The following is a 72,089-nucleotide window of genomic DNA, read 5'->3' on the forward strand; positions in this document are numbered from 1 at the left end:
AGGGAGTGTTGTATGTGCATAAATGCTTGTGCAGGATGTAATTGTTTGTATGTTACCTTTATTTTTTCCCCAAAATATTTTCAAATACCCATATTCTCACCTTTTCCTTTATTTTATAAAACCCTAGATGATTTTTCCAAATATCCAATTTCTTTCAAAACTTCAGGTGATTTTCCATTCTACCGTTCTATTGAATCTTGAATTTCCAGCCGCATTTTATATCCTGCCTACAATTTTCAAAATTTTCATAATTTCCCTAAGTCTCATTCTGAGTATTTCTTTGTTTTTAGTCTGATGTCATCCAGTCAAGTTGATCTTATCTTTCCTGAAGGTCACATCTCCTTCGAGGTGCGACAAGGTCGTCTTGAACATCGAGCCCTTAGCACCAGAACTTTCATTCCCCAGTGGTACTATTCCTAGCTCAAAAACTTTTCTCGAATGTTCCCGGACCATTTAAGCGAGTGCGGATTAGAAGTGGCATCAGCAGTCGGAAAGAAAACAGTGAATGGCAACCTGATCCATGCAATGGCGGAGCGATGGAATCCACAAACCTGTACATTCTGGTTCCCATGGGGAGAGATGACCATTTTAATGGATGAATTTTCAGAAATCATGGGATTACCAGAACCAGCCGGTCAACCAGGAGATCCATTAGAGCATCAATTCCTAATCAATGTCAAGGGTTTGGACCCCCTAGACTCCTTAGCTCGCATGACAGGCCGCCGATCTTGGCCCCTGATTCAGTTGGATGGAAATGAATATGTCAATCTACTCGAGTTGTACCATCAATATGGGACCTTCATCGAAGTCAGCTCGTTATCAAGGACAACTAAAGAAAGAATTCAGAATGTAATGGTTCTATGCACTGTAGGATTAGCCCTCTTCCCAGATGGATAAAACTACATGGACATCAGAATAATCCAGCTTATGAGAAGATGGGGAAGTCGACAAACCAACCGTCTCTCCATAGCCATGGCAGCGCTCGCTTTCTTGTATCGGGGTCTGACTTGTTTCTCACTCGGAGAATCCATCTTAGTTGAAGGATGCATCTACGCACTTCAATCCTGGTTTTTCCAACACGTTCCAACCCGAGCGAGCTCTTTCAGATATAATGGTCAAGAACTTCTTCCAGTGGCACAGTACCGGTCCATGATTGACAGCATTCAAGAAGACGACATAGTCTGAGACTACTTTGATCGACAATTATCTCCCCCCAGATATACATACGCTTATGGCAAGCGGTTCAAATTGCTGGGACCATTCTTTTGCACTTACTACCAACCGGAGCGATGTGTTCGACAGTTTTCCCAGAGGCAGCAGTACGTCGAAGCCCGATTGCTATCAGGAGCTATGGCAGAGTTTGATCTCACTTTCGCACAATGGTCCGGGGCATATCATTCTGCCCGCTACGGCTGAGACTCCTTTGTTTCTCTCAAAATCTTTCCTGGTCCTAGAGTGTCTGCCGACTATCATGAATGGAGGCAAATTGTTTGTCCTCCACCTCTTTGTCGAGATCAATACAATCATATTTTCCTCATTTCAATAAATTTTCCATTTTTCTACTATGGTTTGACGACCTCGCCTAGGTAACAAGTCACATTTTCGTTGTTTATTTCTTTTCCAAAGAATGACAACACAATTGTCGTGATTTCTACGACGACTCAATCTCTAGTAATGGGATATCTTTTTCAAAATTGTCTACCATATTTCCAACAAATATTTCTCCCAAAAACCAATTCCTTCATAATCTAATCAGGTCTTTGCCCTGCAGAAAGCATCCACAACATTTGATGGTTCGAACAAGATCAGGCAAAAGAATAACGGTATCTCAATACTTGTCAGCCACAGAAGAAGAGATGGGCTCCCCGCGATCCGAGAGGAGTCAAGAGCAGCAACAAGAGGATGATGGCATAGACCCTCAAATGTATGCCATGTTCTAGAAAATGATGAACAAGATGATGAATAAGCAGCCCGGAACCAACTCAGAAAGGAATCCATTCAGAGAGAAGTTCCACGGGCACAAGGATAAGAAGGCTTCCAAGAAGCATGTCCAGCCAGAGGAGATTTCAGATGAATCAGACTCAACTGAAAACACCAATGAAGAATATGAGGTGCCTTTGGCATTTCAGAAATGGAGCCAAGAACAAAGGAGGAGTCACAAAACAAAGAGTCAGGTCGCAGAAGAACCCTTGCAAGCGCAGTTCAAGGAAATGGCCAAAGTAGTTAAAGATCTGCAAGCCCGCGAAAAGGGCAAGAAAGTCTTCACCAGCGAGGACGTTTATGATGGCTTAGAAGGTGATGAAGACCTCAAGAACCTTCCTCGTAAATTCATCAAGTTCGACGGTTCTGGCGACCCGAAAGCTCATATCACCACATTCTTTGCTGAGTGCTCAAGGTTCAAGAGGAACAACAGAGCACTATTTCTATGTTTTCCCCGCAGCTTGGAAGGAGTTGCAGCTAAATGGTATGTTGAGCATATCAACCCCATCGAGCTCAAGGAGTTTGATAAAGTGGTGAACTTGTTTATTGAATGCTTCTTGTTCAACACAGAGGCGCTCCCAACACTAAGTCATCTCTACGGATCTCAGACACATTCTGAGGCTGCTTCCAGCCTAGAACTGCTTCAACTTTCGCTGGATCGACGAATACTCCCTCTTTCGATATCACGTGGCCAAGAAACATGACACGCTCGAGCCAAAACTCACACTTAGAGAACTTGGCGAACAACTGATGCTCATGAAGAGTACTTAAAACAATTCGTAAATGCTCTCGATGCTGCTCCGGACTTTCCGAATAGACTAAGATGTCATTGATAAATACTATCACGAACGAGTCTACAAATGGACGAAAGATCCGGTTCATCAAATCCATGAACGCTGCTGGAGCATTTGTGAGGCCAAAAGGCATCACCACGAACTCATACAACCCATAACGCGTCCTGAAAGTCGTCTTCGCAATGTCATCCTCTCGGATACGAAGCTGATGGTAGCCTGATCTGAGATCAATCTTCGAGAAAACCTTCGCCTTCTGCAACTGATCGAAGAGATCTTCGATCTTGGGCAACGGGTACTTGTTCTTAATTGTCGCTTGGTTGAACATCCGATAATCGATGCACAACCTCAGGGATCCATCCTTCTTCTGTACAAACAGTACTGGTGCTCCCCATGGTGAAGCACTAGGTCGAATAAAACCCTGATCGAGAAGTTCTTCCAACTGACGCTTCAACTCTTCCAGTTCCGCTGGGGCCATACGGTATGGTGCCTTGAAAATTAGTGTCGTTCCAGGCATCAACTCGATACCAAATTCGATCTCTTGCCTCGGTGGTAACCCAGGGAGCTCCTCCAGAAAGACATCAGAAAATTCTCGGACCACGTCCAAGTCGTAGATCAGAACCATCTCAGGTTCCACTGGGGAAATACTGACTAAGAAAGTAGTACCCCCGTTCCGCAGATACTTCTGAGCCTTGAAAGAAGAAATCATGCGGCTCTCGCGCAGGGATTGAGGGAGCTTGATCTCCAGAACAGGACGATCAGGCTAAAAAAGAACGATCTTGCCTTCCCGACAAAAGACTTGAGCATGGTACTCGAAAAGCCAATCCATACCCAAAATCACATCGTACTTTATCATGTCTAACAGGATAACGTCTGCTGACAGGTTTTGTTCTGCTACTGACACCACGATGTTCGGGATATACGAGTCACAAAAAGACTGCTCTCCAGTTGGAGTGCGAACTTCCAATGGATAATTCAAAGACTCGACTGACAAAGGCAATGTACGAGCAAATCTAGCTGCTATAAATGAATGAGTAGCTCCACAATCAAAACAAAGTAAATGCTTCATGTACGGCTACCGAGATCGTACCTTGGACCAACTCTGCTTTGGTTACTTGGTCAACCGTCGCCGCGTATGCTCGTCCGGCAACGACTCTCTGGTTTGCTGACTTCGGTGGGTACGGCGGCTGCTGCTGCGTAGCAGTCTGTCGCTGTTGTGTCGGCTGTGAAGTGCTTGGCGTATTCCTGTGCTGGTCGTCCGCTTGTTTCTTTCTGCAATCTCGGATATAGTGACCCATCTTCCCGCAATATAAACATCCGCTTGTGTCCCGTGGGCACAACCGCCCTGGATGATCTGTGGTACACTTCGAACAACTGGCCGCGGTGAGCTGCTTCTATTGCGGTTGCTGGCATTGCTAGTACTGGGGTCTATGGTTCTGATACTGGATCTGGCAGATGTTACTGTTGTTGTTGCGCTGCTTCTTTGACTAAGGACGAAACTTCCTTCCACCCTGGTTCTTCTGAAAATGCCTCTTCCTTGGCCAACTCTCATGGCCATAATTCTGCTGCTGCTGACGCTGTGCGGGAGTCTTCTGCGATTTGCTCCAGTCAAACTCAAGCAAGGAGTCCGTCTCTAAAGCCTTATCGACCGTCATAGGTGCACGGGTGTACACCTTCGTTCGTAGTACCGGCTTCAACCCTCGAGCAAATTTAAGAGCTCGCTCCTTTTCTGTCGTGTATAAGTTTGGACAAAAACTCTCCAGGCTGCGAAAATGCGTAACGTATTCAGAGAGAGAAGAACTATCCTGCTGGAGGTCAAGAAACTCTTGCATTTTTTGGCTCCTCTCGTGAGCTGGAAAGTAAGCGGTGTAGAACGCTTCCACGAACTGGTCCCAGTCTACAGGTTGCTTGTCAAATTTTATCTCCCAGGTGGTCGCCCACCACCTTTCTGCGTCCTTCTTGAGACGATAGGTCCCAAAATCCACCTTCCAATCATCACCAACTTGTAACACATGAAAGATGCGCTCTATTTCTCTAATTCAATCTTCGGCTGCTTCTGGCGACAATTTCTCATCAAACGAGGGAGGGTTCAAGCTCATAAATTGCTTATATGGGACTGCTGTAGCAGGAATCTGGGCAGGTGTTCCCTGGCTCTGGGCGACCTGCTGAAGGTGCTCGCCCATCTTCCTCATGGTCTCCGCCTGTCGACCTACAACCTCCGTAAGGTTGTTCAGAGTCTCCATAAGGTCATCACATCTGGCGCGCCATGCCATCTAAATGTGCAAAAGTCTATGCGTAAGCAACCAACAAAACACAAGGATGGAAAATTTTCTATTTTATTAATAAGAAGTTGTAACATTACAGAAGTACCCTTCATCAAGATAGGGTTAAACAAGCGCTACGCACGACAAAACCAAAAACGAAACAACATATCTCAATCTCATGACTTGCTAGTGTAGAAGTCCCTGTAGTCCTTCCGACTACCATAGTGCCTCGGCCTCACACGTGTAGGAGAAACAACATTTCTCAGCGGCGTGTCCGAGATCTCCTGGACTTCCTCCAGAATCGGCGGCACGTACTCCGAAGAAACCGCATAGGGGTAGGACTTAGGAGAATACTGGGGAGGATCGATCGCTCCACGCCTTTCTCCGTCCTGGCTATCCACTTCCACAACCAATGGTCCAGAGACCGAAGGTACATCTTCGATGTCTTCCGCATTGCTCATCCAAAGTTCATCCCTCTGCTTTGTCTGGCATTCCTCTATGACATGCCCACGAAGACTACAGTAGGGGCACTCAGCCAATTTACGGGGACAGATCTGCCCCGCGTGATCTTCCAAACACATGGCGCATGGAGGTGCCAACATATGCACATTACATGCCAAATATCGCACAGCTCCACTCAGGGCCTCTTCGCCTCGAGTCAGGTTTTGGAGAGCCTCCAAAATCTTGTCGTAAGTCGGGTTTGTCGACATCTATCACACCAGCAGAACCACAACACAACCTATCTAAAAAGCAGGAAATAGAGAAATGAAAGAAACTTAACTTATACTTACAGTGCGATGGATGATGCACGATGAAGCTCTGACCGCACACTTGAACTTTGCTCTGATACCAAAAGCTGTGGCGCCCCAAACCCCGACCTTGGAAAAACCTTGAAATTTTCAGTGATTTTTTTTTGAAGAGTTCAAGGGTTTAAGTAGAAAATCAGCGGAAAGCAATTGTGGGGAAAACGACAAAGCCGCAAGTCTGGGCGGCCACCACAGATGGGTGCAACAAGTGAAAACAGTGTAACCAACGGTGTGTACAAAAGGTGTAGCTGTAAGGAAAAAGGGGAAAACATCCCAACGGTCTAAAGAGTTTACAAAGTGTAAGTACAAAAGTACAAAACAAGGAATACATCCCAATAAATAACCAAAACCCCAAAAAAAAAGAGACCACCAGGTACAGGAACTGCAGGTCAAGTGTGTGGGTCCCCCGAGCCTCCACCGTGTGTCATCGCATCCGCACTATACCTGTTCGTCACCTACATCCCCATAAAATGGGGTCAGTCCTCTTGCGAGGTGGTGAAGAAGCAACCACAAGCAGATATATAATCAACTCACAAGGAACTAAAAGTAAGCTAACAAGTGATAAGTGTAAAGTGACAAGTACTAGTCAACTACCAAGTAACACTAAAGAAACAGTAGAGCAAGTACTCACGCAGTAACTAACTGTAACCAGTGTCGTGTAAGTAAGGTAACCGAGTAACAGCTGAAACAAGTAAAGTAACTGAAGTAGAATCTACAGAACATGTAAAGTAGCAACTACAGTATGTCAGCTGTTTGGTTAGTCTTTAAGTTCTTCTGATTACTCCTTCGGGTACGCGAAGGAACCTCGCATTCTGTGAGACATGCACCCGGCGTCTGTTATTTCAAGTTATGGTGTGGTAACCGGGGAAGCTACAGATCGAGTCAACCATATGCGAGTAGCACACAGCTAGGAGAAAACACTCGCATAGGCAAAAGATTGCAATTCGTACTACTGCAGTAGTGAGGCCCTAAGAAGGTACCTTGACCTCCCTGACTCTGAGTGACTGGAGGCCAAAGGAACGCTACAGCTCCTATCAAAACACGTGTCGTAGTAATGACGAGTCACTCTGGGTTGTACCATCCACCTCTCCCAAGGTGAACCATTTTGTGAATGGGGCGAAGCAGGTTTATCTTTCTTAAGGCTCAAGTTCAATCATACCTCACAACGAGGAATCTGCCTCGTGGTCCCCGCGGGGTACACAAAACGAGGACTTGGCCTGCCCATCCACGTGCTCAGCCTCATACGGCCAACGTAGAACACTGCTCATGAAAACAGTCAAAACACCATATTATTTCATTTTCTGTTTAGGGTATAACGCACAAGAGTCCACTCCACACAAAGGCCACTGCCCGAAGACTCCAACTGAGCCCACAATAAATCATTTCAACATTCATACCCTATGGTGTTCAATTTCTATCCTTTTATCTCATGAGGTAAGTGCATCTAATGCGCTTTCCAATGCCTCAAGCAATGTACCTCCTTAGGGTATGCACTACTCAATAACAGTGTCAGGATGTGCTACGTGCAAAGTGAAGGAATATCACAAGTTTCTATCTTTTGCACAAATATAAACAACAGAGGCATCACATGATATTAAACTGCACTACATTGAATACTTCAGTGTTATGATTGCATTCATCTACATTTTCATATTCAAGGATTTGAAATCGAACTTAATCAATCATCCTCTCTAATGGGAATAACATTGGTTTTCCCCCAAGGTGAATTGTTGCTCTTGTACGGAAGATGCAACTATGATCCAAAGGACCATTACACGTGGTTCAATGCAATTATATATTTATGGTGGAATCTAAGATATTCTCGCCTTATGGGTACAACATTAGCTATTTCCATGGTATGGGGAGCCGTGCTTGCGGTCCCGAAATAAACCGTTTGTCAAAATGAACGTTAGATTAACATTAATTGATTCGAAGTGTAACAATATCGTAAGAGATATTTGGACGGAACACAAGAGTGTCGCATGTCCATTCGGACATACCGGAACAATCATTTAAGTGTTGTTAACCTACATGTGTACATATATATATACATACATTCACGTTACAAAGATACTCAAGGTTCCACATGCCTATACTTATATACACGTAAGTATATACACAATCGCACTTATATATATATATATATATATATATATATATATATATATATATATATATATCGAACTTGATGCAACCCAAAGCATGTACACTATGCCAAAGCTTAACCGAGGTGTGAAGGAGGTGTAGGCTAACTAAATCTGACATTGGGTCTACTATGGTTCAACTAGAAATGGAGACAAGCTGGTTTTGAATGAAAGTTTGTTTGACAGCCATAATAGTTGGATTTCGGGTCTGCAAGGGTACCAACGGGGAGTTTACACACTTGCGGTCAAGGAAAGAGAGTTTTAGTCCCGAACAATGGTCTGGCCTTTCTGGGCTTAACTACCAAGCATACCGACAGGGTCTGGTCCAATCCATAGTTCGGGCCAGATCGACCAATGGTTTCGGTTGGGGCTAAATCCAACCCTGACAAGGGTCAATGTCAATTCTAGTGAAAAGAGGCACTAAGGCTGATCAAGGGGAGGTCTGGTCCTTAGGACCAAACGACTGCTAAGACAGGGCAGGGTCTGAACTTCTCAGTTCATACCTGAGCCCAAAGTGGCTCAGCCGAAAAGGGAAGCTCGAGGTGTCCAGCACCTAGTGGCTGGCACACGGCTCCAACATGGATGAGCCACAACTAACCCTGGGTGCCAAGAGGTTTAGGTCTGAAATCTCGGTTCAGACCTGCACCCCCCCCCCCCCAAGGGCTAACCGAAAGCCATGGGTGCACAACACCCAAACGGTGCGCACCCAACCCCAGCCAAAAAGGTAACTCGAGCTGGGCCCAAACTTGCACCCAACCGGTCAAGATGGACGGTAGTGATGGTCTGAACCCAAGGTTCAGACCGACAACAATCCAAGGCAAAGAAACAAATAGAAAATAATACAACAAAACTTACCTCCGAAAAAAAGAAAAAAAAGCTCATAGAGGGCTTGTGCTGGGCGCGCGGGCTACCCGCATGGCGTCCAGCTCCAGCTAGGGCGAAAACTGGTTGTCCAAGGGGTCTGGTCCGCTGGACCAAGTCTGATGCTCTTCTCATTAGCATGAGCAGGAGCTCAAAAGGGGTGGTCGAGCAGCCAACCCAAATGGGTATGGCATCGAACGACCGGTCTTTCCCCTGGTCGGTCGGAACACTCGGTGCCCTGGTGCGCCAACCGGGTGAACCAACCCTAGAACCAACGGGTCGAAAAGAAAAAAAATAAGGAAATAAAAAAAAACAAAGCAAGCATTACCTTGCTGCTGAAAAGGCTAGGGCTCCACGCTCAAGCAGGCCTGGTCACGACGTGACCCAAGCCCAGATCATTGCTGCAATACCAGTCTCAACGCGTGGGGACTGGATTGAGCCCAAACACCACTAAAAGAAACATCCAAAAGAAAAATAAAAGAATGTTGATGGTTGAAATGCACCAACCGGCGTTCCAGCATTCCGAGATCATGCCAAATGAAATGGGTGTGAGCTGGACAAGCCCAGCTCGGCCCAGCACACCCGAAGAAATTGCTATAGCTGTGAACACAACATGAATACAGTAGGAAAGAAAAACGTAACAACATTTTTTTTTTGTTGAGAAGGAAGACAACAACAAGCATAGAAGGTGATTAAAACTGAAATGAAATCGATAGGAAGATCAAAAGCAAAGATTGTAAATGCATGCTACAAAATGATAATGCAAATCCATGGTGATTTAAGATTACAACTACAAATCTTGGAGCTAATCCACCGTATGGACTTGCATGCAAAGATGCAAAGTCCCACCGGCTTCCTTTTCATACCGAAATCGTAAACAAGAAGGGTGAATCTTCACCTTAGCTAGTGGAAGGAGAGGAAGGTGATGTTGCAGCTATACGTAAAGAGGTTCCCACGGTTGGAGAGAGGAAACAAGTGAGAGGGAAAGAGAGAGAGAAAGAGAGAGTCTTTGAAAAAAATCGCCCAACAAGAGAGGGGCCCATTTTTTTTTCTAAGAGTTTTTAAAGGATGTTCTTTAGGTTGGACGGCTAGGATTTACCCCTCCAAGATGGAGGGCTGGGGTGCTCCACGCCCCCCTATAGCCAATGCATGTCAAGCTTTTAAACTTTTTAGAAAGACTTACAAAAATACCATTTTGAAAAGCCATTAATGTTTTCAAAAATTTCAAGGTCTGCCCAAGGCTAGCCGCTCCTTAGGCCCAACCGGTTTTGAGTATTTAAAAACTTTTAGTGTTGTTTCAAAATTTCCATGGGGCGCCAACCCCATACTCTCTTTTTTGAAAAGACACCCCTCATGATGGGCTTTGGGCTCCATCATGAGGTTTTTGAAAAGATACATGGCCAATAGAGGCCCTCTTTTTAAAACCATGCAACCTTTTTGCAAAAACACCACCCAGCTGGTCCACCCTTGACCAGCTGGTCAACCATGGCTATGGATGTCCACTGAAAGGGTTGCCCATGGGTCTTGGATCCACTAAGTGCTCTGGATCAAAACCCAAAACTCACCAAAAATGTATGTCATAAGAAAAGACATATTTAATGAAACAAAGTAATAATTTAATCCCAACAAGTCATTTCATTCTCTTAATAACCTTAATTAAAGTAGAATGGTCGAAGCCTCTTAAGGAAATCACCACTCGTTCGTTAAAATTAAGCGTTCTAAGTTTCGGGTCCAAATTTAAGTCAATACTCGTAATTCACATGCACTGACGAGGTTTCCTCGTCGTTCGGGTCTAAATTTTGGGGTGTATCACCACCACCCTATTCTAAACTTATCCTAAATGATTCAGGTGTTGATTCGTTCTAGATTTCTCGAAATTGCTTTATTTACATAATATTATGCGATTTACTCAGTTCTCAAAATAAGCAAATCTTCAAAAATTGCCAGAACATAAAAATTCATCAATTTACATATAATTACACCATAATCATCAAAATTAGAATCGTGGATCTTACACCTGAAGACATGGCACAAATCGTGAACTCCGCCATGACCAATGCGCCGATCACTTTCTCGGATAAGGACCTTCCAAAGCCTCATTCCTTTCATAATAATGCCTTGTACATTGTCATTCGAGTCAGAGGAATGACGGAACCACATGTGATAGTTGATGGAGGCAGTAGCCACAACATATGTCCTGAAATGACAGCAAAAACATTAGGGATCAAGGACGAAGAATACATTCTGGATCCCATCACTATCTACGGATTTGACAACCATGGTCAAACGGCCAAGGGCAAGATATTTCTGGAAGTGTTCATCAATTACTCAGTGCACTCCGTCCTCTTTCATGTGGTTAATGTGCCACCCACCTACAACCTGCTGCTCGGAAGGACATGGATCCACAATGCGAATGCGGTGCCTTCCACCCTGCATCAATGCGTGAAATGGTCAAAAGGTGGAATGATTACAACAGTACTAGGAGAAGACCCAGAAGAAAGGCTCCCGCAGCCCATGATCCCTCGACCATCATTCACGACGGATATCCCCAGCATCAGAGAGAGTGAAGAAATCAATTTCGAAGAAAATCGAGAAATACTCCGGACATCCTCAGAATTGTCTCTGCACACTGTAGCCATGACCTGGTGGAGAGGCCCTCAATTCTTCAAGATCAGAGGCCGGATCAACTACAGTACTATCAAAGATCTTCCGTTGTTTCCACAATTCATAAAGGCAAGAAAGGGATTTGATCTACTCCTAAAGCATGATTATCAACCCTTAAAAGGACTCGGCAAAAATGAAGATGGTCGCATCGAGCCAGTGATCCTAAAGCATCGTCCCCACAGAGCAGGATTAGGGTTTTCCGGCGGAAGCTCACTAAAGAAGACTGTTTTTGTCAAAGGGGCACATTGAAGACCATTCATTATTTTCTTTCTATTATTTTCAATAAATGTCTCATTTTTATTAATGTCCTTGATCCATTCAAAATCAATAAAATTTCAAGTTTCTTTGTCTATCTGGATGCCATCTATTTCTCTTCTCTATCTCCTCATTTTCTAATGTCATTTTATGCATGGTTCTCTTCAAATGATTGCTTGACTTATGATAGGTGATTTTATTTGAATCAAGTTTCTCATCCAAAATTTCAGAATGACTTATCGGAAAATCAAGAAGCTCATTCTCAATCCCAAGGCTTTTCAGAAGTCGGCAACAATTCACAGAGTCAAGGCAAGCACTGAAAATAGCAAAGTTGCAAAACAATCAGATGATTATGCTGAATTTGATCAGTCTCTTCAGGAATTGCCAGAGTTTGCCTCAGTTCAGAAGCAGGACAAACCATCTCCTCTAGTAAGAGATCCGACTGAAGATGTCAATATAGGTTCAGAGGATGATCCCAAGATTCTCCAGATCAGAACCAGTCTGAGTCTGGAAGAGAAAGAAAGGCTTACAAATTTTCTCAAGCAACATGAAGAACTGTTCGCATGGACATATGAAGATATGCCGGGCTTAGACCCCAAATTGGTCAAACACCGTCTCGTTTTGAAGTCAGATGCTAAGCCAATTAAGCAGAAACTGAGAAAAATGGATCCTAGAATAGAACAACAAGTCAAGGAAGGACTCAAAGATCTGCTCAAAGCAGGATTCATCCGGACTATTGATTACCCAGATTGGTTAGCCAATATTGTCGTTGTTCCAAAAAAGAGCAGCAAAGTAAGGATTTGCATAGACTTCAGAGACCTCAATAAGGCAACTCCGAAGGATGACTATCCACTTCCAAGCATCGACCTTCTAGTCGACAGCACGACAGGACATGCTATGTTCTCTTTTATGGATGGATATTCCGGCTACAATCAGATTAAGTTGGCCGCCCGCGACCAATGAAAAACTTCCTTCACTACGCCTTGGGGCACCTTCTGCTATGCAGTTATGCCTTTCGGGCTCAAAAATGCTGGAGCGACATATCAACGGGCAATGGCCGTTATCTTTCACGATCAGATGAGCAAAATTATGGATGTGTATGTTGATGATATCCTCGTGAAATCTAAAGAGGAAGATGATCACCTCGAAGCTCTTGACCAAGTGTTTAAGCGACTCATTCTTTACAAGTTAAGGCTTAACCCACAAAAGTGTGTCTTTGGAGTCGAATCAGGCAAACTGTTGGGTTTTCTGGTCAGCAAAAAGGGAATTAAAGTTGACCCAGCCAAAACAAAGGCTATCATTGATATGCTGCCCCCGAAGAATCTCAAAGAACTGCGTAGCCTTCAGGGACGCATGCAATCAATCCGGCAATTTATTTTCAACTTGGCAATGAGATGCGAGCCTTTCAATCACTTGCTCAGAAAAGGAGTAAAGTTCGAATGGGGACTAGAATGTCAGCAATCGTTCGATCGAATCAAGAAGTATTTTCTCAATCCTCCAATTCTGAAGCCACCAGAATTGGGAAAACCTCTTTTGTTATATATCTCAGTCAATCAAGTCGCATGCGGCGAATTCTTGGCACAGTACAAAGAAGGCAACTTGATAGAGCATGCCATTTATTATCTGAGTAAGACTTTCATAGACTATGAAAAGAAATACTCTCACATAGAGAAGACCTGCTTAGCTCTGGTGTGGATGTGTCAGAAGCTAAGACACTACCTGCTGGCATCTAAAGTCAAATTTTTTTCCAAACTCAGTCCTCTCAAGTACATTTTGGAGCAACCTTTCCTCAGCGAACGAGTCTCCAAATGGCAAGTCTTGCTGATGCAGTATGACCTAGAATATGTCTCGCAACAATCAATAAAAGGTCAAGCAATCGCAGATCAATTGGCAGATTTTCCTCTGGCAGAAGAGGTGAAAGTCGAAGATGATTTCCCAGACGAGCAAATATGCAATATCCAGCAATACCCAGTCTGGAATTTATTTTTTGACGGTTCCAAAAATATGGTCGGAATAGGCATTGGAATCTTGTTAATCACTCTACAGAAAGAGATGATTCTATTTTCTCTCAAGTTAGATTTTCAATGCACCCACAATATGACCGAGTATGAAGCTCTGATTCAAGGTATAAAGATTCTATTAGACTTCAATGTCAAGAGAGTGCATGCTTACGGCGACTTATTACTCATTGTCAATCAAGTCCGAGCTGAATGGCAGATCAAAGATCAGAAGCTATTTCCTTATCAAAAAATCGTTTCAGCTCTTGTCAGCAAGTTTGAAGAATTTCAGCTCTTTCATATCAAGAGAGACTTTAATCAAGTGACTGATAGTCTAGCCAGTTTAGGCTCCATTATGGCATTCAAAAATGGAGAATCTTGTCGCTCTTTCGAAATTGGCAGACTTGACCAACCTGCTTTCCTTCCAACAGAACAAGTACACCAAGTTGAGCAAAAGAAGAAGCCTTGGTATTATAATATCAAAACTTTCATGGAAACTGGTGAATTTCTTCCAGAACTCTCAAAGAAAGAGCAGCGAGCAATCCAGCGTATGTCTACCTAATATTTCATTCTGGCCAATGTCCTCTATTGTCGTGGATTCAGTTCAGAGTATTCCAGATGCTTGGACGAAGACGAAGCCAAAGAAGTCGTGCGAGAAGCACACAAAGGCATTTGTGGCGGCCACGTCGGCTACCAAACCCTTGTCAAGCAAATCATCAGAGCAGGTTACTATTGGAAGACTATGCAGCAAGACTGTTACTATTTTGTGAAGAAGTGTGTTCAATGCCAGATACATGAACCTTCTATTCATGATCCGACAACATATTTACAATCTGTTGTCTCTCCATGGCCGTTCTCTATGTGGGCCTTCGATGTCGTAGGTCCCATCACTCCCTCTGCCTCAAATGGTCACAAATACTTCCTTGCCGCGACAGAATATTTCACCAAGTGGGTAGAAGCCATCACTCTTCGCGCAGTAGAAGGTCGACACATGGTCTCATTTATCCACAAGAGCATCCTTTGCCGTTTCGGCATCCCACACGACATCGTGTCAGATAATGGCAATCATTTCAAGAATGAAAGAATGAAGATATTATGCTCAAAATTCAAAATCTATCATCATTTTTCCGCTCCATATTATCCTCAAGGGAATGGTCAGGCAGAGGCCACCAACAAGATCTTAATTCGTATCTTGGAGTGAACTATAGAAACAGGTCGTGACTGGCATGAGAAAATTCACGATGCACTATGGGCCTACCGAACCACCATTCACACTCCAATGAATGCTACTCCATCAGAATTGGTCTATAAAACAGAAGTAGTATTCCCGCTACATGTTCAGAAGCCCGCTTTGAAATTTGCATCACTGCTAGAATTACCTCTTGATCAATACCAGTAGCAGCGACTGGTACAGCTAGACTTACTCGACGAGAGAAGGCTAAAAGCAGCAGAGCATACTCAGTCCTATCGCCAAAGAGTAGCAATGCAATATGCAAAGTCTGTCATCGAAAGAAGATTCAAAGTCAATGATTTAGTACTTCGATCCATAGCCTAGCTCAAGCATCATCCTGGCGGCAAATGGTCGCCAAATTGGGAAGGTCCCTATATTGTCAAAGAAGCATTACCCTGCAACTCATATTGGCTCATCAACGCCGATGGGGTGGAATTACCAGATCCCATTAATGCTCGACACTTGAAAAAGTTCTATGCTTGAAGCCTATATTCTTCCTTTGTAATCTTTCTATTTTCTTTAAATAATGATCAAACTTTCTTTCCCAGTTACACTAGGGCATTTTTAAAATTTTATTCTATATGCAGGCAGGATAAACGAATCTCTCATTTTACACACTTGTGCATGCATGTGCATCAATTCACATTCATTTGCATTCAACTGCATTAACAACAATCTGGTCAGTATTGGGATTTCAACAAACAGTCCCATCACAATTCCTAATGATTCAAAATTGAAAGACAATCACCAATACTGAACCAAAATCCAATGCTTGAACTGGTATCATTTCAAAATTCAATGCTCGAACTGATATTATTTCAAAATCTAGTGCTCGAACTGGCATTATTTCAAAATCCAATTTCCAAGTTGATCTACTTTTCTTTTGAAAAACTGAGTTCTGACTCGTGATCTCTTTACCTTATTCGAGCTCTGATTCAAGCTCTTCATTTCCTTTTGTTTATTCGAGTTCCGACTCGAGATCTCGCTATCTTATTCAAGCTCAGATTCGAGCTCTTCATTTTCTTTTGTTGATCCGGGTTCCGACTCGAGATCCTGCTACCTTATTCGAGCTTAGATTCAAGCTCTTTATTTTTTTTTGTTGATCCAGGTTCTGATTCGAGATCTCTTTATTTATTCGAGCCCTGACTCGAGCCCTTTATTTTCCTTTGTTGACCCGGGTTCTGACTCGTGATCTCTGTATTTATTCGAGCTTTGACTCAAACTCATCATTCTCCTTTGTTAATCCAAGTCATTTTGATCCTCAGGGTCTGTCAATTGCTCAAATTTGATATTTTGCCCACCAATTTTCAATTCAAATCTTCGGATCATTCAATTCTCCAATCTTGACCCCTGGGTCACCCAATTTTCAATTTCTAATTTCAAATTCCAATTCTCAATTCCAATTACCAAATTCTCAATTTCGACCTTCGGGTCACTCAATTCTCAATTTCGACCTTTGGGTCACACAACTTCGACCTTCGGGTCACTCAATTCTCAATTCCGACCTTCGGGCTACACAATTTCGACCTTTTGGTCAATCAATTTCAACATCCAATTTCAATCATTTTCTCTTGCGAGAGACCCTTTTTAGGGAGAGTTCAAGGGAGCTCGTTCTTTTCGCATGCTATCCAATTCGTTCACTTAGCCCCTTTTCAGGGAGAGTTTGAAGGGACTCGCGTCTTCGTGAACCGTTTGCAAAACAATTTCCAATTTCACACAAGGAACTCTTTCATAGGGAGAGGCTCGACGGAGACTCGCTTTCCTTGTGACCCTCCGATTTTCTACTAGGCCATTTTCGTCATGAAGGACCCCTCTTTTCAGGGAGAGTGTGATGGACTCATTCCCTTCATGACCCAATTTTCTGACCTCACTATTATTGGCCCCCTTTCTATAAGAGAAGCCTAATATTAGGGAGCTTTGACGAAAGCTCAATTTTTCTTCGAAGGTTCGTTTTGCAAACACCTCCTCTTCAGAGAAGAGAGGAGTATTTCCCATTTCCCATTCAGGTAAGGGCTAAGCCTGAGTCTCTCTTTTTTGGGAAAAAGAGAGGAGAATTTTCGTCACAGATGTGTTGAGCCGGACCTCAAACGCTCTCTTTCACCCAGGATTTCAAGAACATGTTGTCAATTTGTCAATCAAATTATTTGTTGATTTCAGTGTCTTTATTGCACAAATCTCTATCTCGGTTTACCTTTAGCATTACTTCTAAAAGAGTGAAGCCTTTGCGAAAAGAGATTCGAAATTCAAATTCTTTCTATTGGCCAAGCAAAAGGTTGAAGGATAGATCCTCAATATGGCTAGCAAAAGAAAATTCAATGTTATTGCAAAGCCATAAATGATTGATATTGATCGCAGTCAATGGCACATCTTTAAAGATTATTCTTGTAAAATGAGGCAGTGGAAATATCTTGAGCGCTAGAAAAATAGAGCACTCGTCAAAACCTTGTCTCCTCAAAATCACCCAAGCTGCCATTAAATATCCACAAAAGGGATCTCTCAATTGTCACCAAGATGAAGGCGAATTAAGCGAGTAGACCCCCGGGGCCAAAGAAGATTTGACACATCTCCAAGATGACGGAGTTTGTGACGGATCCTTCCAGACAAAGTCCAAAGCACTGTAAAGATGAAGGCAGATGCGATGAACCTCCCGACAATCCCTAAAAGATATTTAATTTCAGCTATCATCCAAAGATCTCTAATCCATGAGCCAACATCGTCTAAGAAGGATCGAAACATCTCCAAGTTGAAGGAGTTTGTGACGTACCCTCCCAAAAGAGAGCAAGAGAGGAAAAAGAAAGAGAGAAAAAGTCAGAACATCTGCAAAATAAAAGAGAATGTAGCCAAAACCCAAGAAATCCAAAAGAGTGCAAAAAGAATATCATGAGAGAAGCTTCCGGGATATCAAACTGCCACATCTATCAAGAATCTTCTTTAAACTTGTGAAATTCTATTATCAATACTCTTTCATCAATTGCTTTCATAATATCAAATTCTCTTTTTTGTTCATATCAAGGAAATTGATAGCTTCCTTGAAGAAGGTCAACTGCAAGCAATTTGGATTTCAAATCTCGATTCTACGAAGTCAATCTCGTTGGGAGGTAATGCTTCAGTTAGAAAAGGAGGGATATCTTTGCAAAAATATGCATCATTTTCAAATATTTTGGATCAACAACAAAATTCTCAAGCATTTTGACAATATTTTCTAGCTATCCTGACGTGAAGTGAGAGCGTGATGTCCATTTTTGATACATCCTGACACCAATTTTTACATCCCTCTTAAGGACTTGATTCCTTCCCTTCTTTGAGAGCGTGAGCTCTCAGATTTGCACACTTCCCTGTGTCCCCACTGTCCCATCATAGATAGTCCCATTTCGGTTCGAGGTCGAACCACCAATCATTTTCTCGCAAAAGGCAATTTCAAAAGCTATTTAGTCTCAGCAATGAGACACCCAAGATTAATCTCTTTTCAAGCTTTAGGGACCCCATTTTCCTTCCTTTTGCAAAACCCCTGTCGGATTTGTTGTGCAAAATCCGAAGGTTCCATCATACCATTCATTTTCCGCCCGATCAGGATAAGAGTACAAACCTGAGAGAAGCTCCTAGGATATCAAACTGCCAAATCTATCAAGAATCTTCTTTAAACTTGTGAAATTCTATTATCAATACTCTTTCACCAATTGCTTTCATAATATCAAATTCTCTTTCCTGTTCATATCAAGGAAATTGATAGCTTCCTTGAAGAAGGTCAATCACAAATAATTTGGATTTCCGAATCTCGATTCTACGAAGTCAATCTCGTTTGGAGGTAATACTTCAGGTAGAAAAGAAAGAATATTTTGCAACAATGCGTATCATTTTCAAATACTTTGAATCAACAGTAGAATTCTCAATATTTTGATGATATTTTCTAGCTATCCTGACGTGAAGTTAGAGCTTGATGTTCGTTTTTGACACATCTTGACACCAATTTTAAATCCCTCTAGAGGACTTGATTCCTTCCCTTCTTTGAGAACGTGAGCTCTCAGATTCGCACACTTCCTGTGTCCCCACTGTCCCACCATAGAGAGTCCCATTTCGATTCGAGGTCGAACCACCAATCATTTTTTCGCAAAAGGCAATTTCAAAAGCTATTTAGTCTCAGCAATGAGACGTCCAAAATCAACCCCTTTTCAAGCTTTAGGGACCCCATTTTCCTTCCTTTTTCAAAACCTCTGTCGAATTTATTGTGCAAAATCTGAAGGTTCCATTATACTATTCCATTTTCCGCCCAATCAGGATAAGGGTATAAACCTCAGCCTCATTTGATGAGGTATTCCATTTTCCGCCCGATCAGGATAAGGGTACAAACCTGAGCCTCAGTCAAAGAGGTATCCATTTTCCGCCCGATCAGGATAAGGGTATAAACCTCAGCCTCCTTTGATGAGGTATTTCATTTTCCGCCCAATCAGGATGAGGGTATAAACCTAAGCCTCATTTGATGAGGTATTCCATTTTCCGCCCGATCAGGTTAAGGGTACAAACCTGAGTCTCATTTCTATGAGATATTTCATTCCCCAATCAGGTTAAGGGTCAAACCTGAGCTCTGTTCCATGCGAGGAATTTTCTGTCCCATCTAGGATAAAGGCAAAACCTGAACTTCACTCTCATAAAGCAAATCTATTCTTCTTCATTCTCTATTTCATATCTACCATTTTCCTCGGGCTAATTTCTTCATACCCAGTCAGATCCTTCTAACTGGGGCATTTTTTTGTATATAGCCTAAATTTGGTGTGTTTTCTTTGCCACTAAGCTCGATGACAAGCTGGCTTAGTAGCAAAGAGGGGCATCTGTAAACACCCTAAATTTTCACTCACCTTCTTGACATTCCACCAATCATTATATTCTGGTTCTCCGAAATCAATGAAGGGCAAAATGGTCATTTTCTGAGATTGAACCTGGTAGAAAGTCCAAAATTTTATTTCTAAGTCTCAAAATTTCTCCATTTGGACTCAGAAATAGCTTCAAACTGCAAATTTTCAAAATCTCATGCTTAACCAGAAGTCAAATTTTTCAAATTCAAATTCAAATTCAAATTCAGAGTGGCAATTTCGTCGGACATGTCTTTGCATAACATCGCATGAGCATTTCATATCATTTCACTGCACAACATGTCATTTTGAGATCCAGAACTCCTGATTTTAAAAAATGTCAATTCAGATTCGAGTTTTAAATATTTTAAAATTGATTTCAAAACCCTGGGTTTTTAAAATTATCAAATTCTTCCCATTTTACCCCAGGGCTCTGAATTACAAAAGTTTTTCTCAAGAAAACGATCTGGATAGTTTTGGACATTGATTTTCAAGATTTCGTCAGTTGAAAAGAGGGGGACACAATTTCAAAATTCATAAGACCTTATTTCAAACTTTTAAAAAAGGGCTCCGAATTTCCCCGCATCTTTCTAAATTTTGCCCTGAAGAACCATTTTCTTCCAAGTTTTGAAATTAAACCAAAATTCACTTCATGTTTCCTAAACTAGCCTACTATTGTGAAAATTCCAAAATATCTCATCTGACTTTTATTTCAAATAAGTGATGTGGGACCCACCTCGAGGTGGTGTCACACTCAAATTCTAAAAAATTTCTCTTATTTTCAAAACAATGCCCATGGCACCGATTTATAATTTTTTTTTAACTCAATTTTAATAAAATAGTTAGTGGGCCCATGTAGGTGGCTCCCCACTAAGACTCTTTGCCAAGAAAAACAAATTTTTTATATATATACTTCAAAAAGTTTTCAAATTCAGTTGAGGTGGCACCACCTTAAAAAAAAAAAAAAATTCGTTTTATCATTTTTGTTTTGTTTTTTTATTATTACTTTTCAAACCCAAAACTTTTACTTTACCTAAGTTTCAAAATTTCTCTGGAGAAAGGGAGTCGTCCCCTTTCAAAACGGCGAGTTCTCTTTTTCAAAAGATTTCAAAAAAATTCAAAAGTCGGTTTTAAGGGTTATCAAGGTCGGCTAAAGAGGAGGAAAAAGAGGGATTTGAAGGGGAAAAGCAAGGGCCGGCTATTAAAAAGAGGAGGAGGGTCCAACAAAAAGGGGATCTCATTGGCTCCTCTTTGATTTTTCTCTCAGAATCTCTCCCTCATCGGCTCTTTCCCCCTTTTTTAGCAAAAGGTGAACCCTATTTTGGAGGTCTCCCATCAACCAGCAGGAAGCCGACTGCAGCTTCTCCCCCTCTTCGCTGGAATCCCCTGTTACTACTCTGCTTCCTTCCTTCCAGCAAAAGGGAGACCCACAACTCCAAACCTCCTATCGGCTGAAATCTCCCTTTTCACGAATCCCTCTGATTTCCCCCTTTGTTTCCACTCCTTGTCCGGCCTCATCAGAACCCGCGATCTTCCCTTTTCCCCTCACAGCTGCTGCTCCTTCAACTGAATGACTCAAGAGGGTCTAACGAATTAGAAACCCTCGCTGGAGGTTGCTGGCTTTCCTGCAATCTATCGAGCTTGCTCAACATCAAGCGAGACATCATCAGGGACCCGCAGTCGGAGAGTGTTTGGTCTGGGTCAATAGGGAAGGAGATTTTTAGTGACGTTACCCTCTGGTTTTCATTGCTTTTTAGAAAGGAAAATCCCCAACGGCTGGCACTCAGAAGCTCTAACCCCCAAGATCGATCTTCTGCTGAACCTTCAAAAGGAAGAGATTTCGCCAGTTTTGCTGAACCAAGGTACACATTTTTTTTACACTTTTAAATAAAATGTGCATCACGTTCGTACCATACATAGTGCCGATTCATCACATTTAATGGTGTGATCAGCGTTTCTGTCTATTTTCACATGTTAGGAATCGATTACACCTCACAATGGTGTTATCGATTCATATGAATCGCCCTGTTTTATGATTAAATGATTGTTTCCTCTTAGAGATTTCACAAAAATCCATTGCATCACCATAACCTGGAGGAGTAAGGATCCATGTGCAAATCCTCGGTTTTTATTTTTAGTTTCAGGTTGTGTCACATCGGGTAACGAGGGTTACATTCCTGTGTTGCTAATGCTATCTTAGTTCAATGTTCCCATCCTCTGCAAAAGGGTATTGAATCAGACTTCATGTGTCATTTCCGGTAATCCCTCCATTCCTTTTTGTTAGTGACGGTTTTCATTTTTAAGTGTTATGCATAACAGTCATTCCAAAACTTTTTCTTCTTTCCTTGCATGTTAAGGGTCTCCATAGGTTCATACATATCTGGCCATCACAACTGCATATCTCGTGTAAAACGATAGTCCAGTGAGACTATTCATACAGTATAAAAGTGTCATTGACAACGACACTACATTTAATTTCGTTGCCCACTTCCATTGCATCGTTTTCTTTTTATGATATTGCATGATCTCTGTGCTTCTGAATCATATACTAATGTGCTTAGCTTTCGTACTTCATATGTAGCCGAGAATAAAAAAATGTTCATAACCTGTTCTGAGGTGTCACTGATTATTTCGAAGCCTTAATATCAATGTGAAATGATAAACATTACTCTGATAATCAAGAGGTTGATTTTCCTATTAGCTGGTTCCAGTGTATTACAGGATCATGTGTCACCTTCCTGCGTTTTGAACTTCACATCATTAAGTTGATTTGGCTGATTGTCTTGATCTATTTCACGCCTCAGCCCGTGCCAGTATTATGTCCAGATGTGATCCGTTGATGATGTCTGTAATCTCATATCTGTTTTTCTGGATGTTCATGTTACATTCATATTGCTGCAAGGGTTGGTACTCTGAGCATGTTCATACTTTCCCATGATGGGATTCAACCTGATCTCGATTATGAAAGTGCACTAGGATCAAGGCAACGAGCACTAGAGGGGGGGTGAATAGTGCTTTTAAAACTTTCTGCGGAATATTGAAGGATTTTGCAAATCTCAAAGCAAACACACAAAGAACACAAGATTTTATCCTGGTTCGGTCAAATCCGACCTACATTCAGTCCCCAAGCAAAACCCGCTTGAGATTTTCCACTATCAACCTTGTAAACTACAAGATCACACAGACCATAATCGGTCCCACATTCAGTAACAACCCAACTGAAAGCAAACAACTCCTTTACACCAAGGAGTCCTTCTTTTTACAGAAAAGAAATAAGAACTTACAATACAACCTATGAGCCTTCCTTTTGAATGCAAATGAGATGCAATTGGCTTTTGAGGTTGTTGAAACACTCTACTCACGAATTCACTATCTCTCAAAGTGATTTGAGTGAAAAACTGAAGTGAAAATATCACGTGAGTGAGAAAACAAATACTTGAATGAATAGGAGTGAAAAGCAAGATTCAAATCGATTGAATTTGATGTTTTTGAGTGTAAAATGCACTCATATTTATAGTTAAAAGATTCCATATGTTGAGAGTATGAAAGAGTGTCAAAACGGTCCATTTTGAACGATCAAAACGTTTGAAAAATGAAAAGACACGCCTTTTTGAAGTTTCAGGAAAATGACAAAATTAGTCGACTGAAACATCAGTTAGTCGACTAATAGTTAGTTATTAGTAGACTGACAGTTATCGTCGGTCAACTGATCTGTTAATCGAGCTGTTTGAAAAACTGAACTTTTGAAACTTAGTCGACTTAAGAAAAGTTAGTCGACTGATAATATCATCAGTAGACTGAAAAAACCTTTTAGTCGACTGCTGCTAAAAACTTCTGAAAAACAAACATTTTGTTCGGTCGATTGATAAAAAGCATTAGTCGACTGCTGCTAAATTTTCAGAAAACACATGTTCTGTTTAGTCGACTGAAAAACCATTAGTCGACTGTTGCTAATTTTCCAGAAAACAGACATTCTGTCGAGTCGACTGATAAAACCTTCGGTCGACTAATTTGACAAAAATGACTTTTTAGAAAATATGGAGCGAAAGGATTAGTCGACTGATAAGTCTATTGGTCGACTAATAAATATGAAAATTTAAGAAAAGAGTTTTCTAAAAAGATTTTCAAAAGAGTTTCTTTTAGAAAAGTTTTTCTAAAGACTTTTAAGGTGAAATGCAACCTAAATATGCACTCTAAGTAAGGCTCTTACAAGAATCTAAGACTTTTAATGAATTAAACATTTGCACACTAGTCTTCAAGGATTCTTCACTGAATTCTTCAATTTCTTCATAGCCTTAGCTGAAATGCAGTTGATTCTACTTGCTCATCATCAAAACCTTGTACTTGAAGTATCATGTATGGCTTCATTGTCGTAACAATCTCCCCCTTTTTGATGATGACAAACTTAATCAAAGATGAAGCATTTAGATGCATAGATGGAGATTTTACTCCCCCTATCAATATGCTGCAAAACATTAAAAGTTAGCACATTTAAAGCACATATATCACATATTGATTGGTTTGCATTTCCATTCATCATGTATTCATGTATTTAGAAATACATTCATTCAAAGCTTTCTTTTTCTCTCAATTTTGCATTTCTCATGCAAGATCTCTTGTAATGTAATTGCTATCATCTTTTTCTCAAGATCTCCTTGCAATTTCAAAGTAATGCTATCTTTATCTTTTTCTCCCCCTTTGTCAGAATAAAAAAGAGTAAGGGCAAAAATAGCATAAGCAGAAATAGAGATAAGTTTAAAATATTACAACCCATAAAGTATGTTTTTTAAAGATCAAAGATCAGAAAAGAGAGTTTAGCAAATCCTTAATGGCAGTTACATCCTTCTGAATTGAAGCAAGTTGTTGAGTCAGTTGTTGAAGATGTGACTCATTCTAAAAAATCATCAGTCAAGTAGAAATATATCGGTCGACTAATATGGTGCGATATATTCCAAAATTTAAAACACCAGTCGACTAGAATTTTATCAGTCAACTAATATAGTGCGATTTTGAGATTTTGTTTAAAAAAATCTGCATTTTTATAAATCCAAAAATGAGCAAATACCTAGTTCTCTCCTAATTCTCATAAAATCTTCATTTTTAAGAGGTTTAGTGAAGATATCGGCATGTTGTTCTTTAGTGGAAATAAAATTTAACGAAATATCTCCTTTTAACACATGATCTCTTAAAAAATGATGTCTGACTTCAATATGCTTAGTTCTTGAGTGCTGAATAGGATTTTTCGAAAGATTTATAGCACTAGTGTTATCACAATAAATAGTTGTTGTGGAGTAATTCAAACCAAAATCTTTTAAGGTCTGTTTCATCCAAAGTACTTGTGAACATGCTAAACTAGCTGCTATATATTCAGCTTCAGTTGTTGAGAGTGATACTGAATTTTGCTTTTTACTAAACCAAGAGACTAAGGAATTTTCCCAAGAAATGACAAGTTTCACTAGTACTCTTGCGATCAGATTTACTTCCTGCAAAATCTGCATCACTATATGAAACTAAATCAAAGAAAGATGATTTTGGGTAAAACAAACCGAAATCTGAAGTATCTTTCAAATATCAAAGAATTTGTTTTACTGCAGTTAAATGAGATTCCTTTGGATTATCTTGAAATCTTGCACACATACAAACACTAAACATAATATCAGGTCGACTAGCAGTTAAGTATAATAGAGATCCAATCATACCTCTGTAGAGCTTAGTATCTACACTTTTACCATTTTCATCTTTATCAAGAGAAGTAGTTGTACTCATAGGATTCCTTCTTGATTTCCATGAGTCCATCCCAAATCTCTTGAGAAGTTCTTTTGTATACTTACCCTGATTGATGAAGATTCCTTCTTCAGTTTGCTTTATTTAAAGTCCAAGGAAGTAGTTTAATTCGCCCATCAAGCTCATTTCAAACTCTTCCTGCATAGCCTTAGCAAATTCTTTACAAAGAGAATCATTAGTAGAACCAAATATTATGTCATCAACGTAAATTTGCACAATAAGAATATCTGAATTAAAATGTTTAATAAATAAAGTGGAGTCTACCCGACCAATGGAAAAACCAGATTGTTCTAGAAAATTTCGTAGTCTTTCATACCACGCTCTTGGTGCTTGTTTGAGTCCATACAGAGCTCTTTTCAATTTGTAGACCTTTTCTAGATATTTCTCATTTTCAAAGCCTAGAGGTTGCTCTACATAAACTTCTTCATTGATGTGTCCATTTAAGAATGCACTCTTAACATCAATTTGATATAACTTGAAGTTCATGTAACTAGCAAAAGCAAGCATCATACGAATTGACTCTAATCGAGCCACTGGTGCATAGGTTTCATCAAAATCTATGCCTTCTTCTTGATTATAGCCTTGTGCCACTAGCCTTGCTTTGTTACGAATGACTTCACCATTTTCATCCAGCTTATTTCGGAAGACCCATCTTGTTCCAATTACTGGATGATCCTTTGGTCTATCAACTAGATCCCAAACATCATTCCTAGTAAATTGGTTAAGTTCTTCAGACATGGCTAAAAGCCAAAATTCATCATCACATGCCTCATTGATATTCTTTGGTTCTAATTTAGATATGAAAGCAACATTTGCAATATATTTTTCTAACTGCCTTCTAGTTTGGACACCACTCTTTATTTCACCAATAACTTGTTCATGTGGATGATTAGGAACTTCTTTCCAAACCGGTTGAAGAGGAATATTTTCTTGAGAAGTACTCTCTATCAAGGGTTCTTCTTGAAGTATTGCTTCTTCTTCTTCGCTTAGAGGTATAACCTGCTCATAATTCTCATCAAATGCAACATGTAGAGATTCTTCAATACAGGATGTTCTTTTATTGAAAATACGATATGCTTTACTTCTAGAAGAATATCCAAGAAATATTGATTCATCTGATTTTGAATCAAACTTATCAAGATTATCTTTGGTATTTAACAAGAAACATTTACTACAAAAAATTTTGAAATATGAGATCTTTGGTATACGATCATAATACAATTCAAAACATGTTTTATGTAAAATTGGTCGAATAAGAACACGATTTAAGACATAACATGCTGTATTAATTGCTTCAGCCCAAAAATATTTTGGTAATTTTTTATCTTGAAGCATGGTTCTAGCACATTCTTGCAAGGTTCTATTCTTTCTTTCAACAACTCCATTTTGTGGAGCCGCTCTAGGAAAAGCAAAGTTGTGAGATATACCATGTAAATCACAAAACTTTAGAAAAGATTCATTTTTAAATTCACCACCATGATCACCACGAATTTTAATAATAGATGTAGATTTTTCATTTGTAATTCTTCTACAAAGTTTAGAAAATTCTGAAAAAGCATCATTTTTGCTTTTTAGAAAAATCACCCATGTAAATCGAGAATAATCATCTACTATAACAAAAGCATACTTGCTACCATTCAAACTATGAATTCTAGATGGTCCAAATAGATCTAAATGTAAAAGTTCAAGAGGACGTTTTGTTGAAACTATATCTTTTGCTTTAAAAGAACTCTTGATTTGTTTACCCCTTTGACAAGCATCACATAAGTGATCCTTTTTATATGGTATTCTAGGTAGGCCTCTTACAAGATCATTCTTGGATAATTTTGAAATAATTTTAAAATTAACATGTCCAAGTCTCTTGTGCCATAACCATTGAATTTCATTTGAAACAATAAGACATTTTTCATTAAAAGAGGGTAATTCATCTAGATATAGTTCATACACATTGTTTCTTCTTTTACCTTTAAAAATGATCTTTTTAGATTTAAAATCAGAAATTAAGCATAAATCATTTTCAAAAGAAACATGAAAACCTTTATCACATAATTGACTAATAGATATTAAATTATGCTTTAAACCATCCACTAAAAGAACATTTTCTATCAAGGGAAATTTTGAATTACCAATATTACCAATACCTATCACTTTTCCCTTGTTATTGTCACCAAAGGTAACGGTTCCTCCATCCTTATTTTGGAGGGTGGAAAATAACTCCGGCCTTCCAGTCATATGTTTGGAACAGCCGCTGTTCAATATCCATTTGCTCCTTATGTTGTGTACCTATAACAAAATCAGAAAACAGAGCATTTGACCCCTTTCTATTTTTGGGTCCATGAGAGTTAGTCTTAGGAACTCATATCCATTTGGATTTTGGTTTCCTTTGATAATAAGTATTCTTTCTATAAAAGGATTTAGAATAAACATGTCTAGAACAATCATATCTAGATGCATTTCTATTAGAACTAGAAAGTTTAGTTCTATGAACAAAAGATTGAGAATAATGTCTTTGATTTTTCACCACAAGGTTTGGTCTATTTTGAGTATCAAAGAAGCTATATCCCAATCCGGTTTTATTTACCGAGCATCTTTGAGAACCAAGAAGTTTTTCTAGATTCTCTTGACCATTTGTAAATTTGGTCACTATAGAAAGAAGATCATTTGACTTTTCTTTAAGACTAAATACTTCTTTTTGTAAGAGATTGGTTCTAACTCCAATTTCTTTTATCTCAATTGCTTGGCAAGAATTTTCCTTCTTAAGATCTTCTATCTCTTGAAGTAACACTTTATTTTGAGAGTCAAGAGTTAAATTTTCAGTTTTTAACTCTTTATTTTTAGAACTAAGACTCTTAAATTTAGCATATAAATCATTAAATGCTTCAAATAACTCATCATAGTCAAATAGACTTACCGAATCTTCTTGTGCTACAAAACACATGTTGGCGACTTCTTCATTTGATTCTTCATCGAAAGAGGAGTCACTATCATCCCAACATGCTTGAAATGCTTTTTTCTTCTTGAATTGGTCCTTGGGCTTGAATTTGAGAAGAGGACAATCTTTCTTGATATGTCCTGCCTTTTTGCAGTTAAAGCACTTTACTTCATTGAGAATGGAAGAATCTGCTTTCTTTGCCTTTCTTTGAAATTTTCCCTTTTGATGAATCTTCTGAATTGCCTTGTGATGAGGGCAATATCTTCATCTTCATCTTCTTCAGAATCTTCTGAGTCAGAAGTAGCCTTAAAAGCAAGAGACTTCTTTTTAGGCTCTTCTTCTTGTCTGTCTTGAAGTTGGACCTCATATGCCATTAGGTTACCAACTAAGTCTTCAAGAGTGAGAGTATTGAGATCATTTGCTTCTTTAATAGCAGTGGTTTTTCTCTCCCATTCAGGAGTTAAACACCTTAGAATCTTTCTGACTAAATCCACTTGTGAATATTCTTTTCCAAGGGATTTCAAAGTGTTAGTTATATCGGTCATTCTAGTTACCATGTCCGATATAGATTCATTTTGCTTCATTTTGAACAATTCAAATTTATGAACTAAAGAAGCAATTTTAGATTCCTTTACCTTTGACGTACCTTCGTGTGTTACGAGAAGAGTATGCCAGATTTCATTAGCTGTAGAGCATTGAGAGATGCGATTGAACTCTACCTTATCAACGCCACAATATAATGCATTCATGGCTTTGGCATTCAGTGAAGCAGTCTTCTTTTCTTTATCGGTCCATCGGTTGAAATCAGTTGATGGAGTTTGGTACTTTTCTGAAACAACTCTCCAGATATCGAGATCCATGGATTACAGGAATATTGTCATTCTTACTTTCCAGTATCCATAGTTTGTTCCGTCGAAGAGAGGAGGACGAACAAAGGAACTTCCTTCTTTGTGCTGAGATGTTGTAGTTGCCATGCTAGATGATGGTCAAATCAAAGTAATAGCAAACCTGTGCTCTGATACCAAATGAAAGTGCACTAGGATCGAGGCAACGAGCACTAGAGGGGGGGTGAATAGTGCTTTTAAAACTTTCTGCGAAATATTGAAGGATTTTGCAAATCTCAAAGCAAACACACAAAGAACACAAGATTTTATCCTGGTTCGGTCAAATCCGACCTACATCCAGTCCCCAAGCAAAACACGCTTGAGATTTTCCACTATCAACCTTGTAAACTACAAGATCACACAGACCATAACCGGTCCCACTTTCAGTAACAACCCAACTGAAAGCAAACAACTCCTTTACACCAAGGAGTCCTTCTTTTTATAGAAAAGAAATAAGAACTTACAATACAACCTATGAGCCTTCATTTTGAATGCAAATGAGATGCAATTGGCTTTTGAGGTTGTTGAAACACTCTACTCACGAATTCACTATCTCTCAAAGTGATTTGAGTGAAAAACTGAAGTGAAAATATCACATGAGTGAGAAAACAAATACTTGAATGAATAGGAGTGAAAATCAAGATTCAAATCGATTGAATTTGATGTTTTTGAGTGTAAAATGCACTCATATTTATAGTTAAAAGATTCCATACGTTGAGAGTATGAAAGGGTGTCAAAACGGTCCATTTTGAACGATCAAAACGTTTGAAAAATGAAAAGACACGCCTTTTTGAAGTTTCAGGAAAACGGCAAAATTAGTCGACTGAAACATCAGTTAGTCGACTAATAGTTAGTTATTAGTAGACTGACAGTTATCGTCGGTCGACTGATCTGTTAATCGAGCCGTTTGAAAAACTGAACTTTTGAAACTTAGTCGACTTAAGAAAAGTTAGTCGACTGATAATATCATCAGTAGACTGAAAAAACCTTTTAGTCGACTGCTGCTAAAAACTTCTGAAAAACAAACATTCTGTTCGGTCGACTGATAAAAAGCATTAGTCGACTGCTGCTAAATTTTCAGAAAACACATGTTCTGTTCAGTCGACTGAAAAACCATTAGTCGACTGCTGCTAATTTTTCAGAAAACAGACATTCTGTCCAGTCGACTGATAAAACTTTCAGTCGACTAATTTGACAAGAATGACTTTTTAGAAAATATGGCGCGGAAGGATTAGTCGACTGATAAGTCTATTGGTCGACTAATAAATATGAAAATTTAAGAAAAGAGTTTTCTAAAAAGATTTTCAAAAGAGTTTCTTTTAGAAAAGTTTTTCTAAAGACTTTTAAGGTGAAATACAACCTAAATATGCACTCTAAGTAAGGCTCTTACAAGAATCTAAGACTTTTAATGAATTAAACATTTGCACACTAGTCTTCAAGGATTCTTCACTGAATTCTTCAATTTCTTCATAGCCTTAGCTGAAATGCAGTTGATTCTACTTGCTCATCATCAAAACCTTGTACTTGAAGTATCATGTATGGCTTCATTGTCGTAACAGATTAGGCCCTTGGTGTAAACACTCTGCCACCACATTTTAATCTCGTCCAGTGTGGGTGTCTTCGGTTTAATGATAGCCTCTGTGTATGGGCAAGTTAACATTTGTTTATTTTTCAATATATACCCTGCATCTAGGGACCTGTAGTCCTGCCTTATTTATATTTTTTTTTTATATATTTGTGGCAGTAGGTCTTTTGCTTGCTTTACTGTCATCGTTCATAACCTCTTTTGATTCTAAGTTCGCCTAGATTCATTCCATGTATATTCAGATCCGTTTAGCATGATTCAACAATCCGTTAGTGAAAGAGTTTGTGTGCATCAATTAGTCTTCCTAACTGCAGGTATTGATTCAACATGTAAATCAGATTGTTGCAATTCATAGGTCATGGATATGGTAATTAATTATGGTATGGGCAGTCGGTAGGTAGCCATTTGAAGTTATTATGAGCATGAGGAGGAGGCAATGGTGTTGTGAGCCCGAGTAGAGTCATGAATGTCGTGACATAAGGGCATTATAGTTACGATATTGTCAAGGCCACGCCATATGGCATGTAATCTTCATTGAAGGAGCCGGTTAATGGTCCATATACACATTGCCCATAACATAAACCTAATCATTTAGATGTATACATATGTTTATATCTTTCTCTCACTTCAACTTAACATCTAGGCATCTTGTAAGCATCCCATATATACTTTAGGCCTCATATTGTCATTAATATATATTTCTATTATACTATAGGCATAATTATTTTTACATCGACATTAAGGTGACATTTCCTTGTGATAGGCCATATCTCTTGTACTAACCCACTTTTACAGAAAAACCTGGAGGAGGTTTACTTTTTTTTTGTATTTTTTTTTATTCATTTATTTTGCTTTATGCCTGAGATGTAATAATCAAACTTGGAATAATATTTACTTTTATTGCTTAGATTAGGATGCATCTCATGTAGTTTAATTCCTGCAATATCCTGATTCTATGATTCATATACCTCGGTTTGCAAAATCACCATGGATGTACACGAATGGCACGTGCACCAACTCTTAGAGAGTTGATGAACTTGGTGGAGTCCATATTTACTGCCCTAGTCGGAATATGGATGACACCCAGATCCATCATCTCTCTACCAGTCACAATGAGCCTACACTCTTAGGCTATCTTTAAAAAATGCACATCATATTTCCCATTTTCAAAATATTGTGAATTAACTCAAATAAACTCTGAAAATATTCATGGCCACAGTTAGAATATGTGAAGGATTTACTTTGGCTTAATACACATTTTCTAATTAATTTCACAGAAAATCTTTTCAAAGTGTATTCATTCATTCAAATCATCTGCATCATGGCATTATCTGTTTTTCTCATGATTTTCTGAGGAAAATTTCATTCTTTGGAAATCGATTTCTCAAGAAACTTCTAAAATTTTCAAAATCGAATTTTCCAAGTCAAGCTTTCTCGTGATTTTCCCTAAAAAAAAAATATTCCTTCTTAAGATTTTCAGAAGGAATTTCTCCCCTTTCTAAAACTCAAAATCGATTTTCCAGTGTTTCAAGGTTAAGATTCTCAGGATTTCAGTTTCCCGAGTTTTGATTTTCCATCTCCACAGAATTTTCCAATGAATCTCAACCATTTTCCAATGAAAGCTTTCGAAACTTGAAGTTTTCTGACAAACATTTTCCCTTCAAAGATTCACCCTTTTCTCAAGAATTCTTTTCATTTTCTCAGGATTTTCTCACATCTTCACAAACTTTTTGGTGATTTCCAAATACTTTCATCTGAGTTTCTGGAGAGATTGATTTCCATCTTTTTCTTGAGAAATGTTTTTCAACTCCAAATATTTTCTAAAGCATACATCATCTTTTTCTCAACAAATATTTTACAAAATCTCATAGCACATGCCTGAATTATCTGTGCATTTAGGATAGAACACAATTTTGAGAATTTCACTAAGTCAAGCACACATTTTGGTCCTTGGTTCGATTACCCTTGTTAAAGGCGGCAGGAACGGTCGAACCTCGTACCGACAGGTTGAGCCCCATCCCATGGATTTTCCCGCTATTTTAAAAAATAGAGGCGAGTAATTTTCAAAACAATTTTCAAATGCCTTTCATGATGAAAAATGCCTTTCATGATGAGCTTCAACGCTCATCATGAATTTTGAAAAGGGGAAATGGCCAATCGTGGCCTATGTTTTAAAACTCATGCAAATCTTTTCAAAAGTGCCACCCAGCTGGTCAAACCTTAACTAGCGGGTCAACCATGTCTAAAATGGTCCTCTAGAGGGGTTGCCCATAGGGTTTGGGTGCTCTAGTTGACCCGGATCCAAGATCCAAAATCGCCAATTCAATATGTTTCAAAACAACACTTAATTAATGCATTAAAACATTGAATAAATTCCAATAAATCATTTAGTGCTCTACTAAACCTCAATTACTACTTAATGCTTGAAGCTTCTTAAGAAAATTCTCATCCGATTGCGAGAATTAAGCGTATCACGATTCGGGTCCAAACTTAGGTCAAAACTCATAATTCACATGCACTGACGAGGTTTTTACGTCGTATAGGTCCCAAATTTGGGGACAAACTATAAGAATATATTATAAATTAACCCTTAAATTTTCAGAAACTAATTAGTCCAGAATTAGATACTTCTTACTTACACAATGTATTTACGCGATCCTCGGGTCGCGCGTACAAAGCCAAAATACAAAGCATAATCAATTCTCAGCACATCACGTGCTATATCTCATAAATACATAAAAGCATACATAACAACATCAAATAAGCAATAAATTTCCCATAAAAATTCATGGGTCTTACAGGGACACGTGTCAGAGCCTGATTTGAGTCTCTAAGACTCTGGATCGACTTAAGCCAACTGGTTCTCTCTGGATATAGCTCCAAATCCGGATCTATAAAAAGTGTGTCATTTGTTTGATACTGAAATTTTGCAATTTTTAGGACAGTTTTCATGCCAGTTCCATATTTTTTATTTCAATCCCCTGTTTTGGTACTTGCATCTGTTCTTCTGATTTATGCGTGTAATGTCGTATTTTTATTTCTCATCCAGCTGATCCAATGCTGAATCCATACAAATGAAAGTTGTTCATATGCATGTCAGTAGTTTCCCATTTAATTTTCAGAAATTTTGATGGTCAGTTATTATTTTTTATCCTTTTTCACATCAGATCATGTTGATTTTAGTCCTGTCAGAACCAAATCCCTATTACCGAACTCACCATAGTTCAAATCCTGAGAATGTTAAAGCCAAAGGTGTTCATTTTCATGTCCTTTAGCAGCCTGCAACATATCAGACATTTCTATGGTGTATTTTTGTATTATTATGTTAAATGCTACATTTGGTTCGTGCCTGTATGCAAAATTTGTTCATTTTAGAGTTTTCTTTGAAATTTTGCATCTAGGCCATATCATTTCATGAATTGTATCTTTTTATATTGTTTCTAAGGGTAGAAGGATTCTACCTACCGAATTTGGCATGATTTGAAAAACGTTTGATGATCGGTTTAGCCGTATCATCAAAACAGGGTCCTTGCGGGACCCTGATCCAGGCGAAAAACAAGCGAAATTCGTTATTTTGGCCAAGTTTCAAACACAAATTTTGATTTTTTTTACAGTTCTAATATATTTAGCAGCATGTCATCATGTCTCATCATGCATTTCATCATCATTTGGTTTAATTCAAATTTCAAAATCTCAAATTTTACCAAAATTCCTTCAAAAAACCCTGATTTTAAAGGTATAACTTCAATATTAGGAGTATTTTGGTCATTTTGACCACAATTCCGAATTTCAAACTATTTATTACTGGATTTTCTTGCATTTGCATCATTTCAAATATCAAGAAAGTATGAAAATCAGGTTTATATCCAACTAAGTCCAATAATCTCAAGGTATTATTGGAAAATCTTGGAGAAACCCACATATTTGAGTTAACCCCATTTTTAAATTTGGCAGGGACATTCAAAGGAAGGAGCTAGAATCTGCAATTTTCTGTTTCTTTTATTTTATTTAGTGATGTAATAATTAAATGAAATTTTGGAATAAGAGCTTTACTTTTCCGCTTAGATTAGGATGCATGTCATATAGTTTGAATTCCTGCAATATCCTGATTATGTGATTCATGCATTATATTTCAAAATCACTATGGATGTACATGAATGGCACATGCACCAACTCTTAAGGAGTTGATGAACTCGGTGGAGTCCATATTTACGGCCCTAGTCGGAATACGGACGAAACCCAGATTCAGCATCTTTCTATTAGTCACATCGAGCATACACTCTTAGGCTATCTTCCAAAATTCATTGCATCTCTTTGATTTTTACAAAATATTTTAGAACTAACTAAGTATGTTACTGTTATCGTCACAAAAATTTTCCCATCTTCCCTTCCTTGCTTAAGAGCGAGGAAAATGCTTTCGCGATTTAAATTTGACCGGATTTTGGAAATTGTTTTGAAATACTTGCCTCCATTTTGAAAATTGCGGGAAAATCTATGGGATGGGGCTTGACCTGTCGGTACGAGGTTCGACCGTTCCTGCCGCCTTTAATAGGGGTAATCGAACCAAGGACCAAAATTGTGTTCTATCCTAAATGCACAGAGAATTCAGGCATGTGCTATGAGATTTTGTAAAATGTAAGTTGGAAAAACATGATGTATGCTTAGAAAACATTTGGAGTTGAAAATCATTTCAAAGGAAAAAGATGGAAATCAATCTCTCAGAAAACTCAGACGAAGAAGATTTTGAAATCTCAAGAAAGTTTATAAAGATTTGGAAAATCTTGAAGAAATGAGAATCTCGAGAAAATGGTAAGAATTCTTGCGAAAAGATGAACACTTGAAAAGGAATACACTTGTCAGGAAAACTCAGACTTTGAAAATTTTCTTAGGAAAATGATGGAAAATTTATAGGAAAACTCATTGGAGAAGGAAATTCAAAACTTACGAAATTTAAATCCTGAGAATCTTGTCTTTGAAATATATGAAAATCAACTTTAATTCTTGAGAAAGATGAAAAATTCGTTTTTGAAAAGGAATCTTAAGAAACTAACATTTTCAGGGAAAATCACAGTTAAACTTTGATTTGAGAAATCCAACTTCGAGAATCTTCTAAGTTTCTTGAGAAATCGATTTCCAGGGGTGAAAATTTCTTGAGAAAATCATGAGAAAAGCAAATGATGCCATGATACAGATGATTTGACTGAATGAATGCACTTTGAGAAGATTTTTCTGAGAAATTTGTTGAAAAAATGTGTATTAAGTCAAAATAAATCCTTCAAATATTCTGACTGTGGCCATGAATATGTTCAGAGTTTATTTGAGTTAATTCACAATATTTTGCAAAATTGGAAATATGATGTGCATTTTAAGATAGCCTAAGATGTGTAGGCTCAATGTGACTGGTAGAAAGATGATGGATCTGGGTCTCGTCCATATTTCGACTAGGGCCGTAAATATGGACTCCACCGAGTTCATCAACTCTCTAAGAGTTGGTGCACGTGCCATTCGTGTTCATCCACAGTGAATTTTGAAAATTGAGATATATGAATCATAGCATCAGGATATTGTAGGAATCAAACTACATAAGATGCATCCTAATCTAAGCAGTAAAAGTAAATACTATTCCAAGTTTGATTATTACATCTCTGACACGAGTCAAAATAAATGAAATAAAAAAAATACATGGTATAACAGAATCAACATCCTCCAACTTTCCTGCAAAATGAGAATTAGTACAAGATAACCAAAGAAAGGGGGTATATATAATATGTACAACGAAGAGATATATCAAAATTGCTAAATTTTGTGCTAAATGACATGTAATAATGGAGATGTATTTATATGAGAAAATAGCTACATGAATGCTTATATATGGAAACAAGTGCACATGAAGATACACCTATATATATAAGTATATATATATCTATATATATCTATATATATATATATACACATATATATATATATATATGTATATACATGTATATATATATATATATGTAGATATACATATATATATATATATAGATAGATAGATAGATAGATAGATAGATAGATATATATACGTATAATGAGAAAATATATATAATAATTGAAATGGGTAAAATAAGAAAATACAGGGTATATACTGTTTCTATAGGTGATTTCACAAAGCTGTAATTCCCAAATTATAATATAATTTTCAGTAAAAATGGGTATGGAGCTTTCCTATATATCATTAACAAAGCATGCTAAAGATGATATAGAGATCATAAACGAATATGGATATATCCGTTCATGAATGTGGCTAATTATCAAGACTGCACACCTGCAGAAAATCATGTTAATGGCAGAAAATCCAGTTGGTTTCTAGGTTGAGTGCCTTGTAGACACTTCCATAGATCCCATCTCTTAGCTCTTCAATGACTTTATATCCTTCTATCACTTCAATTCTACACAGCTCCAATTGGCGGTACCTCACTGAATTTCTAATTGACTATTTACATAGATGATACTAGTAACTGGGTACCTGTCACTTGCTTGGACTTTTGAAATTCAAAACTTTTCTAAATGGGAACACAAAATAAAAGCCATTCTGGAAAACCCTCTTTTGATGACACAAGTAATTAAACACCAACCAGTAGATGACCGACATTCCTGGATGCAGATTTTATCTGCTCGAATAAGCTAACGTCACCTGCAAATAACCATGATAGTCTGCAACATCTTAGGCATAACTGTTGTAGCTAATCAGAAAAAATAAAATAAAATCCAAGATTAATGACCACCAGCTTCATTAACCTTCAACACAGCCAGATGTCAAATAACCTGTGTAACCAATCCGTCAATGAGCAACTATCTTGTGCAGATTTTCCTAAGATCATGCTTAACCAGACTCATCATATACAACAACTTATAATAAAATGAACAACTTAGTCAAGGAGGTGTTCAGCTACCAAACACGCTGCTAGCGTCTAGGAGCCTTTCTACACGGTTTTCTCACCTTCAGGGTTATTGAGCTGAGTACTGATTTCCAATGGCACTGTTAATTTACATAATATTTATCAAAATGGTAATGCTTAATCAGCAAACAGAAAGAAATGTACATCATGGGTTTCTTGATAAAGCTATTGGGCAAAAGTGCTGACCATGAAAGTTTTTTAGTTTTTTTTTTTGTGAATTTTATGCACTGCTATCACATCATCTTAAATTTATAAATATGAACAAAACTTTGAAGTAAAGAATATTAATGATCTAATGTAGGTAATGAATCAAAAAAAAAAAATAAACCTTCAGAAGCTTTTTCAATAGCAGATGGCTCTAGTTGTTTTGCAGCAGGAGCAACTTTAAGTTGTTCTTCAGTTACATTCAGATAATCTTCACTGGAATAAGGTTTTTCAGCAGCTAGAAGGCCATCTCTTATTCCCCTACACACGACCTATAGATAGCAGCAAAAGGATTGGTTTTCTATGGCTGGGCTGAAGGTGAATGGTCTTCACGCTGGATGGAGGAGTCGCCGGCTGGATCTTTTGCTACTAAGCTGAAGGCAAAGTGAAAACGTTGGCTGCCTATGTTGATGGGCTGAAGGAGATGCAGGAACGCTCTGGATTTCTTGCGGCTGATGGGCTGAAGAAGATGCAGGAGACAGCTGGCCCTTGGACCTTCAAGACCAAATCCCCAATGAGGATCCCCTCTACGGCAGAAAAACTCCTGCAATAAGAAAGCAAATCCCCAAAAAAATCACTCGATCCTCCCTTTTCTCGATCAATGGCTGGGTCTTTTAAAGACCTTCAACCTCTTTCCAAAAGAAAAAAAAATGCAGCTTCTTGTTTTCAGTGATGGTTTTTGAATTTTTTTTTCAAATTGAAACTTCAATGATGCTGTTTTCAAAAGGGCGCATCTTGTGTTTTTTTCAAATATTTCATTTCATTTGCCTATGTTCTAGGTAAGATGAAATTTATTTGTTTTTTTTCTTTAGGGAAGTTCGGCTTTGCCATTTAAGGTTGTTTCTTTTTTAAAAAGAAATCTTATTCAAGCAAATAAAATGAATAATGAAATATGAGAGGCTTTTATGGAAATGCCACCTCAATCCACTTTTAAAATCCTTTTGAAAAATAAAGTTTTATTTTGTTTTTGCAAATCTTTTATTTTCAATTGGGGTGCCACATGTGTGTGGGCCCACTAACTAAAAAAAAAACAATAAACAAATAACATTAAGAAATTAAAAAGAAGAATTTGCAAATTGGTGCGATCTCCGGGTGGGTCCCGCTTGAAAATAAGAAACTTACCTGGGAATTCGAGTATGATGCTAGTTCAAAAGCGGGTCCCGCTCCATTTATTTGAAAATAAAAAAAAAACATAAGAAATAACTTCTTTTTTTTGGAATTTTTATAATACGAGATAAAACTTTGTTTGTTTTCAAGAATTTTGAAAAAATTGGTTTTTCAGGACAAAAATATGGATAAAGAAAATACAGAAATTTTGTAAAGAGATTTAAAATCTTTTTGTAAAAAGTTTTGAGATAAAATCAATATCCAAATATCCAGATTATTTTCCTTGAGAAAGACTTTTGTAATTCAAAGTCCTGGGGGTAAAATGGGAAAAATTTGTAATTTTGAATACCCAAGGTTTTAAAAATCAATTTTGAAAAGTTTAAAAAAATTAAATCTAGATTGACAATTTTGAAAATCAGGAGTTCTGGATCTCAAACTGACATGTTGTGCAGTGAAATGATGCAAAGTGTTCATGCAATGCTATGCAAAGACATGTCCTATGAAATGTCATTCTGAATCTAGAATTAGAAATTCTAACTTCTTGTCAGAAATAGGATTTTGAAAATTTGCAGTTTGAAGATGTCTCTGAACCTAAATATAGAAATTTTGAGGCTTAAGAATAAAATTTTGTACTTTCTGCAAGGTTCAATATCAGAAAATGACCATTTTGCCCTTCATTGCTTCCGGAGAACTAAAATGTGATAATTGGTGGAAATGTCAATAAGGTGAGTGAGAATTTAGGGTGTTTACAGATGCTCTCTTTGCTACTAAGTCGGCTTATGGCCAAGCTTAGTGGCAAAGAAAATACACCAACTGGGTATGAAGAAATTAGCCTGAGAAAGATGATAGATATGAAATGGAGAATGAAGAGGAAAGACTCACTCTGTGTGAGTGAAATTCAGGTTTATGCCCTTAACCTGGATGGGACAGAAAATGCTTCGTATGAAACTCAGGTTTGTCCCTTAACCTGATTCGGGAATGAAAATATCTCATGGAAATGAGACTCAGGTTTGTACCCTTAACCTGATCGGGCGGAAAATGAAATACCTCTTTGAATGAGGCTCAGGTTTGTACCCTTATCCTGATCGGGTGGAAAATGAAATACCTCTTTGAAGGAGGCTCAGGTTTGTACCCTTATCCTGATTGGGCGAAAAATGAAATACCTCATCAAAGGAGGCTCAGGTTTGTACCCTTATCCTGATTGGGCGGAAAATGAAATACCTCTTTGAGTGAGGCTCAGGTTTGTACCCTTATCCTGATTGGGTAGAAAATGAAATACCTCATTGAATGAGGCTCAGGTTTGTACCCTTATCCTGATCGGGCGGAAAATGAAATACCTCATCAAAGGAAGCTCAGGTTTGTACATTTATCCTGATTGGGTGGAAAATGAAATACCTCTTTGAGTGAGGCTCAGATTTGTACTCTTATCCTGATCGGGCGGAAAATGAATGGTATGATGGAACCTTCGGATTTTGCACAACAAATCCGACAGGGGTTTTGCAAAAGGAAGGAAAATGGGGTCCATAAAGCTTGAAAAGAGATTAATCTTGGGTGTCTCATTGCTGAGACTAAATAGCTTTTGAAATTGCCTTTTGCGAGAAAATGATTGGTGGTTCGACCTCGAACCGAAATGGGACTATCTATGATGAAACAGTGGGGACACAAGGAAGTGTGCAAATCTGAGAGCTCACGCTCTCAAAGAAGGGAAGGAATCAAGTCCTTAAGAGGGATGTAAAACTTGGTGTCATGATGTATCAAAAATGGACATCACGCTCTCACTTCACGTAGGATAGCTAGAAAATATTGTCAAAATGCTTGAGAATTTTGTTGTTGATCCAAAATATTTGAAAATGATGCATGTTTTTGCAAAGATATCCCTCCTTTTCTACCTGAAGCATTACCTCCCAACGAGATTGACTTCGTAGAATCGAGATTTGAAATCCAAATTGCTTGCAGTTGACCTTCTTCAAGGAAGCTATCAATTTCCTTGATATGAACAAAAAAGAGAATTTGATATTATGAAAGCAATTGATGAAAGAGTATTGATAATAGAATTTCACAAGTTTAAAGAAGATTCTTGATAGATGTGGCAGTTTGATACCCTGGGAGCTTCTCTCATGATATTCTTTTTGCACTCTTTTGGCTTTCTTGGGTTTTGGCTACATTCTCTTTTATTTTGCAGATGTTCTGACTTTTTCTCTCTCTCTTTTTAGGAAGGGTACATCACAAACTCCTTTAACTTGGAGATGTTTCGATCTTTCTTTGACGATATTGGCTCATGGGTTAGAGATTTTTGGATGATAGCGAAAATTAAATATCTTTTGGGGATTGTTGGGAGGTTCATCGCGTCTGCCTTCATCTCGACAGTGCTTTGGGCTTTCCCTGGAAGGATCCGTCGCAAAATCCGTCATCTTGGAGATGTTTCAAATCTTCTTTGGCCTCGGGGGTCAACTCGCTTAATTTGCCTTCATCTTGACGATAAGTGAGAGATCCCTTTTGCGGATATTTAATTGCAGCTTAGGTGATTTTTGAGGAGATAGTGTTTTGATGAATTCTCTCTTTTTCTAGCGCTCATGATATTTCCACTGCCTCATCTTTACAAGAATAATCTTTAGAGATATGCCATAACTGCGATCAATATCAATCATTTGTGGCTTTGCAATAACATTGGATTTTCTTTGCTGGACATATCAAGGATTTATCCTTTCTCCTTTTGGTTGGCCAATGGAAAGAATTTGAATTTTGAATCTCTTTTTGCAAAAGCTTCACTCTTTTGGAAGTAATGCTGAAGGTAAACTGAGGTAAAGATTCATGTAATAAAGATTCTGAAATCACTAAATAATTTGATTGATAAATTGACAAAGTTTTCTTGAAATCCTGGGTGAAAAAGAGCATTTGAAGTTCGATTCAACACATCCGTGACGAAAATTATCCTCTCCTTTCCCCAAGGGAGGCGACTATTAGTTCACTGGGAACAATATCAGTTCAATTAAGAACGACCATCTTTAGGAATAAAATCAGTTCAATTAAGAATGATCATCGGTTCGCTGATAACTATATCAGTTCAATTAAGAACAACCATCGCTGGGAATAATATCAGTTCAATGAAGAACGACTATCAGTTCAATGGAACACTATCAGTTTAATGAAGAACGACTATCAGTTCACTTGGAACACTATCAGTTCAATGAAGAACGACTATCAGTTCAATGAAGAACGACTATCAGTTCACTTGGGAACACTATCAGTTCAATGAAGAACGATTACCAGTTCGCCTGGAACACTATCAGTTCAATGAAGAACGACTATCAGATCACTTGGAACACTATCAGTTCGATGAAGAACAATTATCAGTTCGATGAAGAACGATTCTCAGTTCACTTGGGAACACTATCAGTTCAATGAAGAACGATTACCAGTTCGCCTGGAACACTATCAGTTCAATGAAGAACGACTATCAGATCACTTGGAACACTATCAGTTTGATGAAGAACAATTATCAGTTCGATGAAGAACGATTCTCAGTTCGCTTGGGAACACTATCAGTTTGATGAAGAACGATTATCAGTTCGCTTGGAACACTATCAGTTCAATTAAGAACGACTATCAGTTCACTTGGAACACTATCAGTTTGATGAAGAACGATTATCAGTTCGCTTGGAACACTATCAGTTCACTTGGAACACTATTAGTTCGATGAAGAACGACTATTAGTTCACTTGGAACACTATCAGTTCGATGAAGAACGACTATCAGTTTGCTTGAAACACTATCAGTTTAATGAAGAACGACTATCAGTTCGCTTGGAACACTATCAGTTCAATGAAGAACGACTATCAGTTCACTAGGAACACTATCAGTTCAATGAAGAACAAAGACCATTATACCGTTATCAGTATCCATTTCCTTCCGGCAGATCATCGATTTTCTGGGACTCACCTTCTTTTACTTTTCTCATCCTGGTGGCTTCCCCTTGAATCGGCTGAGAGGACAATCCGAATATCCAAAATAACCAAGGTAAGAGTTATCGTTTCCCACATTCTTTTTTTTTATGTATAAATTTTCCTTTGTTTACCATGTTTTCTATTTCGTTCCTCTTCACTTTATTTGGTTTGAGCACAAAAGGGAAGGACGACCTGCATATAGCAGAGCCGACCCACCTATTGCCACAATAATGGAGTATTTTTACTCCTACATCCATTCTCACTTTATCTGTGATTTCTGCCCATTTAAAGGATATAATGCTTCATTTGCCATCACAATCTTGATGCATTATAATACCTTTGTTTTCAGGGTATCTTTTTTTTCTCAAAACCCATGATTGTTTCATTATAAGATCCTGAGCAGTATTTACCATAGAAATGTTCTGTTCAAGCATAAAGCCAGATCCATAGTTGTTACGAGAAGGGCTTTCCTATAAGTTTCTCAGTGATGATCTTCTGTGTTCTAACAATTCTATGTAAGGATCATTCATTTTTTTTTTTAATCTATTCTCTCTTGTTCTTCACTAGAATCTAGCATTTTATGGTCATATTTTGTTTAGAATACTTTCTTGTCAGATTTTAAGATTTGTAATAGCTATCACTACCTATAGTTCTGAATCAACTTCCTTCCCTTCTCCTTTGTAATTTTGTGTCATATATCTGTAAACCAATGCTGTTCAGTTCTTATCGCTGGTCATTAGGAGAGATCTGAGGATCCCTGGTTATATTGGGCATCAACCCATATGCCAATTGGGAGAGGTAAAAATTTGCATCATAACGTCTGCTGGATTCAGGTTTGAGCATCTTAGGCTGCTGCTGTAGCTCAAATCCCAGAGATCAATAAGATCTGATTACGGTCTTGTGGGTATTGCCTTTTTTTGGGTATGACACCAGTTTTCAGCATGAGGGTGGTCTTTGAAGTCCACTCATTTCAACTATTACATCTTCACGCTCACCTCTCAAATTTACAGCATACCCCTGCCTGAGTCGTATCCCCTCTTCACTTACCAGTGGCATTGTCTATATTCTAAGTCCTCCCATCTTTCATCATGTTACTTTTTTTTTTTTTACTAAGCTCGCCAAGCAGCCTCCTCTCTGTAATTGCGTTTTCCTTTCCTGCAAAAGCAAACTGGCTTATCGGCATGAGGAGGTGGCGTGAATAACCAAGAGAGGTATGTTGAAAGGTGATAGAAGGATATTCAGACAACATTATTTGTTCCAGTGATTTGATTAGGGAAGCATATGAAGAACAAGATTTCATTGGCAAATTTGGACAAATAACACTTCTCAGGCTTCCTGGCTCATGCTTCTGAAGATACAGTTTAATTAGGGTCGATCAAGGCTCTTCCCCCCAGCAATATTGCTGAAGATACAACATTTACCATAACACATCCATTGAGTGTTTAAAAGGACTTTGCTGAAGATATTATTTCCAACACTTTCTGAGGATGCAGCCCAAAACTTTGCAGGGGTTTTAGGAAGGCAGTTGCAATGACTGTAAGAAGTTACACAGGCAATTAACATTGCTATTTGTGATAATTTTTTTTTTTTATTATTATTTTATTTTGAAGGTGGTAAATTCAAAAGCAGTACCTACCATAACAGCAGGATTTATGTTCGGTGCCTACAAAGACAACCAGATCAAATCAGAACCCGAATCCTCATTTAAATTTGTAGGTACATTTGTCCTTTCGGTGATTTCATACAAATAGGTGTTTTCCATAATTTTGGGGGCTGGGAATTGATGAAACCTCCAGTCATTGTAGGACATTGACAGATGATATTTAAAAAAAAAAAATGCCCCCCAAGTTCAATAAGGTGTTAGCGGCAACAATGTGAGAGTTTGAACTGTTCATGTGTATACGCACTTCATTTGCCTACAGCTATTCACTGGATCTGCACCCATGAAGCATATCTACACCCTATTTTCCCTTTTCTTCACCCATCCAGCATATGGACACAGGCCTTACCTTCATAATGTCATTACCATTCGTGAGCCTTCAGCCTGACATAGTAGCCACCAACGGTGCTTTCAATTACTTAAACATCCACCTTCACTTCTGATGCACCAGCATCTTCCAGATTGCCCAAACAATTCCTAGTCAGAGGTAAATCCACCACATTTAGAGCCTTCATGTATGTCGTCTACTGCTGGAAATCCTGGATCTCTTGCAGGTTTAAAGAGGGGAAGCTTATTCCTTTTGTTTGCCACATGAACAAAACTCTGTTAGGAGCATTATCTGTTTAAAACTTCAATTCCAGCTACTGCAAAAATACTTGCAGCAGTAGTAGTCGTTGCTATGAAGCGTCAGGCTGTTAGGATTACCAACATAGCATGACAGTCCTAAGGCTGCGGGGAAAGTCCCCCCCCTGTTTTTCAAAAGCCTGCCATTGGTGTTTTGCTTTTATTTCACTCCCAACATGCTGAGTCCAAAATATGAATATAGATGGCTACACCAAATTTTTCAATCTGGCGATGGATGATTTTTTATATCAGTGGACACTAAATCAGGTTGTCATGAACCCTCTGGCCTAAGGGTAAAGGGCGTAAGAAGGGCAGCATGTAAAGCTCCCTCAAGTTTCAGCAATACGAGCATTTGCTGCCTATTGAAGCCATCAAATTTTCAAAACTCAGATTCACAGACATCGCATATAGATCCCAAGAGCATTTTCTGATGAAGAAGTTTTCTCGATCGTTGAAGCAACCTCCTATATATTCAGTGGTGGTAGACTTGAATCCACCTTGTATATGTCTGGCCCGTGATGTTTTGCTCTTTATTTATCAACACAACATTTTTTTTTTTGCACAATTACCAGTTCAAACACAGAACTGATAACATCCATGCATCATTTAACATCTCAGGTGAACATGACCTGATTGACCTTTTAGTCACAGCCACATTCACAGATTTTTTTTTTTTTACAGGCATGGCATCTTATGGACTATAATGCTTACTTAAGTATCATATCACACACAACACCAACTTTCTTTTACTGCTGTCAAAGTGTAACATCCTGGAGCTCAAGATGTAAGACCCGCAATTTTTCAGAAATATCTGAATAAAATTCATGAGGCATTTACCGGTAAAAAAATAGCATTTCTTCTCAGAATGCAAAACGAATCAATTCCTGCGAGCCAGTTATACTTAGGATATTCGTCGAATCGCGAATATATGCTCAAACACTCTGGAAGCAATAACTTCCTACCTGAATGAAATCAAAGGATTCCTGCGAGCCAACTTTCTTAGTTACGTCAATACGAAGGGAATGACGTACTCAGAATTTTTCGAAAAAAATCGCCGGAAACCCGAAATTCTTGCGGGACCCACGGAAATATTGGTGGGACCCACAGAAATATTCCTCAGAAAATATCTGGTGGGACCCACAAAAATATCCCATGGAATATCCAAGTGGGCCCCACACCAAGGAACCTCTTGGAATTAAAAAGAAGCCAAGGGGGTAGAAGGGGGATAAAAATTCCCAAGAGGAGGTGGGCTTGGGCTATAAATAGCCCTCCCCACTCTCTCTCTTCTCATAAAAATCGACCCCCCCTCTCTCTCTTGCCTTCTCTCTCTCTCCTAAACCTCCCCTACCTAGCCTAGCCCACCTGAGCCCACCTGACCTGGTCTGAGCCTGCCTGACTTAGCCTGAGCCTGCCTGACCTGGGTCTGAACCCACTTGACCTGTTCCAAACCCAGTTGACTTGACTTGAACCTAGTTGGGTTTAAATTCAAAGTCAAAGTCCTTTTTTGTCCTGATTCCGGTTTGGGTTTCTGAACCCAGACTTAGCCTACTTGAGCTGAGTTCGAACCTGCTGAACCCAGTTGACTTGGATTGAACCCTGTTTGGTTCAAACCACTTAGGTTGAGTAGCTTGACCTGCTCTACCTCTTTCTCAACTAAGTCAGCTTCATCTGACTTAGTCTGACCTCTCGAAGGAAGGCTCAAAGCCAAAGAAGCAACACGGAGCCGTTTCTTCCACGATTTGAAGTAAGTTCGCTTCGTTGATCCATCTCTCTCAAGTATTTGACTGTTTGTATATAGAATATACTTTCTGAAGTAGTATCTTGCTTTAGTTCTTGATTGAGCCCTTTTTGGACACTTCGGTGTTCACCCGCTCGTCTCGTAACTATCGTCGGATATATCTATGTTCAAACACGCAGTATATGCGTTCTTCAAAATGGTATCTCGCTTTAGTTCTTGGTTGAGCCCTTTAGGACACTTCGGTGTTCACCCGCTCGCCTCGTAACTATCGTTGGATGCGGATCTAGGTGTATATCTGCTGATTCTGCCGACGCGTCTTATATCGCACAGGCTATGTAATTTACCTTTGCCATCGCGTCGTATGATGCCAAGGCTCCCTGTTTTCTGCACTTCCGATTACTGCATTTCCGATTATGCATTTACTTACGCCGTCGCGTCGAACGATGCCAAGGCTCCTGCTTTCTGCAATGTATTTACTTACGCCGTTGCGTCGAACGATGCCAAGGCTTCTGCTTTGTTATATATGTAGAATATTTCGTTCAGTTACACACCCTGAACAATAGTATATGCATTTCTTTACGCCGCCGCTGTATAAAGCACAGGCTTCTGCTTATACTACATATATGGCGCATAAATGAGCGTTCAAATGGAGATCAACTCCAAATCGCCAATGCGATTCCTTGACCGCTCCTCATTCAAAACTCTGCTTGACGAATGAAGCCCCTATTGGAAAGGCTTCGCTTTTTGGCAAAATGCTCTTTACGTAAAGACTAAGTCAATTACGTATGGCCTAGCTATGGCCAAGGGTTCCTGCAACCTTGATGGATGTAAAGTACGCACAACGGTGCGCATCCATTTCCCGAATTAAGCGTGGCGATTTCCTACCAAAGAGGGGAGATGCCGCTGAAATGGATAAAAGAAACGCACGCTTTCTCCGTAAAAGAGAGGAAGTGCTGCTGAAATTTCTGAAGAAGCTAAGAATAGCTCAGAAAGAACGTAGCAGAATACTCTGACATATAGCAGAGTGCTACCCAGTTCATGGTTTGCCCTCTACAACGTAGAAGGGTTCGTCGCACCACTGCCGGTAGAGCAGGAGAGGTGCTGACGAAATGGTTGGCAGAAGAGCGGCCGGAACCAATGGAACGGCATAATGATGTCCGTTGATGGAACGATGCCAGATCGGCTCGTATCCTTGTGCGTGCAAGGGCACCTTGCTCGTAAGGGCCGCTGAGCCGGAGTAGAGGCTGCGCCTTGGCTAGGTTTGGACTCGTTGCGTAAAAATACGCCGAGTAGCCGATCTATTTAGATCGAGTCATATGCATGCTCATTGAGAACGGTTACACAACCAGACTCGTAAGGGCTGATGAGCCAGAGTGTGTTGTTTCCACCCAAAGAGGTGTGATGCTCGTGGTGGCCGAAGTGCCAAGAGCGGTGTTCTGCATGCATATGAATAAGACTTAAGGTCGCACATACCCCGCGGTTGAAGATCGTGTTAGGGGTACCCCCTCAGTAATGACTGTGTTGGGGAAGACTGAATGGGGTCAGGTACATACTCCCGTAGTGCTGAAAGCATGGGCTGCCTAAATGGCATGCAGATTCTGTCCAAGTAATTGTAAGACTGGCAGACCCCTTCAGGAATTATGCTCACTGTGGAATGACAGTGATGGTACAGCCTTGAGTGACATGTATTTTACTTTGGACCTGATAGAGTCCACGATGGCCTCAGTCACTCATGGGTTTTGGGGTCGTGGTTATCCTTAAGATCTAAGGATTGAACCCAACTACTGCAAGTAGAGGATGCATCCGAATATGGGCCTAGTAGGATTCTCCCAGTTGAAACACACTGCCCTACTATGGATAGGGTCAACAGGCCTCTGGGGTATCTAAAATACATAGAATAATCAACCCCCAAAACGTCGCGTTGATGCCCGGACAATAGCTCTACCTGCGTACCAAAGGCGGGAGCGGTTAATTATCAAACAATGCATTAGTTCTAGGTACAGCGATGCTTTGAATGTATGAGTGGATGACGTGTTGAGTCAGTCCTGCATAACCTTTGTGAAGGTGTCATGTTCGGTATACTACTGGACCGACTGGGCGAAGACCCGTGTTGTATCCGCACGACTAAGCGAAACTCGAGGAGTTGTCCTTAGATGCATGGGATACGGATGTGCCAAGTATGAAGACTTGAGCTAGACATCACTTTGAGACCCGAAAGAGGTCATGGCTAAGTCGTGGAGACTTATGCGGCTATTCAAATCACAGCCCTGAAAAGGCTTGCTCTAAGTCATGAAGACTCGAGCGGATGTTCAACTCATAGCCCTGAGGAGGCTCCTGCGATATACGCTAAGTCTTGGAGGCTTGAGCGTCGTTATTGCGCATTGCGACCCTGAGTGGTCATTATCGTACTTGAGTTGAATGGTTACATGATTGCATGCTTACCAGACCATCAGTGGTTCTGACCCCGTTTTATGGGGATTTCAGGTGTTGGACCTGCGTGGCGATATGCGGAGCAAGGCGGCATCGAGTTCCAGGGTTTCTCTAGACAGAGTTGTACTGCTTCCTTTTTATTGAATCTACACTGCTTTCCTAAGCAGTAGTGTTGTAATAAACATATGTTTTCGATAAAATGGAACACTTTGGTGGTCAATGAGTTGCTTGGCCACATACCTGCAACGTGCTCGGAGTTTTCTAAAACTGACGACTCATTATCGTCTGATTCCGCTGCTAAAAGCTTTTCTAAGTTCCGCTGCAAAGAAAAAAAAAAGAAATTCATGAAAATTTTAACTTAGCTTTGTTTTGGAAATCCGGGGCGTTACAGAATTGGTATCAGAGCATGAGTCTGAGAAACCTAGTTCAAGATCCGTCATGGTCCCGATATCGCACTGTAAGTATATGTTTTTATACTTTGGTTCTTATCTGGGTGCATCTTTGTATAGATGGCAACTCATGACTCGCGTGGATACTGCTATCGCTGCAAGGTCATGCACGATGAGTGGATATGCCCGTATGAAGTCCAAGACTGCCAATACTGTGGCGAAGATGGACATTCCGCCAACGAATGCCAAAGGAAATATACCGCCGATATGGGTCGGCGGGCTTCAAAGGGTCTCAGGGATGAGACTTCGCGTGTCAGTGGACCGCATCACTCTAGTGTTGGGAGCAACCATACCCCAACATCTTTTGATGAATTACCAAGGCTGAGGGATTTTGATTTGAACTTCCCTGCGGAGGTCTATCACTCGCCAAGCTACCATCCGGCATCACATATGCCGAGCTTAAATGGCAGGAACAAAAGAGGGGATTCTTTCTGTTCGCCAATCATCATTCCAGACTCCCAGAGTCTTGATCTTGCTGACTGGGAAAGTGGACTGGAGTCTCTCATATATCCCCAGTATTCGCTTGCTAGTGCGGAAGTGCCGCCCAAGCCAAAGCTAGTAGTGCCTACACCAAGGCCATGTGGCAGTAGATGGACCTTTTGGAGTTCGTCTTCATCAAAGAAATCCAAGTCTTAAAGAGACTGGTGATGTTTTGGAGTCAGTAGACTCATGTATATAGTTTCTCAACGCCTAAAGTCTGCCAGTGCGGCATGACGTTTTGTTTAAGGCGATGCTTGTGTAAATGTGATGTATATTAAGTAAATAAAGCTTTTACTTCCTCATATACATCGAGAAACTAAAAACAAGTGCTTGTGTGTGCATAGATAAATGGCTCCTACGACGAGGAGAACCATACCAAGCGAGGAGTCCCATACGCAAGGATTCCTGTTGGAGACACTCAACAACCTGGTTACCGCCATCCGTGAAACGAGGCCAGAACCAGTCGCACCACGAAACGAGCACCTGGAAGGAGTGACTTATGAGAAGTTCCTCAAGCTTGACCCGCCAGTTTTCATTGGCAGAGCCGATCCTGAGCTCACGGAGAGTTGGATCGAAAAGACAGAACGTGCCTTCTCAGTACTGGGAGTACCAGAAGAGAAGAAGACCAACTTTGGCACGTATCGATTAAAAGATAATGCACGGAAGTGGTGGGATACCACTAAACTTATCCAGTTCTCACAAGTCGAAGTCATTCCTTGGACTGACTTTTGAAGGACTTTTATGGATAACTACTTCCCGTTGCATTCCAGAAACAAGAAAAAGATGGAGTTTCTGGAGTTGGAACAGGGCGGTATGAGTCTAATGGACTATACCACCAAATTTCAGAATCTAGAGCGCTACTGCTCTCGATTGTTCGAAACAGACCAAGAAAGGGCCGACAAATATGTGAATGGTCTGCGCGAAGGGCTGCGATCTCGAGTGATAACAAGCATGCCTTCGACTTTTCAGGCTGCGGTAGCAGCAGCTTCAAAAATCCAAGAGGATTGGGCGCGATCTAAAGTGATTATAGCAAAGAAGCCCATAGTGAATGGTGGGAATCGTAAAAGGACATTCCCAAGTGGCCAGGGTTCACGACAACCCTTTCAAAAGAAAAAGTTCCAAGGAGGGAACAACACTCAACAAGTCGTGAGGCCAAGACAGAACACAACTCTGAATGGTCAGTAGTCCAACTTCAGCTGCCCAAGGTGTCGTATGAACCACCCCGGAAAACCATGTCCTCGTGACATTGGTGGGTGCTTGTATTGTGGCAAGATGGGCCACTTTATAAGGGATTGCGCCAAGAAGGTTGCAGATGAACAGAGGAGTAATGCCGGATCTGCCGGACCCTCTCAACCAGCGCCACAACGTTCTCAGTTTCAACGACCTCCACCTAGAGTAGAACAAAGGCCTGCTGCAGGTCGTGTATACGCTGTAACGACTGAACAAGTCGAAAATGGTGACCTGATTGAAGGCACCGTACCTGTTAATGGACATGCAGCTTACGTCTTGTTTGATTGTGGTGCTACTCATACGTTTATCTCTGACGATTTCACCGAACAACTCCACGCTTCGGTGCAACCGATTGATAAAATGATTGAAGTATATAACCCATTGGGTTCACGCACCAAATGTATCCGGTGTGTGAAAAATTTGGATATTGAGATAGCAGGGCAACACTTGCCTACTGACGCCATCCTGATCGATATGATACAGTACGATGTCATTCTGGGAATGAATTGGTTGGCTCAGAATAATGCCAAGATTCTGTGCCGCGAGGGCAGAGTGATTCTATCTCGACCCGGATTGCCTAAGATGGAATACCGGTTATCCAAACCAGTTCCACAGAAAAGGCTCATATCAGCACTTAAGGTACAAAAATACCTTAGGAAGGGTTGTGTGGCCTTCCTGTTGAGTCTCTCGGTGGAAAAATCCAACGACCAACCCCTTGAGAGTTTGGAAGTGGTACGGGAGTTTCCCGATGTGTTTCCTTAGGAATTGCCAGGACTTCCGCCACTTCGTGAGGTTGAATTTGGAATTCAATCCTTACCTGGAACAGCGCCGATATCCAAAGCCCCGTATCGAATGGCGCCAGCTGAACTCAGTGAGTTGAAGTGTCAGTTGGAAGAACTGATGGAACAAGGGTTCATCCGACCGAGTGTGTCACCGTGGGGAGCCCCAGTGCTGTTTGTAAAGAAGAAGGATGGATCCCTTCGGTTATGCATCGATTATCGGATGCTTAACCAGGCAACTGTTAAAAATAAGTACCCGTTGCCTCGGATTGAGGACTTATTCGATCAACTCAGAACAGCGAGGGTGTTCTCCAAGATCGACCTCAGGTCTGGGTACCATCAACTCAGAGTAAAGGAAGAGGATATACCCAAGACAGCCTTCAGAACGAGATACGGCCATTATGAGTTCGTAGTAATGCCCTTCGGACTCACTAATGCGCCTGCTGCCTTTATGGATCTAATGAACCGGATATTCAGACCATATTTGGATAGCTTTGTCATCGTCTTTATTGATGACATTCTCATATATTCTGAGAACAAGGAACAACACGTGGGGCACTTGAAAATCGTCTTGAAAACCTGTAACGCCCCGGATTTCCAAAACAAAGCTAAGTTAAAATTTTCATGAATTTCTTTTTTTTTTTCTTTGCAGCGGAACTTAGAAAAGCTTTTAGCAGTGGAATAAGACGATAATGAGTCGTCGGTTTTAGAAAACTCCGAGCACGTTGCAGGTATGTGGCCAAGCAATTCATTGACCACCAAGGTGTTCCATTTTATCGAAAAACTCATGTTTATTACAACACTACTGCTTAGAAAAGCAGTGTAGGTTCAATAAAAGGAAGCAGTACAACTCTGTCTAGAGAAACCCTGGAACTCGATGCCGCCTTGCTCCGCATATCGCCACGCAGGTCCAACACCTGAAATCCCCATAAAACGGGGTCAGAACCACTGATGGTCTGGTAAGCATGCAGTCATACATCCATTCAACTCAAATACGATAATGACCACTCAGGGTCGCAATGCGCAATAACGACGCTCAAGCCTCCAAGACTTAGCGTATTTCGCAAGAGCCTCCTCAGGGCTATGAGTTGAGCATCCGCTCAAGTCCTCATGACTTAGAGCAAGCCTTTTCAGGGCTGTGATTTGAATAGCCGCTTAAGTCTCCATGACTTAGCCATGACCTCTTCCGGGTCTCAAAGTGATGTCTAGCTCAAGTCTTCATACTTGGCACATCCGTATCCCACGCATCTAAGGACAACTCCTCGAGCTTCGCTTAGTCGTGCGGATACAACACGGGTCTTTGCCCAATCGGTCCAGTAGTATACCGAACATGACACCTTCACAAAGGTTATGCAGGACTGACTCAACACGTCATCCACTCATACATTCAAAGCATCGCTGTACCTAGAACTAATGCATTGTTTGATAATTAACCGCTCCCGCCTTTGGTACGCAGGTAGAGCTATTGTCCGGGCATCAACGCGACGTTCTGGGGGTTGATTATTCTATGTATTTTAGATACCCCAGAGGCCTGTTGACCCTATCCATAGTAGGGCAGTGTGTTTCAACTGGGAGAATCCTACTAGGCCCATATTCGGATGCATCCTCTACTTGCAGTAGTTGGGTTCAATCCTTAGATCTTAAGGATAACCACGACCCCAAAACCCATGAGTGACTGAGGCCATCGTGGACTCTATCAGGTCCAAAGTAAAATACATGTCACTCAAGGCTGTACCATCACTGTCATTCCACAGTGAGCATAATTCCTGAAGGGGTCTGCCAGTCTTACAATTACTTGGACAGAATCTGCATGCCATTTAGGCAGCCCGTGCTTTCAGCACTACGGGAGTATGTACCCGACCCCATTCAGTCTTCCCCAACACAGTCATTACTGAGGGGGTACCCCTAACACGATCTTCAACCGCGGGGTATGTGCGACCTTAAGTCTTATTCATATGCATGCAGAACACCGCTCTTTGGCACTTCGGCCACCACGAGCATCACACCTCTTTGGGTGGAAACAACACACTCTGGCTCTTCGGCCCTTACGAGTCTGGTTGTGTAACCGTTCTCAATGAGCATGCATATGACTCGATCTAAATAGATCGGCTACTCGGCGTATTTTTACGCAACGAGTCCAAACCTAGCCAAGGCGCAACCTCTACTCCGGCTCAGCGGCCCTTACGAGCAAGGTGCCCTTGCAGGCACAAGGATACGAGCCGATCTGGCATCGTTCCATCAACGGACATCATTATGCCGTTCCATTGGTTCCGGCAGCTCTTCTGCCAACCATTTTGTCAGCACCTCCCCTGCTCTACCGGCAGTGGTGCGATGAACCCTTCTACGTTGTAGAGGGCAAACCATGAACTGGGTAGCACTCTGCTATATGTCAGAGTATCCTGCTACGTTCTTTCTGAGCTATTCATAGCTTCTTCAGAAATTTCAGCAGCACTTCCTCTCTTTTACGGAGAAAGCGTGCGTTTCTTTTATCCATTTCAGCGGCATCTCCCCTCTTTGATAGGAAATCGCCACGCTTAATTCGGGAAATGGATGTGCACCGTTGTGCATACTTTGCATCCATCAAGGTTGCAGGAACCCTTGGCCATAGCCAGGCCATACGAAATTGACTTAGTCATTACGTAAAGAGCATTTTGCCAAAAACCGAAGCCTTTCCAATAGGGGCTTCATTCGTCAAGCAGAATCTTGAACGAGGAGCGGTCAAGGAATCGCATGGGCGATTTGGAGTTTGATCTCCATTTGAACGCTCATTTATGCGCTATATATGTAGTATAAGCAGAAGCCTGTGCTTTATACAGCGACGGCGTAAAGAAATGCATATACTATTGTTCAGGGTGTGTAACTGAACGAAATATTCTACATATATAACAAAGCAGAAGCCTTGTCATCGTTCGACGCGACGGCGTAAGTAAAGACATTGCAGAAAGCAGGAGCCTTGGCATCGTTCGACGCGGCGGCGTAAGTAAATGCATAATCGGAAGTGCAGAAAACAGGGAGCCTTGGCATCATACGACGCGACGGCAAAGGTAAATTACATAGCCTGTGCGATATAAGACGCGTCGGCAGAATCAACAGATATACACCTAGATCCGCATCCAACGATAGTTACGAGGCGAGCGGGTGAACACCGAAGTGTCCTAAAGGGCTCAACCAAGAACTAAAGCGAGATACCATTTTGAAGAACGCATATACTGCGTGTTTGAACATAGATATATCCGACGATAGTTACGAGACAAGCGGGTGAACACCGAAGTGTCCAAAAAGGGCTCAATCAAGAACTAAAGCAAGATACTACTTCAGAAAGTATATTCTATATACAAACAGTCAAATACTTGAGAGAGATGGATCAACGAAGCGAACTTACTTCAAATCGTGGAAGAAACGGCTCCGGGTTGCTTCTTTGGCTTCGAGCCTTCCTTCGAGAGGTCAGACTAAGTCAGATGAAGCTGACTTAGTTGAGAAAGAGGTAGAGTAGGTCAAGCTACTCAACCTAAGTGGTTTGAACCAAACAGGGTTCGATCCAAGTCAACTAGGTTCAGCAGGTTCGAACTCAGCTCAAGTAGGCTAAGTCTGGGTTCAGAAATCCAAACCGGAATCTGGACCAAAACGGACTTTGACTTTGACTTTAAACCCAACTAGGTTCAAGTCAAGTCAACTAGGTTTGGACTAGGTCAAGTGGGTTCAGACCCAGGTTAGGTGGGTTAGGACCAGGTCAGGCAGGCTCAGGCTAAGTCAGGCAGGCTCAGACCAGGTCAGGTGGGCTCAGGTGGGCTAGGCTAGGTAGGGGAGGTTTAGGAGAGAGAGAGAAGGCAAGAGAGAGAGGGGGGGTCGATTTTTATGAGAAGAGAGAGAGTGGGGAGGGCTATTTATAGCCCAAGCCCACCTGCTCTTGGGTTTTTCCATGCCCATACTACCCCCTTGGCTTCTTTTTAATTCCAAGAGGTTCCTTGGTGTGGGGCCCACTTGGATATTCCATGGGATATTTTTGTGGGTCCCACCAGATATTTTCTGAGGAATATTTCTGTGGGTCCCACCAATATTTCCGTGGGTCCCGCAAGAATTTCGGGTTTCCGGCGATTTTTTCCGAAAAATTCTGAGTACGCCATTTTCTTCGTATTGACGTAACTAAGAAAGTTGGCTCGTACGAATCTATTGATTTCGTTTAGTTAGGAAGTTATGGCTTCCCGAGTATTTGAGCATATATTCGCAATTCGACGAATATCCTAAGTATAACTGGCTCGCAGGAATTGATTCGTTTCGCATTCTGAGAAGAAATGCTATTTTTACCGGTAAATGCCTCATGAATTTTATTCAGATATTTTCTGAAAAATTGTGGGTCTTACATCATTACCCCCTTAAAGGAATTTCGTCCGCGAAATTCAGCTAAGAGTACAAGGTGAAGAGTTCAGGATATTTATCCCGCATATCCGATTCGGGCTCCCAAGTGCAATCATCGATTCCATGATGCTGCCACCTCACTTTAACAAGTGGAATGACCTTCTTTCTTAGCACTTGCTCCCGTCGGTCCATGATCTCCACTGGCCTTTCTTCTACCGTCATATCTTCTCGGATGTCAATGTCTTCATGTTGAATAACGTGAGAAGGATCATGAACGTACTTTCTAAGCATTGATACGTGAAATACATCATGTATTTGCGCGTATTGTGGTGGCAATGCTACTCGGTAGGCAGTCTCTCCGATCCAGCCCAAAACTTCGAAGGGACCAACGAATCTGGGGCTGAGCTTCCCCTTCTTTCCAAAACGAAACACACTCTTGGTTGGAGAGACCTTGATAAAAACCTTATCTCCAACCGCAAAAGTGAGTTCCCTACGCCGCTGATCGGCGTAGCTCTTCTGTCGACTCTGAGCAGTCAGTAGCTTCTTTCTGATCATGTGGACTTGCTCAGTATAATGCTGCAACACAATGGGCGAGTCCAAGGTTCGCTCACCCACTTCACCCCAATGGATCGGTGATCTACAGGGTCGTCCATACAAGGCTTCATACGGCGCCATCCCAATGCTAGCGTGGTGGCTATTATTATAAGCAAATTCAGCCAACGCTAGGTGGGAATCCCAATCACCTTTCCATTCCAGCATACAGGCTCTGAGCATATCTTCAAGAGTCTGTATGGTTCGTTCTGATTGCCCATCTGTTTGGGGATGGAATGTTGTACTGAACTTGAGTTTCGTCCCCAGGGCTCTCTGAAGCTGCTCCCAAAAGTGAGAGGTGAACTTCGGGTCACGATCAGATATGATCGAAATCGGCACTCCATGGAGTCTAACGATTTCCCGAATGTAGATCTCCGCCAATCGTTCAGTTGAGTATCGAGTGTTGATTGGCAGAAAATGAGCAGACTTGGTGAGTCTGTCCACGATCACCCATATTGAGTCATGTTGTCTCTTGGATCGAGGCAATCCAACGATGAAATCCATCGTAATGCCTTCCCATTTCCATTCTGGAATCTCGATCCGTTGCATCTTTCCACCAGGGCGCTGATGTTCGATCTTAACTTGCTGGCAGATCAAACACTTCGAGACAAACGTAGCCACATCACGCTTCATACCCTTCCACCAGTACTTTCTCTGCGAATCTCGGAACATCTTCGTACCCCCAGGGTGGATAGTATATTTGCTACTATGGGCCTCCTGAAGTACTTCCTGTCTTAGCTCAGGGTTATTTGGAACCCAAATCCTTTCTTCCATCCATATTCCTCCATCTTCTTTCAAATGGAAGAAAGTATCATCTTTTTCAGCACGAGCTTTTAATTCCAAGTACTGGGGATCCTTGAACTGTTCGGCTACGATGCGATCGAGGAACTCAATGTGGATCGTCAAACATGACATTTGGATTCTACCTGAATCAGCCAAAAATGGCTTCCACTTGACGAAATCCTCCATCAACTTCCATTGTCCGGTTAGGCTGGCCAGAGTGCCAACAGTCTTGCGACTAAGGGCATCTGCTACAACATTCGCCTTCCCAGGGTGATAGGAAAGCGTGAATTCATAGTCTTTGAGGAATTCCAGCCATCGCCGTTGCCGCATATTGAGTTCTTTTTTAGAAAAGAGGTATTTTAGGCTTTTATGGTCTGACATGACCTCAAATTTCTCTCCATACAGGTAGTGTCGCCAGATTTTAAGCGCGAACACTACCGCGGCAAGCTCCAAGTCGTGGGTTGGATAGTTTTTCTCATGGACCCTCAACTGTCGTGATGCATAGGCGATTACTTTGCCATGCTGCATCAACACACAACCCAGACCTGTTTCTGAGGCATCGGTATATGCCACGAAGCCTCCCTGACCAGAAGGTAAGGTAAGGACAGGGGCAGTGGTAAGCCTCTGTTTGAGAACCTCAAAGCACTCCTTACACTGGTCAGTCCAATCAAACTTGACTCCCTTTTTAAGTAATTTCGTCATCGGTACGGCGATTCGGGAGAAGTCTTGTATGAACTTCCAATAATATCCGGCAAGTCCAAGGAAGCTACGAACCTCAGTGATATTTTCTGGCTGCTTCCAGTCCATCACAGCTTCCACCTTCGCAGGATCTACTGCGATTCCATCTTTCGAGATCACATGACCAAGGAACATCACTTTATCTAGCCAGAATTCACATTTTGAAAACTTAGCATAGAGTTGGTTATCTTGAAGGGTTTTCAAGACGATTTTCAAGTGCTCCACGTGTTGTTCCTTGTTCTCAGAATATACGAAAATGTCATCAATAAAGACGATGACAAAGCTATTCAAATATGGTCTGAATATCCGGTTCATTAGATCCATAAAGGCAGCAGGCGCATTAGTGAGTCCGAAGGGCATTACTACGAACTCATAATGGCCGTATCTCGTTCTGAAGGCAGTCTTGGGTATATCCTCTTCCTTTACTCTGAGCTGATGGTACCCAGACCTGAGGTCGATCTTGGAGAACACCCTCGCTGTTCTGAGTTGATCGAATAAGTCCTCAATCCGAGGCAACGGGTACTTATTTTTAACAGTTGCCTGGTTAAGCATCCGATAATCAATGCATAACCGAAGGGATCCATCCTTCTTCTTTACAAACAGCACCGGGGCTCCCCACGGTGACACACTAGGACGGATGAACCCTTGTTCCATCAGTTCTTCCAACTGACACTTCAACTCACTGAGTTCAGCTGGCGCCATTCGATACGGGGCTTTGGATATCGGCGCTGTTCCAGGTAAGGATTAAATTCCAAATTCAACCTCACGAAGTGGCGGAAGTCCTGGCAATTCCTCAGGAAACACATCGGGAAACTCCCGCACCACTTCCAAACTCTCAAGGGGTTGGTCATTGGATTTTTCCACCGAGAGACTCAACAGGAAGGCCACACAACCCTTCCTAAGGTATTTTTGTACCTTAAGTGCTGATATGAGCCTTTTCTGTGGAACAGGTTTGGATAACCGGTATTCCATCTTAGGCAATCCGGGTCGAGATAGAATTACTCTGCCCTCGCGGCACAGAATCTTGGCATTATTCTGAGCCAACCAATTCATTCCCAGAATGACATCGTACTGTATCATATCGATCAGGATGGCGTCAGTAGGCAAGTGTTGCCCTGCTATCTCAATATCCAAATTTTTCACACACCGGATACATTTGGTGCGTGAACCCAATGGGTTATATACTTCGATCATTTTATCAATCGGTTGCACCGAAGCGTGGAGTTGTTCGGTGAAATCGTCAGAGATAAACGTATGAGTAGCACCACAATCAAACAAGACGTAAGCTGCATGTCCATTAACAGGTACGGTGCCTTCAATCAGGTCACCATTTTCGACTTGTTCAGTCGTTACAGCATATACACGACCTGCAGCAGGCCTTTGTTCTATTCTAGGTGGAGGTCGTGGAAACTGAGAACGTTGTGGTGCTGGTCGAGAGGATCCGGCAGATCCGGCATTACCCCTCTGTTCATCTGCAGCCTTCTTGGCGCAATCCCTTAAAAAGTGGCCCATCTTGCCACAATACAAGCACCCACCAATGTCACGAGGACATGGCTTTCCGGGGTGGTTCATACGACACCTTGGGCAGCTGAAGTTGGACTGCTGACCATTCGGAGTTGGGTTCTGTCTTGGCCTCACGACTTGCTGAGTGTTGTTCCCTCCTTGGAACTTCTTCTTTTGAAAGGGTTGTCGTGAACCCTGGCCACTTGGGAACGTCCTTTTACGATTCCCACCATTCACTATGGGCTTCTTTGCTACGATCACTTTAGATCGTGCCCAGTCCTCTTGGATTTTTGAAGCTGCTGCTACCGCAGCCTGAAAAGTCGAAGGCATGCTTGTTATCACTCGAGATCGCAGCCCTTCGCGCAGACCATTCACATATTTGTCGGCCCTTTCTTGGTCTGTTTCGAACAATCGAGAGCAGTAGCGCTCTAGATTCTGAAATTTGGTGGTATAGTCCATTAGACTCATACCGCCCTGTTCCAACTCCAGAAACTCCATCTTTTTCTTGTTTCTGGAATGCAACGGGAAGTAGTTATCCATAAAAGTCCTCCGAAAGTCAGTCCAAGGAATGACTTCGACTTGTGAGAACTGGATAAGTTTAGTGGTATCCCACCACTTCCGTGCATTATCTTTTAATCGATACGTGCCAAAGTTGGTCTTCTTCTCTTCTGGTACTCCCAGTACTGAGAAGGCACGTTCTGTCTCTTCGATCCAACTCTCCGCGAGCTCAGGATCGGCTCTGGCAATGAAAACTGGCGGGTCAAGCTTGAGGAACTTCTCATAAGTCACTCCTCCCAGGTGCTCATTTCGTGGTGCGACTGGTTCTGGCCTCGTTTCACGGATGGCGGTAACCAGGTTGTTGAGTGTCTCTAACAGGAATCCTTGCGTATGAGACTCCTCGCTTGGTATGGTTCTCCTCGTCGTAGGAGCCATTTATCTATGCACACACAAGCACTTGTTTTTAGTTTCTCGATGTATATGAGGAAGTAAAAGCTTTATTTACTTAATATACATCACATTTACACAAGCATCGCCTTAAACAAAACGTCATGCCGCACTGGCAGACTTTAGGCGTTGAGAAACTATATACATGAGTCTATTGACTCCAAAACATCACCAGTCTCTTTAAGACTTGGATTTCTTTGATGAAGACGAACTCCAAAAGGTCCATCTATTGCCACAAGGCCTTGGTGCAGGCACTACTAGTTTTGGCTTGGGCGGCACTTCCGCACTAGCAAGCGAATACTGGGGATATATGAGAGACTCCAGTCCACTTTCCCAGTCAGCAAGATCAAGACTCTGGGAGTCTGGAATAATGATTGGCGAACAGAAAGAATCCCCTTTTTTGTTCCTGCCATTTAAGCTCGGCGTATGTGATGCCGGATGGTAGCTTGGCGAGTGATAGACCTCCGCAGGGAAGTTCAAATCAAAATCCCTCAGCCTTGGTAATTCATCAAAAGATGTTGGGGTATGGTTGCTCCCAACACTAGAGTGATGCGGTCCACTGACACGCGAAGTCTCATCCCTGAGACCCTTTGAAGCCCGCCGACCCATATCGGCGGTATATTTCCTTTGGCATTCGTTGGCGGAATGCCCTTCTTCGCCACAATATTGGCAGTCTTGGACTTCATACGGGCATATCCACTCATCGTGCATGACCTTGCAGCGATAGCAATATCCACGCGAGTCATGAGTTGCCATCTATACAAAGATGCACCCAGATCAGAACAAAAGTATAAAAACATATACTTACAGTGTGATATCGGTACCATGACGGATCTTGAACCAGGTTTCTCAGACTCATGCTCTGATACCAATTCTGTAACGCCCCGGATTTCCAAAACAAAGCTAAGTTAAAATTTTCATGAATTTCTTTTTTTTTTTTCTTTGCAGCGGAACTTAGAAAAGCTTTTAGCAGCGGAATAAGACGATAATGAGTCGTCGGTTTTAGAAAACTCCGAGCACGTTGCAGGTATGTGGCCAAGCAATTCATTGACCACCAAGGTGTTCCATTTTATCGAAAAACTCATGTTTATTACAACACTACTGCTTAGAAAAGCAGTGTAGGTTCAATAAAAGGAAGCAGTACAACTCTGTCTAGAGAAACCCTGGAACTCGATGCCGCCTTGCTCCGCATATCGCCACGCAGGTCCAACACCTGAAATCCCCATAAAACGGGGTCAGAACCACTGATGGTCTGGTAAGCATGTAGTCATACATCCATTCAACTCAAATACGATAATGACCACTCAGGGTCGCAATGCGCAATAACGACGCTCAAGCCTCCAAGACTTAGCGTATTTCGCAAGAGCCTCCTCAGGGCTATGAGTTGAGCATCCGCTCAAGTCCTCATGACTTAGAGCAAGCCTTTTCAGGGCTATGATTTGAATAGCCGCTTAAGTCTCCATGACTTAGCCATGACCTCTTCCGGGTCTCAAAGTGATGTCTAGCTCAAGTCTTCATACTTGGCACATCCGTATCCCACGCATCTAAGGACAACTCCTCGAGCTTCGCTTAGTCGTGCGGATACAACACGGGTCTTTGCCCAATCGGTCCAGTAGTATACCGAACATGACACCTTCACAAAGGTTATGCAGGACTGACTCAACACGTCATCCACTCATACATTCAAAGCATCGCTGTACCTAGAACTAATGCATTGTTTGATAATTAACCGCTCCCGCCTTTGGTACGCAGGTAGAGCTTTTGTCCGGGCATCAACGCGACGTTCTGGGGGTTGATTATTCTATGTATTTTAGATACCCCAGAGGCCTGTTGACCCTATCCATAGTAGGGCAGTGTGTTTCAACTGGGAGAATCCTACTAGGCCCATATTCGGATGCATCTTCTACTCGCAGTAGTTGGGTTCAATCCTTAGATCTTAAGGATAACCACGACCCCAAAACCCATGAGTGACTGAGGCCATCGTGGACTCTATCAGGTCCAAAGTAAAATACATGTCACTCAAGGCTGTACCATCACTGTCATTCCACAGTGAGCATAATTCCTGAAGGGGTCTGCCAGTCTTACAATTACTTGGATAGAATCTGCATGCCATTTAGGCAGCCCGTGCTTTCAGCACTACGGGAGTATGTACCCGACCCCATTCAGTCTTCCCCAACACAGTCATTACTGAGGGGGTACCCCTAACACGATCTTCAACCGCGGGGTATGTGCGACCTTAAGTCTTATTCATATGCATGCAGAACACCGCTCTTTGGCACTTCGGCCACCACGAGCATCACACCTCTTTGGGTGGAAACAACACACTCTGGCTCTTCGGCCCTTACGAGTCTGGTTGTGTAACCGTTCTCAATGAGCATGCATATGACTCGATCTAAATAGATCGGCTACTCAGCGTATTTTTACGCAACGAGTCCAAACCTAGCCAAGGCGCAACCTCTACTCCGGATCAGAGGCCCTTACGAGCAAGGTGCCCTTGCAGGCACAAGGATACGAGCCGATCTGGCATCGTTCCATCAACGGACATCATTATGTCGTTCCATTGGTTCCGGCAGCTCTTCTGCCAACCATTTTGTCAGCACCTCCCCTGCTCTACCGGCAGTGGTGCGACGAACCCTTCTACGTTGTAGAGGGCAAACCATGAACTGGGTAGCACTCTGCTATATGTCAGAGTATCCTGCTACGTTCTTTCTGAGCTATTCATAGCTTCTTCAGAAATTTCAGCAGCACTTCCTCTCTTTTACGGAGAAAGCGTGCGTTTCTTTTATCCATTTCAGCGGCATCTCCCCTCTTTGGTAGGAAATCGCCACGCTTAATTCGGGAAATGGATGCGCACCGTTGTGCGTACTTTGCATCCATCAAGGTTGCAGGAACCCTTGGCCATAGCCAGGCCATACGAAATTGACTTAGTCATTACGTAAAGAGCATTTTGCCAAAAACCGAAGCCTTTCCAATAGAGGCTTCATTCGTCAAGCAGAATCTTGAACGAGGAGCGGTCAAGGAATCGCATGGGCGATTTGGAGTTTGATCTCCATTTGAACGCTCATTTATGCGCTATATATGTAGTATAAGCAGAAGCCTGTGCTTTATACAGCGGCGGCGTAAAGAAATGCATATACTATTGTTCAGGGTGTGTAACTGAACGAAATATTCTACATATATAACAAAGCAGAAGCCTTGGCATCGTTCGACGCGACGGCGTAAGTAAAGACATTGCAGAAAGCAGGAGCCTTGGCATCGTTCGACGCGACGGCGTAAGTAAATGCATAATCGGAAGTGCAGAAAACAGGGAGCCTTGGCATCATACGACGCGACGGCAAAGGTAAATTTCATAGCCTGTGCGATATAAGACGCGTCGGCAGAATCAGCAGATATACACCTAGATCCGCATCCAACGATAGTTACGAGGCGAGCGGGTGAACACCGAAGTGTCCTAAAGGGCTCAACCAAGAACTAAAGCGAGATACCATTTTGAAGAACGCATATACTGCGTGTTTGAACATAGATATATCCGACGATAGTTACGAGACGAGCGGGTGAACACCGAAGTGTCCAAAAAGGGCTCAATCAAGAACTAAAGCAAGATACTACTTCAGAAAGTATATTCTATATACAAACAGTCAAATACTTGAGAGAGATGGATCAACGAAGCGAACTTACTTCAAATCGTGGAAGAAACGGCTCCGGGTTGCTTCTTTGGCTTCGAGCCTTCCTTCGAGAGGTCAGACTAAGTCAGATGAAGCTGACTTAGTTGAGAAAGAGGTAGAGTAGGTCAAGCTACTCAACCTAAGTGGTTTGAACCAAACAGGGTTCGATCCAAGTCAACTAGGTTCAGCAGGTTCGAACTCAGCTCAAGTAGGCTAAGTCTGGGTTCAGAAATCCAAACCGGAATCTGGACCAAAACGGACTTTGACTTTGACTTTAAACCCAACTAGGTTCAAGTCAAGTCAACTAGGTTTGGACTAGGTCAAGTGGGTTCAGACCCAGGTTAGGTGGGTTAGGACCAGGTCAGGCAGGCTCAGGCTAAGTCAGGCAGGCTCAGACCAGGTCAGGTGGGCTCAGGTGGGCTAGGCTAGGTAGGGGAGGTTTAGGAGAGAGAGAGAAGGCAAGAGAGAGAGGGGGGGTCGATTTTTATGAGAAGAGAGAGAGTGGGGAGGGCTATTTATAGCCCAAGCCCACCTGCTCTTGGGTTTTTCCATGCCCATACTACCCCCTTGGCTTCTTTTTAATTCCAAGAGGTTCCTTGGTGTGGGGCCCACTTGGATATTCCATGGGATATTTTTGTGGGTCCCACCAGATATTTTCTGAGGAATATTTCTGTGGGTCCCACCAATATTTCCGTGGGTCCCGCAAGAATTTCGGGTTTCCGGCGATTTTTTCCGAAAAATTCTAAGTACGCCATTTTCTTCGTATTGACGTAACTAAGAAAGTTGGCTCGTACGAATCTATTGATTTCGTTTAGTTAGGAAGTTATGGCTTCTCGAGTATTTGAGCATATATTCGCAATTCGACGAATATCCTAAGTATAACTGGCTCGCAGGAATTGATTCGTTTCGCATTCTGAGAAGAAATGCTATTTTTACCGGTAAATGCCTCATGAATTTTATTCAGATATTTTCTGAAAAATTGCGGGTCTTACAAAACCCTTCAAGATAACCAACTCTATGCTAAGTTTTCAAAATGTGAATTCTGGCTAGACAAAGTGATGTTCCTTGGTCATGTGATCTCAAAAGATGGAATCGCAGTGGATCCTGCGAAGGTGGAAGCTGTGATGGACTGGAAGCAGCCAGAAAATATCACTGAGGTCCGTAGCTTCCTTGGACTTGCCGGATATTATCGGAAGTTCATACAAGACTTCTCCCGAATCGTCGTACCGATGACGAAATTACTTAAAAAGGGAGTCAAGTTTGAATGGACTGACCAGTGTAAGGAGTGCTTTGAGGTTCTCAAACAGAGGCTTACCACTGCCCCTGTCCTTACCTTACCTTCTGGTCAGGGAGGCTTCGTTGCTTATACCGATGCCTCGGGAACAGGTCTGGGTTGTGTGTTGATGCAGCATGGCAAAGTAATCGCCTATGCATCACGACAGTTGAAAGTCCATGAGAAAAACTATCCAACCCACGACTTGGAGCTTGCCGCGGTAGTGTTCGCACTTAAAATTTGGCGACACTACCTATATGGAGAGAAATTTGAGGTCATGTCGGACCATAAAAGCCTAAAATACCTCTTTTCTCAAAAAGAACTCAATATGCGGCAACGGCGATGGCTGGAATTCCTCAAAGACTATGAATTCACGCTTTCCTATCACCCTGGAAAGGCGAATGTTGTAGCAGATGCCCTTAGTCGCAAGACTGTTGGCACTTTGGCCAGCCTCACCGGATTATGGAAGCTGATGGAGGATTTTGTCAGTTGGAAGCCATTCCTGGCTGACCCAGGAAAGATTCGATTGTCATGCCTGACAATCCATATCGAGATCCTCGATCGCATTGTAGCCGAACAGTTCAACGACCCCCAGTACTTGGAATTAAAAGCTCGTGTTGTAAAAGATGACACTTTCTTCCATTTAAAAGAGGATGGAGGAATATGGATGGAAGAAAGAATTTGGGTTCCAAATAACCCTAAGCTAAGACAGGAAGTACTCCAGGAGGCTCATAACAGCAAGTACACCATTCACCCTGGAGGTACGAAGATGTTCCGAGATTTACGGAGAAAGTACTGGTGGAGGGGTATGAAACGTGATGTGGCTACGTTTGTCTCGAAGTGTTTGATCTGCCAGCAAGTTAAGATCGAACATCAGCGCCCTGGTGGAAAGATACAACGGATCGAGATTCCAGAATGGAAATGGGAAGGCATTACGATGGATTTCATCGTTGGATTGCCTCGATCCAAGAGACAACACGATTCGATATGGGTGATCGTGGACAGACTCACCAAGTCTGCTCACTTCCTGCCAATCAACACTCGATACTCAACTGAACGATTGGCGGAGATCTACATTCGGGAAATCGTTAGACTCCATGGAGTGCCGATTTCGATCATATCCGATCGTGACCCGAAGTTCACCTCTCACTTTTGGGAGCAGCTTCAGAAAGCCCTGGGGACGAAACTCAAGTTCAGTACAGCATTCCATCCCCAAACAGATGGGCAATCAGAACGAACCATACAGACTCTTGAAGATATGCTAAGAGCCTGTATGCTGGAATGGAAAGGTGATTGGGATTCCCACCTAGCGTTGGCTGAATTTGCTTATAATAATAGCCACCACGCTAGCATTGGGATGGCGCCGTATGAAGCCTTGTATGGACGACCCTGTAGATCACCAATCCATTGGGGTGAAGTGGGTGAGCGAACCTTGGACTCGCCCATTGTGTTGCAGCATTATACTGAGCAAGTCCACATGATCAGAAAGAAGCTACTGATTGCTCAGAGTCGACAGAAGAGCTACGCCGATCAGCGGCGTACGGAACTCACTTTTGCGGTTGGAGATAAGGTTTTTATCAAGGTCTCTCCAACCAAGAGTGTGTTTTGTTTTGGAAAGAAGGGGAAACTCAGCCCCAGATTCGTTGGTCCCTTCGAAGTTTTGAGCCGAATCGGAGAGACTGCCTACCGAGTAGCATTGCCACCACAATACGCGCAAATACATGATGTATTTCACGTATCAATGCTTCGAAAGTACGTTCATGATCCTTCTCACGTCATTCAACATGAAGACATTGACATCCGAGAAGATATGACGGTAGAAGAAAGGCCAGTGGAGATCATGGACCGACGGGAGCAAGTGCTAAGAACAAAGGTCATTCCACTCGTTAAAGTGAGGTGGCAGCATCATGGAATCGATGATTGCACTTGGGAGCCCGAATCGGATATGCGGGATAAATATCCTGAACTCTTCACCTTGTACTCTTAGCTGAATTTCGCGGACGAAATTCCTTTAAGGGGGTAATGATGTAAGACCCGCAATTTTTCAGAAAATATCTAAATAAAATTCATGAGGCATTTACCGGTAAAAAAATAGCATTTCTTCTCAGAATGCAAAACGAATCAATTCCTGCGAGCCAGTTATACTTAGGATATTCGTCGAATCGCGAATATATGCTCAAACACTCTGGAAGCCATAACTTCCTACCTGAATGAAATCAAAGGATTCCTGCGAGCCAACTTTTTTAGTTACGTCAATACGAAGGGAATGGCGTACTCAGAATTTTTCGGAAAAAATCGCCGGAAACCCGAAATTTTTGCGGGACCCACGGAAATATTGGTGGGACCCACAGAAATATTCCTCAGAAAATATCTAGTGGGACCCACAAAAATATCCCATAGAATATCCAAGTGGGCCCCACACCAAGGAACCTCTTGGAATTAAAAAGAAGCCAAGGGGGTAGAAGGGGGATAAAAATTCCCAAGAGGAGGTGGGCTTGGGCTATAAATAGCCCTCCCCACTCTCTCTCTTCTCATAAAAATCGACCCCCCCTCTCTCTCTTGCCTTCTCTCTCTCTCCTAAACCTCCCCTACCTAGCCTAGCCCACCTGAGCCCACCTGACCTGGTCTGAGCCTGCCTGACTTAGCCTGAGCCTGCCTGACCTGGTCCTAACCCACCTGACCTGGGTCTGAACCCACTTGACCTGGTTCAAACCCAGTTGACTTGACTTGAACCTAGTTGGGTTTAAAGTCAAAGTCAAAGTCCTTTTTAGTCCTGATTCCGGTTTGGGTTTCTGAACCCAGACTTAGCCTACTTGAGCTGAGTTCGAACCTGCTGAACCCAGTTGACTTGGATTGAACCCTGTTTGGTTCAAACCACTTAGGTTGAGTAGCTTGACCTGCTCTACCTCTTTCTCAACTAAGTCAGCTTCATCTGACTTAGTCTGACCTCTCGAAGGAAGGCTCGAAGCCAAAGAAGAAACCCGGAGCCGTTTCTTCCACGATTTGAAGTAAGTTCGCTTCGTTGATCCATCTCTCTTAAGTATTTGACTGTTTGTATATAGAATATACTTTCTGAAGTAGTATCTTGCTTTAGTTCTTGATTGAGCCCTTTTTGGACACTTCGGTGTTCACCCGCTCGTCTCGTAACTATCGTCGGATATATCTATGTTCAAACACGCAGTATATGCGTTCTTCAAAATGATATCTCGCTTTAGTTCTTGGTTGAGCCCTTTAGGACACTTCGGTGTTCACCCGCTCGCCTCGTAACTATCGTTGGATGCGGATCTAGGTGTATATCTGCTGATTCTGCCGACGCGTCTTATATCGCACAGGCTATGTAATTTACCTTTGCCGTCGCGTCGTATGATGCCAAGGCTCCCTGTTTTCTGCACTTCCGATTACTGCACTTCCGATTATGCATTTACTTACGCCGTCGCGTCGAACGATGCCAAGGCTCCTGCTTTCTGCAATGTATTTACTTACGCCGTCGCGTCGAACGATGCCAAGGCTTCTGCTTTGTTATATATGTAGAATATTTCGTTCAGTTACACACCCTGAACAATAGTATATGCATTTCTTTACGCCGCCGCTGTATAAAGCACAGGCTTCTGCTTATACTACATATATGGCGCATAAATGAGCGTTCAAATGGAGATCAACTCCAAATCGCCAATGCGATTCCTTGACCGCTCCTCGTTCAAAACTCTGCTTGACGAATGAAGCCCCTATTGGAAAGGCTTCGCTTTTTGGCAAAATGCGCTTTACGTAAAGACTAAGTCAATTACGTATGGCCTAGCTATGGCCAAGGGTTCTTGCAACCTTGATGGATGTAAAGTACGCACAATGGTGCGCATCCATTTCCCGAATTAAGCGTGGCGATTTCCTACCAAAGAGGGGAGATGCCGCTGAAATGGATAAAAGAAATGCACGCTTTCTCCGTAAAAGAGAGGAAGTGCTGCTGAAATTTCTGAAGAAGCTAAGAATAGCTCAGAAAGAACGTAGCAGAATACTCTGACATATAGCAGAGTGCTACCCAGTTCATGGTTTGCCCTCTACAACGTAGAAGGGTTCGTCGCACCACTGCCGGTAGAGCAGGGGAGGTGCTGACGAAATGGTTGGCAGAAGAGCTGCCGGAACCAATGGAACGGCATAATGATGTCCGTTAATGGAACGATGCCAGATCGGCTCGTATCCTTGTGCCTGCAAGGGCACCTTGCTCGTAAGGGCCGCTGAGCCGGAGTAGAGGCTGCGCCTTGGCTAGGTTTGGACTCGTTGCGTAAAAATACGCCGAGTAGCCGATCTATTTAGATCGAGTCATATGCATGCTCATTGAGAACGATTACACAACCAGACTCGTAAGGGCTGATGAGCCAGAGTGTGTTGTTTCCACCCAAAGAGGTGTGATGCTCGTGGTGGCCGAAGTGCCAAGAGCGGTGTTCTGCATGCATATGAATAAGACTTAAGGTCGCATATACCCCGTGATTGAAGATCGTGTTAGGGGTACCCCCTCAGTAATGACTGTGTTGGGGAAGACTGAATGGGGTCGGGTACATACTCCCGTAGTGCTGAAAGCACGGGCTGCCTAAATGGCATGCAGATTCTGTCCAAGTAATTGTAAGACTGGTAGACCCCTTCAGGAATTATGCTCACTGTGGAATGACAGTGATGGTACAGCCTTGAGTGACATGTATTTTACTTTGGACCTGATAGAGTCCACGATGGCCTCAGTCACTCATGGGTTTTGGGGTCGTGGTTATCCTTAAGATCTAAGGATTGAACCCAACTACTGCAAGTAGAGGATGCATCCGAATATGGGCCTAGTAGGATTCTCCCAGTTGAAACACACTGCCCTACTATGGATAGGGTCAACAGGCCTCTGGGGTATCTAAAATACATAGAATAATCAACCCCCAGAACGTCGCGTTGATGCCCGGACAATAGCTCTACCTGCGTACCAAAGGCGGGAGCGGTTAATTATCAAACAATGCATTAGTTCTAGGTACAGCGATGCTTTGAATGTATGAGTGGATGACGTGTTGAGTCAGTCCTGCATAACCTTTGTGAAGGTGTCATGTTCGGTATACTACTGGACCGACTGGGCGAAGACCCGTGTTGTATCCGCACGACTAAGCGAAACTCGAGGAGTTGTCCTTAGATGCGTGGGATACGGATGTGCCAAGTATGAAGACTTGAGCTAGACATCACTTTGAGACCCGAAAGAGGTCATGGCTAAGTCGTGGAGACTTATGCGGCTATTCAAATCACAGCCCTGAAAAGGCTTGCTCTAAGTCATGAAGACTCGAGCGGATGTTCAACTCATAGCCCTGAGGAGGCTCCTGCGATATACGCTAAGCCTTGGAGGCTTGAGCGTCGTTATTGCGCATTGCGACCCTGAGTAGTCATTATCGTACTTGATTTGAATGGTTACATGATTGCATGCTTACCAGACCATCAGTGGTTCTGACCCCGTTTTATGGGGATTTCAGGTGTTGGACCTACGTGGCGATATGCGGAGCAAGGCGGCATCGAGTTCCAGGGTTTCTCTAGACAGAGTTGTACTGCTTCCTTTTTATTGAATCTACACTGCTTTCCTAAGTAGTAGTGTTGTAATAAACATATGTTTT

Source organism: Nuphar pumila, chromosome 6 (assembly GCF_984573655.1).
Source record: "Nuphar pumila chromosome 6, dmNupPumi1.hap1.1, whole genome shotgun sequence".
Classification (NCBI taxonomy): Eukaryota; Viridiplantae; Streptophyta; class Magnoliopsida; order Nymphaeales; family Nymphaeaceae; genus Nuphar; species Nuphar pumila.